Source organism: Pararge aegeria, chromosome 17 (genome assembly GCF_905163445.1).
Source record: "Pararge aegeria chromosome 17, ilParAegt1.1, whole genome shotgun sequence".
In the NCBI taxonomy this organism is placed as follows: domain Eukaryota; kingdom Metazoa; phylum Arthropoda; class Insecta; order Lepidoptera; family Nymphalidae; genus Pararge; species Pararge aegeria.
The window spans coordinates 9,862,138-9,934,226 of record NC_053196.1 but is presented as its reverse complement, the minus strand read 5'-3'; the positions used below and the strand labels follow the sequence as shown (position 1 = coordinate 9,934,226).

The 72,089-nt window shown below is 35.5% G+C and overlaps 4 protein-coding genes across 9 annotated transcripts in view; 1 reads left to right on the top strand and 3 right to left on the bottom strand.

Annotated features, from left to right (window-relative positions):
• The window catches only part of LOC120631076 (protein split ends), a 97,682-nt gene extending 72,440 nt beyond the window's left edge, over positions 1-25,242 (top strand). For 4 of the 6 annotated variants that reach the window (XM_039900499.1, XM_039900496.1, XM_039900494.1 and 1 more), the window contains 15 exons: positions 1,283-1,609; positions 2,312-2,602; positions 4,413-4,613; positions 4,913-5,031; positions 6,353-6,475; positions 7,900-8,038; positions 8,432-17,883; positions 18,025-18,149; positions 18,678-18,760; positions 19,213-19,319; positions 20,702-20,820; positions 21,419-21,564; positions 22,065-22,268; positions 23,113-23,274; positions 23,943-25,242. In XM_039900499.1, coding sequence (XP_039756433.1) covers positions 1,283-1,609; positions 2,312-2,602; positions 4,413-4,613; positions 4,913-5,031; positions 6,353-6,475; positions 7,900-8,038; positions 8,432-17,883; positions 18,025-18,149; positions 18,678-18,760; positions 19,213-19,319; positions 20,702-20,820; positions 21,419-21,564; positions 22,065-22,268; positions 23,113-23,274; positions 23,943-24,077 — 11,733 coding nt within the window. In that variant the 3' untranslated portion in view covers positions 24,078-25,242. The remainder of the gene's footprint in view (positions 1-1,282; positions 1,610-2,311; positions 2,603-4,412; positions 4,614-4,912; positions 5,032-6,352; positions 6,476-7,899; positions 8,039-8,431; positions 17,884-18,024; positions 18,150-18,677; positions 18,761-19,212; positions 19,320-20,701; positions 20,821-21,418; positions 21,565-22,064; positions 22,269-23,112; positions 23,275-23,942) is intronic. The other 2 variants (XM_039900497.1, XM_039900498.1) reach the window with 2 other exon arrangements.
• Positions 25,243-47,403: 22,161 nt separating this feature from the next.
• LOC120631024 lies at positions 47,404-51,938 on the bottom strand. Its single transcript, XM_039900415.1, has 7 exons — positions 51,560-51,938; positions 50,694-50,811; positions 49,830-50,509; positions 49,570-49,759; positions 49,405-49,497; positions 48,952-48,970; positions 47,404-48,872 (listed from the first exon to the last, which is right to left on the bottom strand). The coding sequence occupies exons 1-7, from the start codon at positions 51,630-51,632 to the stop codon at positions 47,583-47,585; spliced, it is 2,463 nt and encodes an 820-aa protein (XP_039756349.1). The 5' UTR covers positions 51,633-51,938; the 3' UTR covers positions 47,404-47,582.
• A 1,416-nt stretch (positions 51,939-53,354) lies between these two features.
• LOC120631105 lies at positions 53,355-58,706 on the bottom strand. The gene is made up of 5 exons (XM_039900547.1): positions 58,623-58,706; positions 57,717-58,062; positions 56,909-56,968; positions 54,884-55,045; positions 53,355-53,537 (listed from the first exon to the last, which is right to left on the bottom strand). Exons 1-5 carry the CDS (start codon positions 58,654-58,656, stop codon positions 53,498-53,500), a joined length of 642 nt encoding a protein of 213 aa, XP_039756481.1. The 5' UTR covers positions 58,657-58,706; the 3' UTR covers positions 53,355-53,497.
• A 1,895-nt stretch (positions 58,707-60,601) lies between these two features.
• Positions 60,602-63,959, bottom strand: LOC120631170. The gene is made up of 3 exons (XM_039900632.1): positions 63,881-63,959; positions 61,489-61,672; positions 60,602-61,029 (listed from the first exon to the last, which is right to left on the bottom strand). The coding sequence occupies exons 1-3, from the start codon at positions 63,957-63,959 to the stop codon at positions 60,747-60,749; spliced, it is 546 nt and encodes a 181-aa protein (XP_039756566.1). The 3' UTR covers positions 60,602-60,746.
• Positions 63,960-72,089: the final 8,130 nt, after the last annotated feature.

Below are 72,089 nucleotides of genomic sequence, written 5' to 3'. Positions count from 1 at the left end.
AACTTCAGCAATGCGTCCTTAGCAACATTCAAGTTTGCGTCCAAGTGGAAGTACTTGTTGTATCTCTTTCTTGGTTTGAACTTGAACGTCGCTAAGGATGCAGCTTGTTGGACGCGGCGATGTGGCCCTCGCTTGCGAGTCGTAGACGTTCTCTTTTGCACGATTGCCCGTTAGGTGAACTCATGTGCGCATTATCGCCGAGTTTGGTATACGCGGCAATATTACGCAAACATTTCAAGCATTGTCAAAAATTGTGTCGTTAGAAACAGCAAATCAAAAAAGGTAGTTTGATAACATCTAGAAAATGAGTAGCACCAATACTATCAAAAAAGGCGCCAAGAAACAATTTTCCGGAGACATGAATGTCTACCGTCCTGGCTAAATTTTATAAAGAAATTTAAAAACAAGACCTTAAATGAAAATTGGAATAACTATGGATTTAGCGAAAACCAAACAAACTTTACCTGCGTACGTTGTTGCGTGCAAAATTGCGGCGCACTTGCTACCAATAACAGTACTCTTGCTGAAACCGGAGCTTTAGAATGTTTTAAACCGGTTGTAACAATTGTCGTAAATTTCACACGTCGCGAAATTTACGAAAAAATCTACGACGCCTGGTAAATATGCAGGCTACCGCCAACGCGGGTTTAGACACCTTTGTTTGGCCTTCGATCTATCTTAACTAAAAGGAGTAAGTATTTAACGAACTCATCTTAACTTTGAAATAAAGGCAGTGCTGATCTGTGCTACGTATCTTAAACTGTAAAAGAAATGCGTTAAAAAAGATATGGACATGTGTAATCTATGTATACGTCGTAGGATAATAGAGGAAAATCTTTTTTTTCAAACCTAAGACGAATTCATACGAGTAGGAGTGGATAATTGGAAATTAAGATATTTTTGCAATAAGCTAGGTATAGTTAGTATAGTTTTCAAATAGCCACGCAATGTAACACAAATGCCTATGTCTTTTTTATTGGTACAAATTAACTTAAATTTCATATTTCGCCATACTAGATAACCAGTTTGATAGCAAGTTGGCGCTCGTAAACTATAAATAAAAGCTAACTACAACCAAAGATAATGTTCTAACTTATAGTCTACGTTTTTCGAAACGACTCAAATTATCCTGCGACATACTTATATACAAGATATTTTAATACATAGCAATTTTTTATTTATATTGAGTAGGATACCTAGGTTGTGCTGTCAATTTGCATAATCATTATGACTATATAAGTTGGTATCACAATTTAGTTAAAGGTAGAAATATCACTTACAGTGGCCGTCAACGGCGAATGGAAGACCCCTTGCGATCTGCGTACGAAACTTGCCGACTCGATCGACCGACAGTTCCCTCAAAGATGGTCTTTATCACGAATACAAGAAACACGGGAAGGTGGTGTGGGTCAAAGTGGTCGGGCAGAACGCCGATCGGTACGCGGTTGTCCGTTTTAAAAAGCCGTCCGACGTAGAGAAGGCACTCGAAGTGTCTCAAGATAAGCTTTTTTTTGGTTGCAAGATCTCAGTGGCACCTCACCAAAGTTGCGATGACGACGCAGAGTCGGCCAAACCTTATGAGACTGATATTGATGAATACCATCCAAAGGTACGTAAATACGGTTAGCATTTACCGCTACAGCCGATATATGCGACTCAAAAGGAGTTTATATCTCTGACTTATAACTGACTTGAATTGAAAATTTCATTTATAAAGATTTCAATATATAAAATATATCATATGCTTTTTATTTTTGATATGATAGCTACACTAAGTTTATTGCTAGCATCTTAAGGCTAGGCGTAGAATCTACATTCTTAAACCCACCGCAATAACAGACCCGATTTTCAAAAGAACCTGTAATGAAAGCTGGCCTATTTGAAATAATGAATATACTTTGTTTGCCCGTTGTGTAAGGCACTATAGTGGGCTAAAATTCCACTAAAAATGTCTAATTTTAAACTGTAAAGCTGGTTTAATTAGCCGCAAATAAGAGCCCACAATCAGAAAAGGATTTAAGGCTGACAATACTGGGGCCACATTTGATTGTGATACACATATTTCTCATTAAATATCTGGTTTCAATATTATTGACTAAATATTTCAACACAGTGCGATTCTGTTATACACAATTCACTTAACTCAAATAAATTGATAGGTCCAAAAGTTAAACTGACACGTCATAAAATATTGCATGTAAAATGTAAACATTGTGAAAAGGACAGCACCTTTTCTCTACGTACTTATGTATAGTTTTACTTCATCCTTTAACTGCGTTATTGTTTTTACATTTTCATTATTTTTTCACAGGCTACTCGAACGTTATTTATTGGAAACTTGGAGAAAGATGTTACGCAGCAGCAGCTGAGGGATAAGTTTAAGCACTTTGGTAGGATAATAGAGATCGATATAAAGAAAGGAAGCGGCGGCGGTGCGGGTTACGCTTTCTGCCAGTACGCGTCAATATCGAGCGTGGTGGAGGCCATCCGTGCGATGGACGGTGAGCACGTGGGCAGCTCGCGCGTCAAGCTGGGCTTCGGGAAGCCCGTCGCGACCACCTGCGTGTGGGTCGACGGGCTCACTGAACACACGGAAAAGCAGGTGGGCTCATGTTTTAAACGTCAGTTACACACACGGGTAATTAATTTGACTTTGACTTTTGACTTTTTGAATGCGAGGGGCTAGAAATTCTACACGTTATATTATTTTTATTTTACTTATATATTTACAAAACTTAAACTAATGCCTTTGCGGTCTTAACCTAATGCGATTAATAAGTACAACAATTAAATACCTAATTCTAAGGAAATTAAAATTTTATTAGCATAACTTAATAATTACGTAGTGGCCTTGTAATATTCTCGCCCACGAGTATTTGCATTATGATAAAAACTCGTATTCTTGTGATGCCCGAATGTTAGTGTGGTCGGTGTCTTACCACCGCGAGGAGAGTTAGAAGGACGTTAATATTTAAATAATAATTTGTTCACACTAGGCGATATACCATACCTACCACAAAACTACTATACTGCCAACACAAAAACTTTCATACTGCGACACTCTCATTAGACTACACTACTATATAACAGATACCTCATTACATAACTTAAGCATTTGACGTCAAAATATTTTTAACTGTATATGAACTAAATGACTAACTGCATCGTTGATAGCTAGATTTGGGTCGTTGGTTAGCATGTTTAACTACGGATCACGAGGACCTGGGTTCGAATCAGCCGGTCGGGCCAAAACTTGAGGGTTTTTTTTTAAAGAATTCTCAGTATTAGCTCGGGGTTAGGAAATTGGCGGTGTCAACCCTTCGAAGCAGATTAAGCCGTCGGTCCTATTCGGACCGGAACACAGAAATGTTGCTTGGCGGCAGAAATAAGAATGGCGTTAGTATTTCCCCGGACGACCTCTGTTACAAACAGCTCTGCTACTACTACGCCGTCTTACCAACGTATGACCTAGTAGTGACAGGCTTAAAGCAACACAGGCTGTAAGTAGGGTTGCAACCTTTTTTTTTTAAATTCAATGGTTCTTACAGGCAAAAAGAACATAATATAAAAATAAAGTACTTTGTGTAATTCTTCATTATTTAAAATTCATTATTCTTATTCCTGTTTGCAGTTCCTATGAAACTAGTATCTCTATTTAACAATTGCACAGCATCTTCACAGTCTATATTTAAATTTTAAAAAAATAAGTAATTTATTTTTTTTCCGAAGAAATCATTTCATGTGAATTAAAGAATTTTCGTTTACTTTATTGTTCTCATAAAGTATAGATTACAATAAGAAATCGGACTGTATTGTATTTAAATTTATAGAATGTTTGTACCATGAAACTTTTGTCTCAATTAATATTATTGTGAAATAAAATTATATTTAGAGTAATAACAGAAGTATCTGTATAATGCCGTTCTAACTACCACCACCGATGTGATTTTTGATCCATTTCCATTATTTAGAAGATTTTAAGAAGCCAATCTGTTCACTCGATCCCTTTATTTACACACAGATGACGTGACGCACTTCGATAAAACCGTTTACGCCATTGATTTAATATGTGTTGAAATTGAATTTATAATTTCTTCAATCCTTATACTCCACACCAAACACATCTTCGGCAATGTTTCGGAGTGAAACTTGCGTAGAGGGTCTACGCAAGTTTCGCTCCGAAACCGGATCATCCTCAAGAGATATTGGAGAGAAGCAGGCGTTACTTTGCGGAAATCCATAATATATTATGAAAATTATGCATAATATGTCATGGATTTTTATTATTAAAAATCCATGACATATTAGGCAGGCGTTATTTCCGCAAAGCGCCTGCTTCTATCCAATATAACGTACGATGTTTTATTATGAAGTACGGGCGACTGTATGATACGTTATTCGGTGTGTCACAGGTGTTGGGCGCGGTGTCCCGGTGCGGCGCGGCGACGTCTGTGTGCGTGGACCGCGCGGCGGGCGCGGCGCTCGTACACTTCGAGCAGGCGGCGGCGGCGGGCGGCGCGGTGCGCGAACTGCGTCGTGTGGCCGCGCAGCTGTCCGCCGCAGAGCCCGACCACCCGCGCCTCTGCGTCGACTACGCCTCGCGCGAGTGCCAGGTGAGATGCCAAAATCGAACAGCCGATAGAAGCAGACGTCATCACCACCACCACCACCACCACCACCATTCTCTGATTCATCTGATTTAGAGGAAGTTTGAGTTATAGTTATAGCTCAACGACGGAAAATTCAGTTTTTTTTTCAAATATTAGTAGGATACACCAACTAATTAAGTATTTCCGCCTTTTTTTGAAGTCTGTTAATAATAGGTAAAATTCTTCGAGAAAACTAATACCAAGTTCGCTATCAAACCGTATTTATGTACATACTTAAGCTATGTTTTCATTTTTGACTGTAGGAAGCGTTCTATGAACAATTGGAAAAGCATGGCGGGTCTGCAGCTCTAGCGGGCGCAGAGCGAGTGGTGGGCGACACCCCCAGCCGGTATATACCATCTGCAAGACACGAGACACTTAGGTAAGACCCTTATTTTGGTGATAATCTTATCCAATAAGCCATATCCTCCTTCTTAGACAATCGAGCATCATGTTTAAAAATATGATGGCTCATAAATCACACTATAGTTTTTTGAGTCAAAATCGTTAGATGAGATGACAGATAGAAAAATAGCAATAAGAAATTAAACAGGTCTTAAACATTGCAATTTAGTGCAGACTCATTTCTGTTCAAAAGTATTGACATCATATTTGGTCTGATCTTAAGACCAGAAGGATGGCTATGAGATAATTGGCCATATTCAAAATGCTGACACTAAGTAACTTATAAGGTGAAAGACTTAACTTTAGAGTATCGTACATATAAAATAATAGATTAACGTTTAAGTGGATGTAACGTTAGTTAAAATCAAAACTTACACTAAGGTTTCACTAAAGACTGACGCTACGCAAAAAATTATTAAAATATTTTTATAGATGAAGGTCAATTGATTCTTTCGATTTTATACTGTCAATAACGATTGCCTTATGACAAAAAATGTTCGTTATGGCTTAGAGATCCGGTCGGATCGGCTTATCGGGTTTTCAGTAACCAGTTATCCAACAACATCAACCAAACGCATAATTTGATAACGACGGTTGTCGGAACTGCATGTGCACAATTTGCGATAAGGATATGGATACGTATCGTAATTTTGGATGGACATGCAGTTCGCCATCGATTAGCAACTCAACTGCCAGTAAAGTTACTGAAAGGGCTAGGCTAAAGCAGCGTCATGGCTGGGCTTGGCTAGCCATAAGGCTGCATATTGCGTCGCCGCGTCGCAATATGCAAAGAAAAGATTAAATAAGGCACCAGCTGGGTACAGGCCTCTCCCACAGTAGTAAAGGACGTATAATGGACTCTACATCTTCAACTCTCCAAGCTGCAACTGGGGTTGTCATGCTAAAATCATTGGCAAATACTTAACTAAACGAAATCCAGCGATAAGCTAGTATATTATCCATTTTTACAGTACATGTAAAACACACGTATTATTGTAGCTGAACTTCTTTTTGCAAGACCAATGTGAAACGTGTACCATGCTGATGGGGTTTGACATTATAGTTAAAACTAAAACTTTCTTGGGAGAGAAAAAGTTCTAGAACAAAGGTATTTTTAGAGAAATAACTTTAAATTAAATACGCGGAGACAACCATAACATAAGCTGTTTATATATATTAATCGAACGGTTTCACGGATTATCCCAACAGAATAAACCCACCAGTAGTGTCCCCTTCCCAAATTTATATAGTATAGATATAAAAAGAATTAGCACCAATATGTTATTGTTATTTGTAAGGTATGACACGGGCGCGTCGCGGTCACGGGCGCCTAGCTTCGGTCGGAGCTCATCGCGAACACCACGGTATAATGCACATGACCATTACGATCCTGCCGATTATGCGGCTGATCGAAGATACAGGTTAGCCTTCGCACACTGAAATGCGTTGTAATGTAGCCCAGCCATTTTGATAGGGCCCTTTTTGACATTTTACACATTATGCACCGGAAGACTTGCTTTTCTACGTACTTTTTTTTCTCTTTTGTTGCACAAACTAAAAACGGTTTACAAAAGGCGGACTTAATGCTAAAGCATTTTCAACCAGTCAACCCTCGGACGTGCGATGAAAACGATAACTTAAAGAGATTCTGCTCGTATTGGCTACGTGGAATAATATACTAGTGACTAATCTGCACTCCTATATATGACAAATAGTCAAATTATTTGTCATACGACATGTAACAAAATTTAGAACAAAAGTTTATTATATGCATCCATTGGTCTTGGAATAAATTAATTCTGTTTGTCAACCGCTTCTTATCTTACCAAAATATTTTTCCAATTTTAATTTTAAGTGTTAGCCATAGGGATTAATTACATCGATTGCACGAGATATCCACGAGTTTATTGTATCTTATTAAAGCAATAGTTTTATTTTTAAAATGAATGACGGCACATATAATTATCACTTCTATTAGCTGTTCGAAAAATAAAGACATAAATACCGAATAGTATCGAATATACAGTAAAGCGGTAAGCCGCGGTATCTCGTGATGTATACGGGCGGTGAAAATATAATATAATAATACACTAAATGTTGATGGAACACTTTTTTACTCAAGTATTTTCCTAGACACTTGTTTTCGTTTTACAAATTTTTACAAATTGAACATGTCTGTCAAGTTTTAATTTTAACATCTTTATAAGTAACAGCTTTCAAAAATGGCTAACAATCATAAATTTTTAATCATAAATAGGTAAGTACGCAGCTAAACAAAGCCTAGAACTCACGATGCGGCTCAAAGTGATGAAACTGGAGTTTCTTTTGAGAATATGATAGATATGAAAAAAACTATTTCGCAACTAGCTTATGTCGCAAACGCATCACTGATTACTTGCATTGATACAGTTTTGCCATAATTATATAAAATCAGCTTCGTTACATTAAGTGTGTTTCTATGATATGAAAGAAAAACAAACCAGTTAAATTTTCCTTAAATGTAAGGTTGCCCCAGAACTAATACATGGTAATAATATCCTCGTCACTGCAACCTACTTCTTGCTTTTAAGTACTAGAATTATTCTGGGTTAGTTGCATCGGCAAACGATTTCGCAGTGTTATAAATTGGCTTTGTTTCACTGAAGTTGCACCGTTTTTTATGGCCCCTAAACTTACCTTTCATTATTTCAAATAAAGACAAAGTGAAATTATGTAATGAAATTTAAGGAAAATAAAAGAAAAATGCGTTTTATACCGTATGAATAATATCACGTAATACAAAAACAGTCGTCGCGTATGAAACCGCAGGGCACGCTAGTAATTATTGTGTTTGCTTAAATTTCAGGGTATACGATGAACTAGGATCCAGTCCACAGACAGATGAGGCAACATACGAAGATCGCCTCCAGTCGGTCGTCGTATCGCCACATCGTGGACATAAACACCGGAGAGACTCAAGCACAGAAGATAGAAAGCATTCAAAAGTAAGTTGAAGCAGTCAGTGAAGTTTATTACATTAAGTTACGAAATGCAAGTATCATATTGGCCGCAGTGGTGGCCATAGGTATAACTATCAAAGATAATACAAAAAAATGACGTAAAATCACATTTTTTTTTTTGATTTTTGCATTATCGCAAAATACTGCCTTATTACTTGTGTATTCATTCTAAAGATGACTAATTAAAATCAAAAAAGGAAATTTCATACCTACATATCCTTAAATCAGAACACATTAATTCTACATACTGGAGCACAATGTATAATAGCATTATATACATAAATTACTACTAAGAGAATATTCGTTACTTTATAAAAATAAAAATAAATCGTACTTAAAACATAAATAACTTATATGATATTTGATGTAATTGAATAGGAGCGGCATAGAAGCGCCGGTGGTGGATCAAGGCGGTCGCGGTCAGGCTCACGCGGTCATGTGTCGCGGCGGCGTCACCGGCGACGACGCGACGGCTCCGGCTCGCGGACGTCACGCGCCGGTACTCCACTCAGAGATGAGCCCGACGCGCCTCCCACAGAACCGCGTCGGCCTCCGCGCGAGCGTCCACCGCTTCCTATGAGCCTGCCGCTACCTAAGTTTGCAGTGCAGTTGTTGCGCGCAGCGCCCGCACAGCCGCGATCGTTACCACCTGCTCCCGCCTCGCCGCCGCGACCTCCCTCTGCCTCGTCTTCAAGCGGCGGTTCTGCACCCCATTCACCTTCGCTCGAGGAACGCATTCGCTCTCTTGATGAGAAGTACGAGCGCTGGAGCGGCTCGAGAGCCCACGCAGATGCCCCTGATCGCTCCCGTCTAAGGCATCGCCTCCTTGAACTCGACATTAACGAGGTGAAACCTTCCGAAGTGGTCCGCTCATTGCTGGCCAAACGGTCCGTTTTCGACGAGGACACTGAGCGTCTCGAAGGTGCTCGGGTCCCAAGCCCTGGAGGAAGCCCGCGCTCTTTAGCCGTTGCGGTACCGCGGGTTTTACGATACCCGTTTCCTGCCCATTCCGGTCCAATTACTGCATCGGCTACACCATCTACTTCAACCGCAACTCCCGGGACGCCCACTCGGCCGCCGGAACCAGATGATCAGGATCGCACACACCTGTCGCTCTTAGACAGAATACCTAAGCTTCCTCCTGTTGAAACTGTAAATGAAATCAGAATTAGAATGAGAACACCATCTGTAGATAAGCTAGTCGATATGCATGAGAAGAAACAATCTCCTTCCATTGATAAAGAACAGTTTGAACTAGACTGTAATAATATAACCAGACATGAAAGCAAGAGTAGAAGAAACTCTTTAGTGGTGCACCCAGATGAAAGAAAATCACCCTTGATTGCAGAAAATACAATATCTGCCCATAGATCATTTGAACACAATATTGATAACGAAAAGCACAATTTAAAAGATATTCGAGTGGCATTAGAAGATAAGCTATTAACGATCAAAAGAGAAAGTGGTCTCGATGAGCAACCTGTTTTAAAAACCAGTGACATAAATAAATTCGAAAGGAATTGCTTTCGAGATGAAGCAAAATATTGTAGTCAAGAAATCAAACAAGCGATAAAGCAAGAACTTCAGGTAGAACTTGAATTAAATCAGAATGAAATTTTTTTCTTTCCAAACGCATACGATACAAAATTGCAAACTATTATTCAAGAAGATATAAAACCAAAATTAAATCATGACAGTAAATTGCATGAATCAGGTTTCCGAGAAAAAAAAGAAATTGAAAAACTATTTCAAACTCATAAGAGTAAAGAAATTATAAGCTATAACGTACATTCTCTGAATCATTTGAATGCCATAAATTGTTCAGAAAGAAAGATTATGGATGTGTCTCCTGAAACAAAATTAAAAGAGAAAATAAGTAAGGAAAAATGTGAAATCAATGGTCCTATTACTTTACCAGATGATAAGTTTTGTAAGGAAAACATGAATTGCGAAAAGACTGCAGATAGTTTTAAGGTAAAAAGCAATTTCTTACTTTCTGTGGAAAAAACTGTCGATAATGCTAAAAATCAAGATGAGAGTAATAAAAGCGAGTGCGAAAGATCGAGGCACTGTAAAGATCGCATCGAGAAAGATCACGTAGACAAGGAAAAGGTACAAAATAAACACCACAAACAAGAAAGGAATGAAAAAGAGCGTAAAACAAAAGATGATAATCACTTTGTAAAATCGAGTGCAGAAAAAAATGAGAAGTCAAAATCTGAAAGGGTTGTAGAAAAGCATCCAGAAACTGAAAAAGTAGAAAGAGAACGTGAATCTGATAAGCCCAGGCATTCTGATGAAACAAAATCTTTACGTCTTGAAAACCATAAAAAAGATAAAGTTGAAAAAGATAAAAAAAGAGACCATAATGAAACAGAAAGTTCAGCCAAGGGATTAAGGAGAGAAGACAAACACAAGCACGATCGAACAAAAAAAGAAAGTGATATAAAACGCGAAACAAAAACTGATAATTCAAAAAGTAGAAAATCTTCCAGAGATGAATCTAGCCGTGACGTTTGTCGGAAAGATTCGACAGACTCTAGTGCATCAAGAACATCACATGATTCTACTAAATCCAGAGATTTTGAAAATACCGAAATAAAAGAGGAACCTAAAAGTAAACCGAGGAATACTGTAGAAATATTTCATAAAGTCGAAACTGAAAAAGACTCCGCAAAACTTAGTGATCATCCCAAATTAGACGGTAAAATTAAGATTAAGACCGAAATAAAGGAAGAAAAAGAATCAGCACATTTAAGAAACAAAACTGATAGTTACATAGACAATACATTAAAAACTAAATCCGATGGACTTGAAAAACAACGGCATTACTCATTAGATTCACCTAACCTGGATTCTAAACGTAAAGAGCGATTAAATTCATGTTCCAGCCTACCGTCAAACATCGGACATAAGCGAAGAAAGTCCTCACAAGACAGTTTGGACTGCCTTACTGAAGATACTAAAAAATGTAAAAGTGAACGACGTGATTCTAAAGATTCTAGAAACCATGAACGCCATAAAACTACAAAATTCAGTAAAGGTCATTTTGCTAAAATAATTGAAAGTAAAACTAAAGATGACAAGAAAAATCAAGTAAAACCACCCGATGATATGTTTTTAAACATAAAAGAAAATGAAACAAAGGAGCCAGCTGCACCTGAAAGAAATAAGACGAATAAAAAGAGCTCGTTGGACGAGATTGAAGAAAAGATTAAATCACCAGGCAGAGGACAACAATCAGGGAATTCAGAGTCTTCATCCGAATCACTACACAACAATATAGACTTCCTCGCTACTTTGGAGTTACGGTCGAGTGAAGAGGATGAAAGACAAAAGGTACTACGTAAAGAGATGAAAGAGAAAAAACGTATTCAGCAATTACAACAAATTCAAGAACTCCAAATGCAGCAAGATGCTCTTCAACAAGCTGAATTATGTAATAAAGTTAAGGATCAAGACAGAAAACTAAAGAACGAGGAAAAGAAAAAAGACACTTTGCGTGAAAAGAGAATGTCTACAGAAAGGAAAAGTAAGGATGATAGAAATGATATGAGTAAACGGCGTAATCGTAAACAAGTTCCAAGCACAGATAGTTCAGATTCTGACGAGCCTATGAAAAAGCATTCTATATTTGACATCGTAGACGATGAACCAACATATATATCAATGTATGATAAAGTTAAAGCCAGATCTTGCAAAAATATGCAAAAACAGGAAGAAGAAAAGCGACAGGAAAAAATAAAAGCAAAGTTCAGTCAGTTAAAGCAGAGTAGAGCAAAACGTGAAGAAAAGAAGAGATCTAGTTGGGATGAAGACAGTGATTCTGAAAATGAAAATCATAAATCTCACAAAGCTTCCATGGGCAGTTCATCTGATGACGGCGAAATGACAATCCATGGTAAAAAACGAGAAAAGTCTCATGGATCTAGCCTCGAATACGATCAAATGAGAACAAATGATTATTTTGATGCTATAAGTAATGAAGAGGATTCACGCAATAAATTGTCACGCAAAAATTCTAGGTCACGCATTATGTCTGATACGTCAGATGATGAAAACATCAATAGAAATATGAGGAAAAGTCCTAATTTTGTTGATAAAATCAAAAAAGAAATATTTTCCGACTCTGAATCTTCTCAAAAATGTAAAGATACCGATATAAATCTTAAAGAATTTAGTGATGATAAGGTAAAGAAAACATCTCTTTTGAATTTATTCGGGAAGAGTGATAGCGAAGACAATAGATTGAAGACACTTTTAGACGGTGAAAATGAGTACAGAATTTCGTATGGGAAAGGTTATACCAATGACATATCTTCCGGAAATGAATCCAATCCATCAAATCTACATTCATCTGAAATGCGTATAAAACATAAGAAGAAACAAAAGAAATACAAATTTACCTTTTCAGATGAAGATACTAAAACTGAAAGTGGGCATGAAGTTTCAGCGGATTTGGTAGTTAAACGTAAAAACTCTGACAAATTTCGTCGTCATAGTAATAAGAAAGAAAAAAGGAAAGATAAAATTCGCGAAAGTGTTGACACAGATGAACCAAGAGATGAAAAAATTAAATATAAAAAGGATAAGAGGTCACCAAGCCAGTCGTATGATTTAATAATGGACCCTGCGTCGAATAATTATAAGAAAGAGGGTAAGATGGAAGATATATTTGGACCACTTACAGATGAGTCTGACAGAGACTCTCACATAGCAGCGCACTCTATGGACTATCTTTATACAGCAGCTGAAAAATTAAATGGCGATGATATTAAAATTAAAGATGACATTAAGCGGAAAAAAGAGAAGAGGAGAAAAGATAAGCGACATTTTGTCAAAGATGATGATAACAGTTTAGATGTTGATGCGGTTAGTAAAGCAATAGAAGCTCGTTTGTTCGCTGACACCTCGAATATTGACGATAATCGGACGAAATTAGAAAATAACTCTGATTGTGTTTCTAAAAAATTCAACACTGACCATAAATACGGAGATATTAACATTAACATGAATAGTCCTTTTAATAAATACTGTGTTAAATATAAAAAGGATTCTCGAGAGAAAAAGAAGAAGAAGAAGAAAAATCGTGAAGATCGCCAAAGTCGCAAAGAACACCATCATGGACATCACCACGAAAAAATTCCAAAACATGAAGACTCTGACATTGAAAGTAATACTAAGCCACAAAAACTTGAAGACTCTTATATCGACAATAATGTTACGTCTCCCAAAACAATGTTGCTCGATATACCATTACCTAATGATACCCAAAATATAGAGGTTACAGATAAGTCGGATGATAATAAATCTCTCTCTGAGTCGCCTAGCCTACCGAGAATTACAGATAGTCCTCCGTTTGCAATAAAAACAGATGAAAACAGTGTTACCAAGAGGAATGATCAAAACTCTTCAAACTTGTTAGTAGTAGATGATGCAATCGAAATCGATTACGATTTGGTGGGAAACATTGAAGTTAACGATATTCCGATGCCACCTCCTATTGACAATATTGTGCAAGACATCAGTGAAGTACCATTACCTAAAGATCCCCCCCTTAATTCTGAAAAATGTAAACAGAGTGAGTCAACTAGTGTTAATGTTGATATTGAAGTTGATACTGACGTTAAAACAAGTGAAGATGCTGTTCGAAGCATACCTAACTTAGAAAAAGATACTGAAAAACAAACAGATAAAATAGTTAGCGAGTCTCATTCTTGTAAAACAGATAAAAAAGTGGAAGAAAAACCTCGTGCCATTATTTCACAAGAAGAAACAGAGGATGCTGTTGCTGCTTTATTGGGTGAAAGTTTTAGAGGAAAAATGAATACATTCGATAATTGTTATGAAGAAGTAGAAAACAATAGTACGCATCAGATAGAAATTGAAAATACTCCGATTGAAATCGAAATAATTCCTGAAGAAGATGCCGAAGAAATGCGACAGGCAGTTCAAAATTTAAACGCCAGTGAAATGGAAATGAAACCTGATACACCTGTGTCTGATAGTGATATTTTACTCATAGACACTGATACCGAAGAAGCTGAAGACACTAATCAAGACGCAATCGAAAAATTGCCAGTAAATATAATTGCAACAAATCAATCTCTTAACAATAACAATAAAGTAAGCTTAGCTCAGACTACAGAAATTTCAAATATAATTGTTACGAAACCAAAAACAACTATAGTTCGTCCTATTCAGAAAGAATTGCAAGAATTGAAGAAAATAAACGAAGTTGAAGTGAAACCTTCAGTAACAAAGCAAGAAACTATTCAAGAAATTACATCAACTGCGACACCGGTCATAACATCGCCGGTCCGGTCTTGGACTTTATCAAACAATAAATTAGTTGAACCTCAAATTCCTAATGTCCCCGTAAGTTCTTTGGCTAGTAAAGACCACAATGAAAGCAAGCCTACTCATATAACAGCAAATATAGTTCAGATTAAAGCTCCACATAATCAAGGTGTACAAATAGGTAGTACCGTGAGGCCTATTATAAATGCTAATAGAGTTAGTACACCTTACCAAGTAATAAACCAGATTATTAGGCCGCAAGTTTCTAGTATGCAACCACCTACAATAAAAATACCAGAACCTCATATTATATATCAAAAACCTCAAGGAATAGTAATTTCTCCAAGAGTCAGTAATGATCCAATATTATTAAGTCCAAAGACTACTCCACGAACTGAAGGTATGACATCGCCACGCTTAAACAACTTGGCTATTCTTGGAAGTTCACCGCAAAATATCAATTCAGTTGGAATAGCGACATCAAATACGATACAGCAAAGATCTCCAGGTCAAGTTACTGTAGTTCGGATGCAACAGCCACCACTAAGTCCTATTCAAACTATGCATATATCGCCAGGTGCCAGAGGTATGGTATCGCCTAACCGTCCAAATTCGGTCTTGGTTCAAACGCAAGGTTCCTCATTGCATTTTAATCGATTGCCTGTAACCCCTGTTCTGGCACCTATTTCTAAACAGTTGAATGTCAATAATATAATTCAGCAGACTAAGTCAAGTTTTAGTAATAATCATCCACAGTTGATTCACCAACCCAAGATAATATCGGATACCAGACAATCTGAAAATATAAATGAGAATACTAAAATAATTTTATCTCCGACTAGATTGCATCAAAGCACAAATTCTACTATAATGGCTCAAAATCGACTTATATCTATGCAGAACCCTATTCATGTTGGGAATATCAATTCTACTTTGCAGCTTTCCAATAAAGTTTTAATAAACAACAAGGCTCAACTTGGCGATAAGAGGGAAGCCTCTAATACCAAGCCTGAACAAAATCTGTTGACGCCCATAATACATGTAGCTACTCACGCACCATCATCTATTATTCAGGGCAGCGCTAAATCTGTCGTGTGTAGTCTTCATGAAGCAGCGACAGTTAATAGAGGTCATGGGTCGAACGTGATTCACAGTATTAATTCACAGAGGCTGCTTACAACGAATCCTATTACAAATGTTATACAACTGGATGCTAATAAAGGCCCGCCATCTGTTTTATCCATGGCAACGATAAGACCATCACAAGCTCCGTGCAAATCTGAATCATCCAATACTATTGTAGTTACGACAGCAAGTCTTGCAAATGTTGTTATGACTCCTTTGTTGCTCAAAACATCTACCACTCCAAAAGCGACCATAAGATTACATACGAGAAGTGAAAGTGAACATGTTGATAATCGTGCATCTCTACCTTTTATGAATCATTGCCAGCCCCAACATTGTGATAAAATTGTTGAAAATAAAGAATTAGATATTCAAAAAACTGCTTCAGTGCCTTCAGCAACAGAGCATATTACTGCTAAATGTGAAACCGACTTTGAAGAGTTATTAAAAGATAATACAAATGAAATCAAAGTGACTAATGATCCTGAAAAAAAATTAGAAATTAATGTTGGGAAAAGTTTAACGTTAATTACAGCGGCTTTTGATCGCAGGAAGAGTACTGATTGTAAGGCTGATGAAAAAGATAGCAATAAAGAATCTAGTACCAAGAAACAGTACAGTACAGTGGATGATACTATATTGACAATCAACGACACCGAAATTACAACATCGGAAATTGTTGAGATAAAATCTATAGATTTTGTAGAAAACATACCCAAAAAGAATAATTTAGAACATATTCAGCAAGACAAGTCCGAGATAAATACACACGACCTTAAAGACAAAACTGAGGACAAGAAAACTTGTGAAAACAATGAGATTCCCATAACATCAAAAGATGACGATAGTAACAATAAATTTTTTAGTCTGCTCTCAAGTCCAAATAAAGTAAACGAAATTAAAAATTTAGATGAAGGTGATTACTGGTCGGCTAAAGACGTTAACATTGAGTCAGTTATTAAGAAAGTTGAATCTTTATGCAATGATACTTTCGATGAAAAGAAAGATGACATTCATGAAGTCAATGGTTTGAATGACTCTCCAGGGAAAATTGCAATAGAGGCAAACATACACAATGAGATTTTGGGTGGGTGTAATGAAGCTAACAAACAAGATTCATGTGATACAGAGCTTTCAAAAGAACTGGAAACTAAAAGTGAAGCCTTTCAGGAGTGCAATGTAGTTGAAGAACCTATAATTGAAAAAACAACTGGTAAACGGGGTGGCCGCAGTGGACGTGGTAAGAGAATGGAGAAGAATCCAGATAGAGTTCAAACTCGCCAAATAGCTAAACCACCTAGGGGATCAAAGCGAGGAAGAGGCAGCAGGGCGAAGGTAGATAAAAAGATCAAAAATTTAGTTTCGAATAATATGAATAATATGCCTGGAGATGTTTACGACTTTCATGAAGATTCGGGAGATGAAACTGTTACATCACCAAACAAAACGGAAGTAAGGCCTCGTTTAATTCTGACTATCAAAAGTCCTCTTTCTGGTCACTCCAACGCCATAGCTACATCAACACTCAGTATAACACACAAAGACCAAGTCAAAATTATAGAAAAACCGAAGGAGGAAAAGATGGAAGTGTTCGTATCGCCCTCAGCAAATACACGAAAATCTAGACGCCTGCAAGAAAAAGACATCCAACGTAGTACCGTCGATGATGTTATCGACGAGGTTATAAAGGGTTCAGGAATACAATTTAAGAATAATAAAGACACGAACAAAAAGAGATCGGCAAGACAGGCTGGCTGCAAAACAAATATCGAGAAGAACTCTACCGGTGACACTCGCAAGTCTCCCCGGGGCGTTAAGAGAACAAGGGACAGAAGTCTGTCAGACGCGTCAATGGACAGCAACGACGACAACGTTAAGCGGGAGGATATTCTTAAAGAACCGTCACCAGCGCCACCGAAGCTTCCTAAGTTGGCAGAACCTCTTGAACCACCAAAAAGCGAACCTGAAACTATCATCAAACCAACTCCGGTCGCCCCGCCCGTTATCACCACTCCGCCGAGCAATCCAATTCCTATAATGAAACCGCCCAAAAAAATGATATCAGAGATTGTCAAACTCGCGGGCGTGTTCGAGGCGGCTGCGAATATAAACAACAGGGTGGGGTTGGTCTCTTCGCCGAGCGTACCCGATCGTCCTCTGCTTTCGGTCGAACGTCCTTGCGAAGCAGAGCGTCTTGCTCCTCCTGCGGTTGAGACTTCGCCAATAGCAGCGGGCGAGGCTGGAGACGCAGGCTTCGTTCGACGCATCGTGGACAACGTGCCGGTCAACATGATGCCAGTCGGTGCTACCGAGGCAACGGATGCACGTGTGCAGTCGCCTGCTCTTCCGCACCGCCCGCCCTCCGCTCTCCACCCAGTGGACCGGGCCACACCCGTTCTTGTCAGGTCAGTATACTACAAATGGTACTACTGAAGTTAAAATGCGTTTATCACTGTTTATCTGCTTCTGTTCATAAGAAAGCAGTTTAGTATCATTTTTTCACCTATACCCAATATTTAGTAATAAAATAATGTTATTGAATACAGGGGTGGCGATGGAGACGGTGAAGCGCGCTTCCACGGCGCGTACGCGGGGCCTGCCAGTCTACCGCGTGGCGCGCACCACCCACCGCTAGCCAAGCAGGCGGCCGTCGTAGTACCGCACCACCTAGGTGTGCATCAAACGTTAATAGAAACACTGAATGATATTCTTCTTTGCACAATCATTTACAATTGTATATTTTAAGTGAAATAATGATGGATATTAATTAATTGATTTTCTACCACTCGCAAGAAAATGTCTGGGGGCTTACTACCATGGATAAAGCAGTATTATTTTAATATTGGTGTTGTTTTGTTGTAGAATTATAATCCTTATTTTTAGAACGCCAAAATATGTAATATTAATTGCAATTTAAAATAATTTTACGATATGCTATAGTTATGCGATATAGTAGTAAACCTCCTGTTATCCAAAGGGCATATACGTCTTTTATAAGGCTAAGTGTGATTTTTGAAATGTAATTAAATAAAATTTTCTTTCGAATTATTTTTCTAACACAATAAGTAAATATACAATGGCGTAGAAATATGACGGCATAAGGAGCGTCATGCCATTTTCTATGACGGTTTGGGGGCGAATATACTGGCAAGATGTTTCGCAACCAAAAATATGTACTTATTCAGTAAATTCTCTCCAGGATCTCGAACTCCAGTTACCGACGAAGTTCGCTTTGGTCGCACCAGCGTACCAGCGGGCAGCCCTCAAGGACAAATTGCTTTGGTGAGTATGATACAAAATATATACTGCATGAATATGAGCAGTAATAAACAGAGGAGCGTTTCTTAATCTGGGTTCTGCATATGTGTCAACTTTAATATTTGTGGATTAGTAAGTACAGTTAAGCATAAAAACTTCATGCATATTAAACTTCAGTTGTACATATATAAAAATGATTCTACGAAACAAGACCCATCGGCGACGTTAATAGGTTAAGAAACGCTTCGACGAACAATATTTATTTTGTTGAATAGTAAATATTATATAAGAGTAATTCTGTTCATGCTATCCGGGATAGTCTGCAGATTTAGTTAGAAGTCCACCACCTGCACATCAGCAGACTTCTCCTATCGCGGTATATCCTAATGTAATATATATTTTATTCATAAATAATATTATTTTGATTAACCATACACTAAGCGAGTTAGTTATTGAAGTTAACATTTTATCCGCAGGGCGATGGATTGTATCCTCATTTTTCGCATCACCATTACCAAATGTATCAGCAACACTTTCGAGCAACACAGCACGAAAATATATCGACTCCTACATTTTTGCCAAGGTATGTAACTGGATTATTTATTAAACAAACTCTGTACACACATTCAATGTAACTGATAATAATCTGAATATTGTCAATCATATTTTTTAGAAATTTTTGAAAACAGGCAGTTTTTAAAAATTTCTAAAAAATATTGACAATAATTTGGACTGCTTGCGTCTGAGTCTAATAACGAAGGGTTTCCCATATGTTCAAATCTATATTTATATATTATATACTTGTAACTTTGTTCTTAACTGAAAAAATATTTGACACTTTTATATGTATCACGCGAATGTTTTCTCTGCCTTTGAGTTTACTAAAAATAATTTGGATGAGATTTATACGACATGCTGTCCAGTTATCGTTTATGGATTTGGATTGGCTTATCAAACCACTTATAACCGGTCTCATATGGCGTGTACATGGCTTTAAAGAAACTGATAAGAACAGGCGGTCGCGTTCGCTTGCCGGCGCACTGCAAATTGATATTTCGAACTTTTTACAGTCATCGCTTTCACACGTATATCGCTCATTAACCGGCTAATGGATTCTATTCTCTGTTAACGTGCTGAAATATTAACCGTTTAAAGCGAACTTATTTCTGAATTTAACATACTGAAAACCTGCAATGTTTGTGCAAGAGTCGATAAGAAAAAACATTTGGGTCTTATGCCAACTATAGCCCACTCTTTATAGAAACTATATTTTTATATGCTTGTGAAATATGGACATGTCGGTGTAATCCGTTCCAACCTCGTCCAATCCGTCCCTCCTTTTAGAGAAATAAATGCACCGTCTAGAGTTCTTTACATAAAGAAAAATAACCTCTATCAGCTAAAATATAATGATTTGTAATCAAATATCCGTTGCTTCAATGGTGTAGGACAACTATCATGACTTGCCTTTTTGTTTTTTTTTTTTGTCGTGGTGGAAAAGCTTTATGGCTACCTCTGTTCTTTTGGGCAGGACAGAGGTTATGTGGGACTCGTTTACCCGAACTAAAACTCACCACGGCATGTCCCTCTCGTTGGCTTTATTGGACGTCCGGGGAACCCGTTGTATACTTCCGAGATGACTTCTTGCCTGATAGTTTTCCGCAATGTTTTACGGGTGAAGTCTACCAAGCCGCTTTTATCCAGCGTGGAGAACTACGGCCTAAACTCTTTCAATTCTTAACGAGGACCGGCAGGGTGATTTCGTATCTCGCGACAGGCGTATATCTTGAAATCACTGCTGTCAGACGTCACTTTCCCAAACAATAAATAAACAAAAGTGACGTTTGACAGCAGTGGTTGCAAGATTTACGCCTGTCGCAAGCCTGTCGCGAGATACGTAATCACCCTGCCGTGCCCTGAAGTAAGCTAGCAATGGTTTGATAATGATGATTATGATGTTTGCAGAGGCGCGTTGGAAGCGGAGGCCTCGGAGGTGCCGACGCCGCCGTTGGAGCTTCGGCGCCCGCCCTCCGCTCGCGTTCCGCGTCCCGCGCACTCGCCCTCGCCGCTCGACCGACACATCAGTGAGTGCTAATAAATCTTATGACGTGTTGCAATTTGAGAAGTAGTAGAGCTTTTTGCGACAGTGCTCGTCCGGGGAAATCGCCCTGCTTATTTCTGCCGGCAAGCAGCATCACTGTGTTCCGGTTTTGTAGGGCGTGGTTGCCGGTGTAATTACAGGCATATGAGGTCCTGAGGTACATGAGGTCGTGAAGCTCATGAGGACCGAGGTATCATTAGGAACCTGAGATGTAGGTGTTACCTACCAGGTTGATGAACATGGGGCGACACTTCCTCGCATGCTCCGTTTTTAAGCGTTGGTTTTCCACCACAAAACCATCCTTGTTCCGTCAATTATTGCAATGTATATTTTTGTTCTAAAAATGTATCACAACAACAATAATGGTCAAATCATCATAGCCCTAATAATATTTGTAGTTTTACTAAAATAATAAAGTTTGTATCCTTATGCAAATTTTCATTTATTAAAAACCTTTATTATTGATTGATTTCGAATGTTGAAGTTTCAATCTAATAACTTATTAGGATTAGTAAGTAGCAACATTACTCAAGAGTGTCGAAGAGAGAGTGCATTTACAATGGGTTCGTTCTTTGATGCAGTGTACGCGGTGCGGTGCGGCCGCTCACCACCACCTGCGCACGGCACGTCGCGACCGCCATCTGCATTACCACCGCCTGGCCCACCGGGCCCACCGCACGCCTCGCAGGTACCGCGCGAGGCCGACTCGCTGCAGATGTTACTAAGGGTGAGCATTGATCTATTTCCCCCGATACCTCTGATACCTATAAACAAGTGTACCGTTACAGATTGTTCATAGCTAACGTCGAAGGTCCTTTTTCTATATTCAACTCATTGCTTATCGACGTTGTAATTGACAAAAATAACAGTTGTTTACAAATAATTACTTTGCTTGACGTCAGACAGTCTGACACTTTACCAGCGGTCGTAGCTATCGGTTTAACCAGCTGCATATGTTAACGTGGGTCAACGTTGATATGTCAAGTTTTCAGTTGGTCATCAGCATCATCATCACTTCAATCAAAATGCACGTTCTTGGGCCGCTTGTTTCCAGCGGCTCCTAGCGACTTGTTTAAGTCATCTTTCAAGATTTTTGTTAATGTCATCTTTCTACCTGGTTGGGGTTCGACAAACGCAGCTTTAATTGGTACAGTCGCCATTCCAGCACGTTTGGACCCCAAAGTCCATCGGTAGTACAGGAAAATAAACGATGTTGAATTATTCCAGCGGTATCCAGTGATGTGGCAAGGGTTGCTGGCGCTGAAAAACGACTCTGCGGCGGTGCAGATGCACTTTGTGGGCGGCAACCCCGGCGTGGCGGCCGACGCTTTGTCCCGACATTCAGACGGCGCGGCAGCCTCGCTGTTGCGCATCGCACAGCGCATGCGCCTCGAGCCTGCACAGCTCGACCAAGTGCACCGCAAGATGAAGGTACCTGTAGTTTATCTATGGTATAGCACGAGTCAAACTTTATGAACTCTCGAACTTCATGCGTTTCGATGCGCAGAATTCAATATTCGGTATCAGCCTATCAGCGGGACGGTACAGTTGACTAACTTCGTGAAAGTTCCGCGACCACATAATGCTTGTATCGTACTATACATAAGCGAACCGACTATTCCATAGACTTAAAACGTAAACTAGAATTTGGTAAAGCTATAAAAGAACTATAAAAAAAGCATAAATAATAAACATTAAAATAAAATTAATTTTCAAATAAAAGTTTTTAATATACCGCTCTGTCGGGACCGAAAACGGTTTTTAGCTATACAATCTCTTTTAAATTATTTCTCAGGTCAAGAACCCGGAATTTATTTATTTAAAGAAGGAACATAAACACTTTTGAAACGTAATATGTCGGTTTGTAGTGTTTACTACCAGTTCGCAAGGTAGATTCTACAGGGAAGAAGCTCACTCACCAGTTGCTCTTTTCCAACATCATTGTACATAAAATTCATTCTATCCATGATGACCTCCCTGGCGCAGAGGTGAGCGCTGCAGTTTTAAGCTCGAGGTCCTGGGTTCGGTTCCCGGCAGGAGCAATTTGAGAATTTATAATCTCAGAACTTTCTGTGGTCTCGTCTGGTGAAAGGCTTCGGCCGATGCTAAGTGATTAAGCGTTCCGGTACGATGTTGCGTTGAAACCGATTAGGGCTATTTGGGGTTAATATAATTGCTATAGTCTATCCTCCCTCAACAGGTTTCGCCGGCTGTAGTGAAACAAAAAAGTCTTGTGTCAGAATAAGTTAATAATAAATGTGTCATTATCATTCAGCTGGAAAACGAACACTGCATACTGCTGGGGCTCCCGTGTGGGCGTGACCACATGGATGTGCTGCAGCAGTCCACCAACCTCACTGCCGGCTTCATCACCTACCTGCAGCGCAAGCAGGCCGCCGGCATCGTCAACGTGGCGCCTTCGCCCGGCCATCACCAGGTTAGCTATTGACGAATCATCATCATCGTTTTCCGCGTATTCAACGCTCCACTGCTGGACACAGGTCCCCTCTTGAGGTCCCCCGAAAGGGGTTTTGAGCTTAAGACTCTCTAAACTGCTAAAATTGGCTTTAATGATTATTACCACGTACTATTAGTTAGTGGTAACCGGGATAGATGGATTATCGTGCTCTCTGGGATGCATTGAAAATTCCTTGACAGAAATATCTACCTCCTTATTTTATACTTATAATACAACAATATAAACTATAATTATGAATAATACGGTATAACTTAAGTACGGAAAAACCACAAAACTTTATATTGTGCTTATTATATTGTATTAGTTACTTGTAAACTTATAAACAGTGATGATCAGAGTATCAAATTCAAATATTATGTTGTAGAAATATATTTCAATTTTTGACATATAGTATAAAGAGTTGACGCTTTAGATGTATGTTAAGATGTAAATAGGAACCGTAAAAAGTAAAAATAAACCCTAAAAACTAACATGTTTCACTTACCGGCACATAAATTATCTATTTGTTTTCATCATCAGTACCTTGCTCACTTGCTGTGGACGGTGAAAGGAGAACCAATTAACGAATACAGTTCATAATATTAGTTATGAATATTTGTTACTCACACTTACTTTCTTTTCCACAGTCAATATACACGGTTCACATTTTCCCGTCCTGCGATTTTGCGAACGAAAACTTAAATCGCATCGCGCCTGATCTTATGCATCGCGTCGCCAACATTGCGCATCTGCTCATCGTCATCGCCACCGCCCTCGGTTGAGCTGCGAAGCATCGCAGGACCGGATCGACATCGCGGTTTACCGCCCCATCGGATAAACATCGCAGGAGATCGCCTGCTGACTCACGGAGCGGGCAAGATAGACCTGCCGAATTACTGCAACTGATCACTTTGTGTTGATCGCCCACTGGATTAAAGTTACAGGCAAACTAGCCGCATTCAACCATACCTGATAGATCAGCCATTGAACGAGTCGTACACAGAAAGGACTTTGGAAAAAACATCGCGTCTGGCTGATTCTTTGCGGCTGATACGGATTGCGCGCATCGGATTTGACTATTACTGTATTGGATAAACTCGAAACGTGATTAAAATTGATCGCACGACATTTGACCGTTAAAAAATATTTTAAATAAAAAAAATGTAAATATATCCAGGTTGTGAAAGTTAATTTTTACTATTATGTAGGCTACTCATCGACCTGGTGGAAGCCGCCTCGGAATGGTTCGCTAGTGAAGTGAGAGTGTATCGGGAATTGGTCGGACTACCTCGCGATAGTGGACGCTGTAGTGCAGTAACGTTAGTGTATTTATTGTTACGGCGGGCGCCGCCCTCACCTATTTAAGAGATTAGATTTAAGACGTAGCTTTGTAAAATACTTTTGTTACGGTCGACTGGGATCGGCCTCGTTCGGAGTTTAAATTTATAAAAGGCGAAATCAGACGAGAGAGTACGATTGATTTTGGGTTCTGATTAGATGTGTGGCGATCTATCGAGCATTTTTATTGTTAGTGTAAATTGTTATTTTGTTTTAAGCTTAGGATCTAAAGTAATTTAAATAATGTAAATACCGAATCTATCCGTACTAAAAATTCGATTTACTCGCTTAGATCATTACGGTAGGTAATGAGAAACTATAACTCGGTCGAATGGACAATGATAATGATGTAAAAGAACGATAAATCATAAAAAACGACCATATAAAACGATTCAATACACATGGAAAAAATAAACTGTGATTCTGTCTATAATGTAAGCTTATAGGTAGTCTTATAAAGCGTACTTGTACTTGAGCAACGGTGTGAGAAGTGCGGCGTCGCCTTTAAAGTAATACTAAACAGCGATGTGCATTACGATTTATTATAGTCCTATTTTATTCTTATCAGTCTTATAATGTAAAGTAAGTTTTAAAAATATGAATATAGAATAAAACATACCATATATACAAAATATCCATTTATTTTATTTTATTTATTTATTTCAAATGTGTTTTTGTTTTCCATTTTTAAAACGTACTTTACACGACAAAAATATTAATAATTTGGTTAAATTATAAGACATGATAGACAAAAGGGCGTAAGTAATATAATACGTAATGTAGCTTCCGGCAACTTTCCCGCATAATTAATATTAGGTCACGTTAGGATTACTGATAGGAGACTGGCATTGTCTAGTGACACTGCGTACGCGCTTACGCTACTATATCGGACTTAAGGATACGTTAAATAAGTTTGCGTAGACGTGGGCCCTTCAGAGTCGGTATCCCATACAAACACTCAATATTTATTTTGCGATTTAACCGGTTAAAGTACACTTATCATTTCATAATTAATAAATGGAAACAATGGCGTCATAAGTTTTCATCATTTGCGATCACAGATTCATACGATTTATTAAACAATAATTGAAAAGCAGACACACTTGTTTAACATGATGCTCCATCACCGAAGTTAAATATCTTAGTCCACTACGCATTGTAATGCAACATAGCTTCACAACTATGTGCTTCATTACGTGTGAGAGCACCATTACATTTGTGAAGCCACTATACTATGAGACTTTTTAAAAGTAATGCTGCAACAATAAAGCTCTTTATTTGAAGTGCAAAATATAGTAAAATAAAGTCAATTTCTCCTTACATGTAGTAAAATGTAAACAATCTTTTTCCAATACTTTTTAAGTCACAAGTATGTATTAAAAAAATAAAAATCATATCAATAAAATGTAAAGATATTTTATTGTATGCTTTATGTTATTGAAATATATATTCGACTGAAAAGATATGAGAAGATTGTTTTAATTTTATAACAGGCAAGAAACGCCACAATAGCATACTTGGGCCTATTGCGCAACATTGATTCGAGTGATGCACGCCGTTGCACACGTAATATTGTTTCGACACCTAATCTTCTCATTCCACGCGCCAACGCCTCATGCTGCTAACGTCTTCTTAGCATAACTAACGCTTTTATGACATCTCTTTGTGAATGCTACTGTTAAATTAATGTAACTCATAACATGCTTTCTACGTGACCTATTTCCTACGTCGTATCGTAGAGTGATCAAGTTCAGTAGTAGTAGTACGAATTGTTGGAAAGTGGCGCGACTACTTTGCGATTTTGAAGTCTTCCAAACTACCTATTCGTCGTCGGCTATTGTATGTGCTAATACCGTTAGCATATTGTTCCAGGTGTAAGCTAAAATTATTTTGGTACAACATTCATATTATTATCGTAGTCCATAGTATCGTATTGGAAATTTGGATATTTATATAAGCAAAATTGGGCTGCGTTATGTTATATCGAGTTGAGCGACGAAATTGAAAAAGAAGATATGAATGCGATTCTAGGCACGTTATAGGTATTTAGCCAAAATTGTTTTCAGAAATCACACTCAGGTAGTAAGAGTGATTTTCATGAACAATATTGGCTAAATAGTTAGTTAAACGTGCCAAGAATCGAACTGCATTCATTACTTATTGTTTTACAATTTCGAGACTTAATTGAATGTAACATGACGCACGCTTATTCATTCGTAATTATTTATTTCTACTATAATATTAAAATCGAACGTTTTCGCGCCTCTTTTCTTGTATCAAATTGCTCACATAGAATGACTTGTAACACGAACATCAAATATGTTTTCACGAACTAACAATATTGTACTTCTCATGAGTTTCCTTGTCTGCATCGAGTTCAACTAATGCTTCAGCGATTGTTATTTATTACCCGGCGATATATTCACACAACTACCCTTACTTCTCCTAAAAATCTTCTGTTCGTCGTCACTTCGCATTGTATGTTTAGATAATGGTGCGGCTGTTTCGTCGTACGAAAAACAAAGTACAAAATATTTTATGTATTGTAATTTTATATGTACGATATAGAAATAACAACACAGGTAACGTGTATATTCTTTTTAAGGATTAATATATGTATAGGTGTATAAATGTTATAATATGTTTGGTCATGTTTCCGTCGCAAACAATTCTCGATTTAGCGAGGAGGAACACTAACGAACTGTCACTTCGTCCATTAATTTTAAAACATAATTTTATTAGTGAATGGATGCCCGATATGTACACTTATTTGATTACCTTATAAAGGGAGTCGATGTAAATAAGTCTTCAGTAAAAATAGCGATACAGTATTTAGTCTTGAGATAAATTTATATAGGCAACGCATGAGAATTATAAAAGAAATATTTATTACGGTCAAATCGGTATTTACTCTTTTTTTATTGATGAGATTATTTTTTGGCAATAATATATAATATATCACTAAGTATATTGTAATAAAAATGTTTTGCCAATATGTAATTTCATCATTATTTCTAACTTCTACGTCAAGATGTCAATTAATATATATTCAATCAAAAACTTCCCAAGTTCGAGACAAGGATTTTAATTTTGAGTATGTCTTATAATTTGTATCGTATCCATACGTTAAAGCAGACTTAATAAGTTTCATCTTAAATGTGAGAAGTATAATATAGTTTTGTTTCGTTTTATGATTCGAAACGTACATTAGTATACGGGTTGTCAACGGGTTATGCGAAGTCTCACATCGCGGTGTCTTCGAGCTGACGTGTCGAGGACGCCCCGACGTCGGACGGGGTCAGCCGTACGCCGTAGTAGATTGATACGGTATAGTACTCGTTAAATAAGTAGTCCAATCTGAAGTTGCAACAAGGCGGTTAACGTCGGTGCGGACAACGCCCACGGCCCCGCTGAGATCCGCTTTTGTAAACTGCAGCAGCCATACGCCTCGTGTTCAGTTTGGACTACTTTTTTTACGAGCGAGTAGCTCGTGTGTCGGAAGCATGAAGTGGCGATGCTCTGGGCGGGGAGTAAGCGCTGCGGCGGCCGCTGTTGTCCGTGTGCGAGTTGATAGAGTTTAAATATATGTAAAATTAACATTTGATCTCAAGTGTGCAGCAAAAGTGAAAGTGATGACTAGACTGTTATATCGCAACAGCGGCGACCGGACACGCTGCCTCTGTTTGGGTTAATTATAGTAAAATATAAGGATATAAAAAATATTGTGATCATATTTCTACTATAAGTTTAAATTGCTAGGACTTAGAGATAATTGTATATTTTGTACATATTGAAAATAGTATTGTATCTTTACTTCCCTTTATCCAAAAACCCAGACTCCTGCGTGTTATGTACCTCCTACCTACCAATACTATTAAAAAAATAATACATAAACAGATGTGTTTTTATTTATCCCTATTATTCTTTGAACTTTAGATATGTATCATTCTTCCGATCCGGCGATTCCGGCGTATCAAAATCGCCTTATGAAGCTTCATACTTGATAAGGCGATTTGGTTTACGCTAATAATGCTGGCAACAACGGTGTTACTATAACGTAATTGATACATTATAGATACTTGATTTTTATCGATATCTGCTAGCCTAGATTGGAGAAAAACCGAACCGACATGGAACGGCTCAGTACACATATGCCCTCATGATATGGATATGGTGATCGGATCGATCGGACAAACACCAAATATATCTACCCAAATTAAAAAGAACGTTTCTGCATAAAATAGCATTGCTTTTGTATCGCATGCAGTGTATAACTGAAGAAGTCATTGTTCTCTCTTACTATTTAGCTAGGTAGGTACTTAATTAAAATTGTAACAGCACCTCCTCTGAAACCTATAAAAGAAGTTAGACGAGAATATTATAAGGTAGTAAATCAAATTAAAACCACAAAGGTAAGTAACAATAATTTTTATTATAACAATAAATAAATATTTTGAACAAATAGGTACTCAGAAATATTTATTCGGTTTCAAAATATGTATTATGTACCTACTACGTAACTGCGCACGTAAATATATACAAATAAAATTACTTAATAATAAATAAACATAATAAAAGGTAACTAGGATTAAATCGAGAACATTTGACAAAAGAAAACTTGTCTGCTGACGTTGTTTCTCATTTTATAGAGTTACCAATTTTTTTTAATAAATATAATTTATTCTTAATCATAATATAAATATTTATTTTATGAAAATATTGAATAAGGTGCTAGGATTCAATACAACATTTATTATTATTGTCGACTTTTAAAAGCAACCAAGGGTTTAGTTTCCTTAAAATGAAATTCAGCAGTAGTTTGCTGTTAAAGATAGGTAAAAGTAAAATTGTATAACAAAATTCCATAGGTAAATATATATCATGTCTATAGCATGCCTATACGAACCCACTTATAAAGAATAATCTACGATATGATTATCAACATTGAATCTATAATTCAATTAAAATTTTAAACTTCCTACTTTATTTAACTAGCATTATACGAGTGTAATACTACTAAGTAGTTATTATAAAAAGCCAATATTTAAACCAATAATAAGACTAGGTACTTTAAATTGCAAATTTTCTCAGTTATATTCGTCTATTCGTAATAATTGCCTTTCTAAACGAACTACACTAGTATGTAGACATGTTAGTTAATCAAATATTTTGAATTAAACTAATTAGGTAATTTTTTTACCTAATTAGGTAGATCTACTAAGACTAAAAATATTCTAATAATTTTGTTACGTTTTTAAATCGCATTTCAGCAGCCTTGCTTCATCATTAGGTCTGCGAGTTTAAAAACTCGCAGCCAGCTGCAGGGATCTATCTGTCGTTGCTCAGTAGAGGTCGTAGCAGTTGCCTCGGTGCTGGGTGGGCGTTCCACATTGACCTGTGATGGCGATTTGCTATTAGCCTTTTGCTTTGAGGGAGATTTGCTGATCGCGGGTGAAGTCATTCTGAAAAAAAAATCCAATTTAAGAAAATCGGACAGACGGCCGACGGGTATGTGCCGCAGCCGGAACCGATGTATTAAGTGCCCGAAAGTAACGATTTATAGTCTTTCGGTCAGTGCAAATACATGTTATTTGATATGTTTTTAAGATCTAAATAATAAGACAAATGAACGAATTTTTTTGGAGATATTTATTGTTTCGATACATTGATAGGTCGATATAAAATATCAGATAACTATCATTGCCTAGATTGTGCTGGCTTTGACAGTTGCTATAACAAGTGAATAATGCCATGAGCCTAATTCGGGACGGGTACCGAGAATTTCTTAACAGTAAACTCCATATAAACCCCATATATATATTAAATTTTTTAGCCCGACCCGGTAATCAAATCAAGGACCACGTGATCTGTAGTCGAACATGCTAACCACCAGTGCATATTCTAGTAGGCGGAGTACTACGCACCCACCCATGTTAAACTAGTTTCAGACAAAGAGGATATGAACACTATGGTTTCAGTACCTATCTTAATAAGCTCTTGTATGACATAGGTATGTAGGCCATTCCACTATAATGGTTTTAAATTACCGACATAATTTTCCTAGTGCAGTGCATGTGTGCATGGGAAATAAATGTAGAATTCTAAAGTTAGTAAGTATCGTGATTGTGTAATTAGGTACAAATTTAACCGAATGAAAAAAAATATTATCATAAGAATTTTATATAGGCAAACATTGCCCTTTAGAAGAGGTTATTTGGACATATGGATGGACTTACATTTTTATTGTTTATTTGAATTTGAGAGTAGGTATTATCGAAATCTTATAAGTATGAAAATTTCTTTACGATGTAATTCCTTCACCGTTAAAACTATTGATATTTAATTCCTTAAAATGCACAAAACTCCATAACTAGTCAGGGCATCAAACTCGGTGCCCCTGGAAGGTAGGCTGAAGCCTTACCCACTAGGCTATTACCAGTTCGATTATTTGTATAGGTACTTATCCATGCTAAATTACAGTTTTCAAGACGCGGACGGACGCGACGGATAGACGGACAATGCTAAAATGGCTTAGGTATACCTATACTTATATACTACCTATATATTAGATACGGTAAATTATCTTTGCTCCAAACCTTTATTATAGTTACGCTAGCTATTGTACCATACAGAGATAAGTTGTTATTCAATTTAGTATCTATGCGAACGTGAATATGGTTGGATCATAGCCAATAGCACTATCAATTGGTAACAAATTGTATGATACCTACTCGTCGACCGTGGCCTACATTGCACAATCATTTTGATAAATAAATATTGTGTTAACTGCAAACCCCGAAACATTGACAAAAACCATACGTTAGTGAAAGTTGTTTTCATGTTCTATGAGCAAAGTGAGTTATTATTCAAAAAAGTTTTTTGTAAAATACTTCTTAGAATAATAATTTACGTTGTTCAAAATACTTATTTGAATTATTTGACGTACTTGAACGCCTTGCAATTTTTGCATAAGATCACAATAGTGGTTTCAGTCTCTCGAGGCTTCGACATAAGAAGATATTGTCGCATGACGGTTGAAGGATAAAACGGAGAAGGCTTCCCGCACACACCTCAGTATTATTGAAAATATTTTGCATGTGTCGTGCCGTGTGGTGACGGCAGATCAGAATACAGTTGTCACCACACATCTTCTTCCAGCTGGTGTCGTACGAGGAGACTAAAGGAATATAATGGAAATCGGGCAGCAGCGCCCTCTGTGTTACTACTACCATCTTCTGCGATCACCAACCCGCCTGCCCAGCTTGGTAATTCTGGGAAAATCTGGGAGAGGCCTTTAGTCCAGCAGTGAACTGTAATCGGCTGCTTATTGTCAACAACTATTGCAACATATTGCACAGTTATTTGTAAGGTACTAAATCCTATGTCAATATAAGTTTGATCACTAGGTAGGTACGTGCAATTTAATTAATGTAGATTATGTGATTTTTGTCATGTAATTCGTAAGATATAGGTGTTTAAGAGCTAGTAAAAATCCTTCATTAAAAACATCAACGTAAAAAACTACTAAGTTCGGGCAATGAGCTGTAAGAGACGAGGCATTGTAAGAGCATATTGAAATGGGTACCAAGACCGCAAGAGTTTATTGCAAATAACTTCATCAGAAAAACTAGTAGTCTAAAACCGTTTATATTTTATTGAATCCGTAAACAACCGTAGATACCGCACAGGAGTGTTTGGAGGTTTCGAGGTTTAACGTATTGTGACAAAATAATATTACTTAAGTAGGTCGATGACCCAGCGCAGTGGGCGGGTGATCTTCTTTGACCTACTAACGCTTCGGTCGTTATGTATGTACCTATCCTTTACATCGCTGCTGACGTTTCGTAAAATATGCTTGCTTGCAGCTGTGTTAGAAAAAAATGTGCTCAATTTGAAGCAATAAATTAATTAAAAAATATATTTTTAAGGTACTTTATTCTTTATATTACCTACGCTATATGCGTAGGTAATATAAAGAATAACAATATCTTGGTATATTATTTCACTATAAGTATTAAGTAGTACTATTAGTAAATGTAATGCAATAATATTCATTAAAATGTACTTTTTATTTATTTATTAAAATGTACTTTTAATTAGAATTGATCAAAATATTGTACCATTTATATAGATTCACCATGGGTAGGCGAGTGGACATAACTAAGTAGGTACCTAGTAGAAAAGATATTTTAAGACCAGACTGTACTGGCATAAAACATGTCAAAACTTGTGTAGGTATTTAAAAAATAATTGATAGGTACCTACTTTTGAAGAGACTCACTATTGTTCGGTTTGGTGAAGTATTTTTTGTAGTAGCTAGGTATAGATATATTATTTTCTACTAAAATAAGTGCTTAAAATGTTAAGAAATATATCGATATGATGAATGAATTTAGTTGAATTTATGGGTAGAATTTTAATATATAATATCATAATAAAATTAACCACTTTAATGTAAGAAGAATTACGTATGTACTCACCTGATAAATTTCAGTGAAATAATACAAATTGTACGTTATGAATTCAAAAGTTTTTGCACCACTAAAGGTTTTCGCGTGTTGGTAGATATTTCAAGGTTCACGACTCTACATACGGGTAGCAATAACGTGCGCGCTTCTCTACGGTCAGCGTTAGATAGCTTTACGTAAGGACCCCACTTGTTCATGGCATTGAGACATACTGGTTTTTAACTGAGTGAGAAATACATTTGACCCAATGAGTGTTTGTGCCGTACTGATTTTAAATCCTTTACAAGGTGAGTGATGATGCTGTCTTAGATGGTAAAGTGCTTATATATTATTATAAATTGACTTGGGATATGCGTTTTATATACCTGCCGTACAGTTATATAAAACGCATTTCCCTAGTCAATTTCTACGCGGCATTGTAACGGAACGCAAAGTAACTTGGTGGCACGACTTTGTCGGTTGGGTGGTAAGTAGCCTCGACCGAAGTCTCCCACCAGACCAGACCAGAGAAAATTCAGAATTAAATCCCAAATCGTCTAGAAAATGTCACTTATTAACCTGCCTTATACTTGGTGGTTCCTATATAGGTACTTGTATTTTTGTGATCGTCTTCGCTATCAGAGTTTATCAGATTTTTAAAATATTTTAATATCCATATACGAAACTGAACAAAGTTGTTATAAATAATTACACAGTGACAACCGTAAAGATGTGTTTACATCAAAGGACAAATGGGATCACGCATTACTAACAGCAAAAAAGTTATGGTCGTAGATAATATTTAAAGCTGTGATTTAAACTATAATTCACACGCTCACAAATACACGGTAAATTCGGTTTGAAGTCATTAAATTAGTAAGGGTTGCATAGTTTTTTAGGTTACTTTTATAAGAAAACAATAAAATTAAATATATGTTCTTAAAAATGATATTCCTTTTTTTAAGGCTATATTCATTATCGTCGATATCGATATAAACCGTCGACTTAAAAGAAATGGTCATAAATTAGTGACATCTGCATATCGTCTACGAAAGGTACAGAGCTCATTTGTGGGATTGAGTATATGATTTTATTAATATGATTAAATATTAGTATTAATATGATTCCTAAGGTATTTTTGGACCTACCAATGCATAAGTTTAAAGAATATGTTAACAAACATTTATTACAGCGCGGTTACTTTACAATTAATGAATTTCCTAATGACAAGGTTGTTCCTAATTACTATATCTCTCACAAGATAGGAAAATGAATGTTAAAATGTAAAATGTAAATTGTAGATGTTGGAAAAGAGCAACTGCTGAGTTTCTTGCCGGCTTCTTCTCGGTAGAATCTGCCTTCCGTACCGGTGGTAGGTCACTACATACAGACATACTTGACGTTTCAAAAGTGCTTATATGAGGCCTACTTGATATAAATGAATTTTAAATTTTGTTTTTTTTTAAATTTCTATCATTCATTCACTATCACATTGATACGTCACTTCAACAATGACTGACTATAATTTTGATTTTTATTTCTTTCTCTTTTGACATAATTTACACATATATTTATATTTTGTGGTCCAAAATTAATTTAAGAAAATAAAACAAATGCAAAACATTGTTAATACTAATATTTTATCAAATAATAACAACTACTCAAGAGGTATTGACGAAGGTATTTTATAAATTGTGCGAATGGGTGTTCCTAAGTAATGATGGTAGTCTGCACCAAATCGGTTATTACCGGAAAACACGAATAAAATAACATTTTCTAAAAAAGAATCCTAGCTAGATCGATTTAATGTCCCCGAAACCCACTGTATACTAAATTTCATGAAAATCGTTGGAAGGTGAATCGGTGATTCTGAGATTCCAATTATATATATACAAGAATTGCTCGTTTAAAGATATAAGATGTATAAGATTTATGACCGCAAAATAGCTATTCCCACCGTAGATTTATCCTACTGTTATTGATAGCAATCGATTTCCTAGGCTCAGAGGCACAGCCCTTCACAACAAACTTAACTAGGCTCATGATAATTAAGTATGTTTACAAATAATTAACATAAATACTCTAAGATTCACCAGTTTAATTTGAACAACTTGGATTCATTCGTAGCATAGTATCTATATATTATGAAGTATATGAGGTCAACATTGCTGGCAATAAAAGCCTTTAGACCATAATCTTGTCCATAAGCCCACAGACAAAAAAAAGTTTTAATATGACACCTTTGATAAATTTCCCACGAAATTTCTAATTGTGAACAGGAACATAGTACACATATCTACTAAAATGTCACGTTATCCTATTTATAATCTAAACACGTACGGATTCGACCTAACAACCCAGGTCAGCGACCCCAATTCTTCACCAGTCTGCGAAACCTTTAAACGCAATGCGGCGAACCCTTCTTACGTAATACAAAACAATTAAAATTATAGAGACCTATTTATTTATACAAAATATTTTGGATGAATTAAAAAAGAGCGGATAGATTGGAAACTGGAGCGGACACACATTTTCATGGAACTAAATATATATATATATAATTAAATGTGTATTCATGTAGTTAACAGTATAAAGATGGCGTTTTATTATTACTTAATTCTATATCGTTCCTCTTTTAAAATTAATATTATACTGCTGTTCTTTTTCATCTATTTACTACCCTAGAATGAATAATAGAAGACTACATTTACTCTTTCCTTTTCACATAGATCACAATAATAGTAGGTCATTATAATATAATGGGTATCGAATTTTAACAAAATTTTTATAAAACCTATTCGAGGTCCTCTTTAACGAACAAATAATTACGCAATCGCGAATCTGCCATATTAAAAAAAAATAAGCATTGAAAGCAAAACCTCTTTCCAAGCCAATTAAAAAGTAAACATGTCGTGATTTCCGCATCAAGATAATAAATAGGTTAGTTCTACGGCAAACAAAGTCCATAATAATATTATAAGCTAGAGATACAGTTGACCTACTTTTTATCGCTAGGGAAATTAATTGAAGGAATAAGGTTATATTCATATGCAAGTATGTTTACCTTATGCTTTATATCACCTCCAGGTCCAATTTCACTATTGAAAGGTACTTTCTTATTTTTCGGCAAAACAAACAAAATTTTCGATCTGAATTACAGGAGACGAGCGTTCGGGGTGCTTATAGGGGTAACTCTGTCGCCCGCCAACACATAATGCTCTACTGCGCAATCCTCCTTTACTAACTGAGGTCACGGCTATCGTTATATTATAATGCTTTGTCATTTTACTTTATTTTTTACATAATTGGTAACGGTCCCTTGCTGTCTGTTACGTTTTTCGCATTTAATGTTTGGGTACATTCGTTGGGTTATAAATGTCCATTGTTATGACCGTATTATATACATACATTAGGTATGTCGTTATTTGTTTATATGTATTAGTATCTATGAAATGCATCAGTATTAAATAAGGTACCTGTTATATTTAATTGTCTTCAATAAAAATGTCATAGAGGTAGAACGCAGCGTGTGCCGTCACATGTTGACACTTCAATAATTGTACCTACTTTAAGAATGAGGTAAAGACAAAATTATAGCATATTGTGGCTCTCTATCTATTAAATACAAATACATGTTATATGTTCTCTATGAGGTAAATAGTATACCCTAAATAAAATATGATTTCATAATAAGTGATGTTACATGAATAATCTATTAGGCACTACGTAATTATCCTAGTGCCATCTTGTATAAAGAAGGTTTTGTTTTTCGTAACGCGTTCAACGCCATCTGTAATAGTTTTTCACTACTACTTGCTGGCTCCACACACGTCTCCTTTCCGAAGCTTTTTCTTTTTGCCTCTTGACGTCGTCTTTTGGCCATAATTTAATGTAGTTCACAGTATAAAGATGGCGTTTTTATATATGTTTTATATCCGTTTTCTTTTAAAATAATTAATGTTAATAGTTATTAATACAGCTATTCTTTTTCATCTATTTGCTACTTTAGGACTAATAATAGAAGAATACATTTACTCCTTCCTTTTTTATGATTAAATAATTCTAATTCTTTTGGACACTGTTTTGAAGTAAAACTTCTTTAGGCAGGTCTAGGGAGTAGTAGTAACTCAGATTTTTTTTCTAGCGGAAGTAACCCTTACTTCAGACGTCTGTGTAGTTTCCGCTATTTAAAATAATAATTTGAATTGGTCGTAAGTATATGTCATATACTCCACGCTTCTTGACTTATACGCCAGCTAGTGGCAAATATCATAATCAATTAGTATTATTTATTTCCAATATTTTCAAACGGATCAATTAAACTGTGAAATGCAAAATGATTAAAAATTCATTCCTTTTTTGTAATAAATATATTATTAATAAATTTTCTGACGATTGCGACATTCTATAATACTCAATGACTATGTTATATTTACATGTGCTAATCTAACTTTAAATTTTCTATTTAACAAATGAAAATATTTATAAAATCTGTATAAAAATTTTAAATAGAATATAAAATGAAATAGTGAAAATTAAATGGAAAAGTCCCAGGAACATTTTACTCTTTCATCAATAAATTATAATAATAGTTTTAATTCAATCGCGCGTTAAGGTTACACGTAAACACTTCTTTTTTTTTGTGTTATTCATAATTTTATGAAGTTAACTTTTTAAATTATTAATTTAATTGTAGGAGGCATGTTTGTGCAGGTAGTAGGTACAAATTAATATATAAATGTTTGAATAATACAATCGGAATATCTACTCGTAGGTATGTAGACAATAATCTCCATAGTATGACGATCGTTCTCGTAGGGACTATAATTTGAATTTTAAGAGGTTTGAGAACACGCTCACGAGAGCTTAGGACGACTTTGCGCCTGATTTATAGGAGCAGGTAAGGGTGGAAAAATTCAAATTTTGCGCTTTACTACTCAATCCGGGGCGAAACTTTTAAACATTTTGCACCAGGCCGCCATTACTGCCTCTATGCAAGATAACTGCGCTTCAAGCTATTATTTAAAATGATGGCTCTTGCCATCAGTGTTACCATACTGAAATAAGTTGGTCTAGTCTAGTCAAATTTACCATATAGGTACAAGGAAATATTGAAAGAACAGAATGCAGGTTTTTCTGTATTGGAAAACTTTTGTTCTATAACTTTTTTCTGATAATTTTAGTTAAATGACTGTGTATGACGAGGTTTTCTAAATAATTATGCAATGTGTGATTTCCCCGATTTAATTGAAGAAAACTATAAGCTAAGATTACATCAGAAATGGCAACAGCGTCCTCTGTGCTACTACTACCATCTCCTACGATCACCAAACCGTCTGCCCAGCGTGGTGATGGGCAAACCCTCCTTTTGTGCGAGGCCTTGCGTCCAGCAGTGGACTGTTATAGACTATTGATGATGGTGGTGATGTTCATATTTATTTATTGGGGCAGCATGAAAAGCAATAAAAAAAAACCAAAATACTCAATAATGTCTATCTACATATTATACATAAATTTTTATTTTATCCCTTATTTTTATAAAAAACTAAGTAAAATGTACTTTAAATTTTCTTTAAAGGTAACTTTGTTATTTTTTTTCCATTCAGAATTTTTTACTGAATCGTGATGATAACCATTTAGTCAGAAATACTAAATATGGTTAAAAATAGCGTTCGTTGTAAAAAGCTCATTTAGGAAGACACAACTTACATTTTTATTTTTAAAAGTTATATGCGTTACTTGAAATATAATCATTTGTTTAAATCCAGTATTATTGGTAATTTGAAAGGTAGAGACAGAACACAGAATTAAGAACATACAAAAACCGTGTACACGACTAACATAGAAGTATCAAAAACCACTACGCTTTAGAAAGGTTTCTCGAACAAACAGTTAGTCACTTTATACCATTTAGCAGTTGACAGTTATTACTTTATCTCTAATGTTCTAAACGTTCACCATAAAATGGAAAAGTGGGAAAAAGTTTGTGGGCAGCATTCAGCGGGTGTACGAGACGTGCGCGGGGCGTTTTCAGTGTTTTTGGACACAATACTCTGCATAAAACAATGGCTGCAGAAGGATTAATTCAATGGATAGAGAGTCCCCTTTTGAAGGTAGGTCTACTTGGTATAGATGAATTTTTGATTTTTCTTAGTTAGGGCAGTTTTTTTATGTTTCAGTTTTGCTGCTTTATGTAAACTCCAACAGTTAGCTTTCTAATAAAAACATCTAGGTTTGGGTTGTTTTCCCGATAATTTAAGGAATAACCAGAGCGATTTGAAATATATTTTTGTCGGTAAACGGCCTGACTGGTGTGGAATTTCATTACCTATTTTGTTTTGTGTACTTTATTGAATTGAAGGCGGGTGAATCAAGGCACAGTCTGTTATTGAATACAATATGACTGATAGAGTTATAGGCTGTCAAGGGATCGCAGACAGAAGCCTAATCAAGTTGTAGTTCAGACACCATGACTTTGAACCCTGAGAAAATGGTTCTAATGTACAATCAACGAACATATGTGTTAAACTGTAAAATAGTGCCTTCTCCGAAGTTTAAGATCGTATTACTGAAGTGTAGTAAACGAAAATTCTCATTAGCTAGTGAGTTTTCCGCCTACTCATACATGCGAGCTTTGTTTACCGTACTTACTTCTGCTCGCACTTAGTGACATTAAAGTAAACCCGCAAGAGACGTTCAGTGTATTGTCCAATTTTCTCTGAAAACGAAAGTTGCCTACGGAATACGAAACGACAAGATGAAACGTAGAATCGGAAAAACTGCTTATTTTATTACCGCGGAGAGACCGTGAAGCCACGGCGCGGGTGGAACGGCCTCGGGTGGAATTGCCGCAACCAAAATTAGAGGCGCAAAGAATACTTCCTTATATAGGTTGTATCACGTAAAAAGATATCTGATGATCGCTCTGTGCGATTATCTCTCTGTTCTCTTCTTAACTGTGCTGTAGACAGGTATAACAATTAGTGTCTTTATTGTATTGTTCCGGGAAACTAACAGCTTTTATCAGAATATAGTAATAGGTACAAGTATGCAATGCATAGCCAACAAATAGTAGTAAAATTTTATGAACAGAAATGTAGAATAAAATAGCGAAGATAATGTGTAGGTACTGACAGGTAATAAGAAGATTTCTGACAACCATACTTTCGAAGTCAAGGTGAACGAGTATTATTTTTAGATAATGAATGTTTTTTTACTTAATATCTTCGCACGCTCGGGTTGCCTTTAAAAAATCACTCAGTGATAAGGCCACCTTTGCACCACTAAGTACTATTACTGTTTTCTTTGTGTTTTTCCTTATGAGTTTTGTTGCAATAACGTTTTGTACTCTATTCTATTCTATTTTGCTAATGAATAAATTTGTCGTTTTCACTGTTGTTGCATGTGAAATCTACCTTTATTCGTCAGATGGATTATCTACCGACCGAATAATAAACCTTTAGTATAATGAAAATTAATTAAATGTATAACTTAAAAAACAATTGAAAGACACCATGGGGAGTGAAATTGTCAGAGCTCTTTTTAAGTGACGCGCTGTATTCACGTATGGGTTGCATTTGTAATATTTCAATAAAAATAAATACATTTTCTTTGCATAGGTATGTCCCTAATGACACATTAGTCTTTATTTTTATCTAGATCGTTGGTTCAGTAATGACCTCGATGATCGCGAGGTCCTGGCGATGCCCAGGTTGAGCTAAATACTTTAGTAGGAGAATGGCATTCAAAAGCTTCACCCACCACAATGCTCCATTGCGGTTTGAGAAACCCCAGACTTGCCTTTATAATAGTAGCTATACCTTAAGCTACCAAAGTAACATATTAAATCAATGCCTAAAGCATTAATCGTGGAAATAAATAAATAAATAAGAGTAAGAGTCCGATTTTAAACCAAGTAACTAATTAAGAATTAGAAACTTTTTTTCCCTCGGAAATTTTGGCAGCAGTGACTTCAATTTATCTCAGTAATTACTGAACATATGAAAGTTATATTACGTGGCATGATTCTTCATGTTATTGACTTTAATCTAGTTACTGCAATTTAAGATTGGTTAAATTTGTTAACAGAGAGAAAAATATTTAAGACACCTCGTTTAAAACGGAGATTTCAATTTTATAGGATAACGATACCCATTTAAGCATTCAAATTTTCTGTATAGATAAGTACAAACACACTTTAAGATGGAAGATAATTTTAGTCAGTTTTTCGTAGTAACCAATAAAAAGAGTGACGGCCGAGTGGCACAGTGGGCAGCGACCCTGCTTTCTAAGTCCAAGGTCGTGGGTTCGATTCCCACAACTGGAGAGTGTTTGTGTGATGAACATGAATGTTTTTCAGTGTCTGGGTGTTTATCTGACTATTATAAGTATTTATGTGTATTATATTCATAAAAAAATATTCATCAGCTATCTCAGTACCCATAACACAAGCTACGCTTACTTTGGGGCTAGATGGCAATGTGTGTATTGTATAAAAAAAAAAGAAAAGTTTATAAAGGTACCTAATTTGCTTTGCACCGTTTGCTCTGTAACTGGCTGGAACACTGTTATAGCGATCTACATCAAATCATCATACAAAAAAAGTGATTGAAAATTTTTGTTTTTTTTTTGTTTATTATACTTATTCCTATAGTATATCTAATAAATAAAATTGTTGCTTTAGCACATACATCTAGATTGTAAAATTTACAACAGAAACTTACCCATAGATTCCTACATGAGTAGGTGTAACTTGAATAGATCTATGGTTTGGTCGTGTCAATAGGAACAGAGTTTATTTTTCCGATATCGGGGCCGGGTTCGAATTTATTTCCAATTTTCATATTTCCCAGGATGAGGCGCTTCCTCTATAACTTCTTTACGTTCTTCTATACGTCCGTCGATATACATTTTCTGATATTATCTTTTCTCAGCATCATTATGATGGAAATCTGATTGATCGCCGATTGGCGCAGAGCGCACTGACCTTGCATTCTGATTCAAAGCTGTGGGTTCGATTCCCGTAATTGGAAAATATTTGTGCGATGAACATGATTGTTTATCAGTATCTGTATATTAGAAGCATTTATGTTTATTATTCATAAAATTAAAAATATTCATCAATCATCTTAGTACCCATAACACAAGCTACGCTTACTTTGGGCCTAGATGATGTGTGTAATGTCGTAGTATATTCCTTTATCATTTATTTATTTATGATCATAATTAATATTATTATCTATTAACTCTGTATTTGTACGCTCGTTAAATACAAGATATAAACCAGAAAACAGAAAAAGAACACAGAACAGATATAAAAACTGCGCCTTTTAGGGCGCGATCGTCACTCCAGTACTTCGGGACCTCAACATCCTTCGGTGTTACGTTCAGGTATTAGGGTAGCTTTGGTTCCTGTACGGATGCCCTCATTTCTGAATTAATCACGCAGAGGCACTCCGAGCAAAGCTCTATCCATCGCTCGGTGAGTGACTCTTCTAATGAGGCATTAAGTTAGTGACTACGTTTCGTAGTCATATGGCATCACTGGCATACTCTACTGTTTAGAGACAAATATTATAAACTAGGTGTTGCCCGCGGCGTCGTCCTCATTGTTTCGTTTTTTTTTAATTCCTGCGGGAATCGTTAGTTTTCCCGGGATAACGAGTATAATATCTCCGTCATTTACGATGCATGCTATCTTTATGCAAAATTTGGCAAGTATAGGATAAAGTATAGGCTAGCTGTAAAGTTGTGATTCGAAAACGAAACGTGAAATTTGAAGCTTCCTTTCAAAGATAATAATCATAAAAGCTATGTTTTTCTAGAGAGAAACTTACATGACCTAATTTGCAGCTCAATATCAGTGCTTCCAAACGGTCCACTAAAAAAAATCACTGCAATAATAGTTAGGAATAAGCCGCGAAACTTTCCTGGAGTAAAGTCCTTAAGCGCTGACACCAAGTCGAAACAATTTTCATAACAACGCTTGGAACTTTGACTTCTATGGGATATTACGGCCTGAGAGGAAAAATTAAAATTGTTCTGCTTCATGTGAGCATAACAATTTAAAGGTAGGTCAAGCTAGGTTCACTTTTGACAATAAAAATACCTAAAATTCCCGTAGACATGCTAAATAATAAAAATATTTTATTATATATGTGAAAGTTGCTGCGTGAAAGAAGGAAAACCCAACTAACACACATTTGCATTGTATAACTTTAACCCTTAATATGACAGTTACACGTAACATCAGTTTTTACAATCATACCGGAAAGCTTGATCCACCGGAGATCGAATTCGGGACCTCTCATTTTTAAGACAGCAGTTACCACAGTGCCAGAGAGGTTGTCAAAATAGTAGTGGAGATGTGTGCAACGTGTGTGTGAAGAGTGCACTTAAAAATGAAGGACTAAGTTGTTAGTAGAAACTCATTGAAATATTGGCTTACCGTATACTAGTAACCAAACTGCCATCATAGCCCGGCCATAGAGCTAGCAGGCGCGTCTAGAGAAAATTATGTCTACCAGTTTCTCGTCTTATTTCTATGGAGTGGGTAGACATAATTTTGTCGAAGTGTGCATGCAGGTTAAGCCTAACTTGATTGAACTGCGAGCTTCATTTACCTACAAATATTATCAAAATGCGCGCTTTCACAGAATAAAAGATTCTTTGTCTAATATGAATAGTTTAGTAACGTTTGCAATATTAAAACAGGTAAAATCTTTGTTCAAAACACATTAAGTTAATTAGCCATATAATTTTCAGGTCCGTGCGTGCGAAGTTTCGGGAGACTCGACCGCCGCTGATTTTAGCCCCCGGAGCTCGCTTCCAATAATGAATACGCTCCCGGATCAAATCCTCCAACAAATTAGGATTAGATGAGGGACCCACTGTGTTTTTAGGTCGAATAGTAAACGTTATTCCAATGAAATCTCTATTTCCATGTTGATTATAGGAATAACTGATTATCTGATAACTGATATTTTGATAGATCAGTAAAAATTCATCTGAAACTGTTTGTTGGCTTGGGTTAAAAATTATCTTACGTCCGTCTCGAGAATGCAAGACAGACATTAGAAAAAAAAAGATAAATTAAGCTATCGATACGATTCAACTAACTCTATTTTTAAATGCCTGAAGCTCAAAGTCTTCGAACAGTGCGTGTCGCCAGTTACGACTTCTTCTTATGACTTCGATCTGAAAACTGGTCGCTTACTATGCACCTCATAAGAAGGCTGAGAGTCTCTCAGCGGGCGACGAAGAGATATATTCTAGGAGGATCTCTACCCGGTCAAACAGAAATGACGAGATCCCTAAAAGAACTAGAGTTAACAAGCTCAGCAAGTCGCAATCATTATAAGAATTGGCAATGGGCGGGTTAAATAACTCAAAGAACCGATGGACGTTGGGGCCTTAAAGTGCTGGAATGGTGACCTGGCACCGGTAAATGCAGCGTAGGTTGGCCCCCAGCGATGTGGGTATAGGACATCAAGCGAGCAGTGGCGTGCACTGGATTTCTTACCAGGGTATGCATACGGCGGGAAAAGGGCATAAAAAGGCAAAAATCCTTCTCTTATACGAGTTATATATAAATTTTAGGGTAGGCAGTGCTTTTGTACATGCATGAAGTGCACGCCACTGCAAACGAGTCGCTGAGATCCGCTGGAAACAAGCGGCCCAGGATTGTAGACTACGGAACTCCCTACAAAAGAGCTACGTCCAGTGTTCGTCAATCGATTGAATTCAGGACGATGATATTAATTTTTAAATATTGCCGGCCAACATTGCTTTCAGTGACGTGTCAGTAACTAATATAATATAAAAGACCAAAAAGGTTAAAGAAATGTGGTGTTTTGGCAAGCATGTAACATTGTTACTTGTCGTGCATCACCGACTTTCGGTCCCCACGGGTAAACACAAGGAATAAACATCATAAAATGGTACAAGAAAACACGAAATAGTAAGTATTTCGTGTTTTCTTAACAATGTTATAAATTTGGATAGAATTTCTGTATGAGAATCAGTCAGGCTGTACTCATTTAAAACTATCTCAAAAATGTAACCAAATTTTTTTTGGCCTTATTTTCATTAGAAAGATATATCGGCGGATACTCGGCGGATCTTTTTTAATTACTACAGACCAACATTTATGTATGTATTTACGTTTATCAGACCAATAATTATAGTTAGCTCACGCAAATAAAACAGCTTGGTAGAGCTATTTTTCTAGCTTGCTTTACATTTTTATTTCTACATAAAAGAGCTTACTAATAGTGAAAGAGTTATTCAAATCTTTCATAAAGATTTCAATAACTCTTTCACTATTATAATATTAATCTAAATAATAATATTAATATTAATCTTTAAAATATTAATCAAACCGCCTGCTGAAAAAGTCACAGCAATATGCAGCTATCCGAAATCTAACACGATCGAAGATTTAAGGCGCTTTCTCGGAAAGGTTCATTTCTACAGAGAACACATTCCGATGGCCGCTGAATTGCAAGTCCCACTGCAGATGCAAAATTCGTAGCTAGACCGTCGATAGCGGGTTGCTAATGATTATAATGAAGGAAACAATCAATGACGGTAGGTGCAGAAAGTATCATCATGTAGCTAAGAGCATTGTTGCATTTCTGTGTTCCAGTGAAGGGTGTAGTTGCCAGTGTAATTACATACACATGAGGCAAAGCACCTAGATCACTTAGCATCTCAGGTTGATGGACACAGGGTGGCAAGCTTTAGGACGTATTCCATGAATGCTCTTCGAAAAACACTGTTTATAGGCGATGGTTTTCAATATCCGTATTCCTAATAAAATCAGTCAGATTTGATTACAATATTTCATATTTCATGTTTCAAATCTAAAATAAATTAAATATGAAACTGAAATTGAGTAAACACGGGTACACCAATTGAACATATTCCATTGGCACCCTACTCGAAACGAAAGGGTTGATGAAATACGATAATGTATTAAATTCGTATGATTTAAACCTCTGCAAATCAATTACGTATCGTAAAAATAACGCGGGAGATATAGTAGTAGATAGGACGGTCGGCGTCCCATCGCGGAAAATATGAAAATTGGAAACGCTGCGAGCCAAATAAATTCGGCCCCTATTTGCAAGCCCGTCTCGATATTACGAGATACGTACCCATCTTATACTTCGTATGTAGGTATCAGAGTGCTTCTTTTATAGCTAGTTTGATTGAACCAACTCGCTTGGAAATCACTGCTGTTTCCTGCGCAATATCGGTTTTTGGTTGCAACAATAATTTTAATTGTAGATCTCTGAATGACACAAGATGATTGAAGTTTTTCTCTCTCCGATAACAGATGTGTTCTGTTTGTCTATTTGTGGTCTTTTGTTAAAGAGTTCAAACATTAGGAAATTTGTTTTAGAAATGAGGTCCTTGCAGTTGTTTTATTTTTACTCGCACGTCACTCTTATTTAGTTTAGTCTTTAAAGTTTGATCCTAGCACAGATCGTTACAACTACACAATATCTTGGTCACTATTAAGATTTTGACCTACGTATCGTTACTTCATTACGGCTATTAATTTTGGTTTTTTTTTTATTCAGAAAAATAAGTAATGGGGTTTGTTACGAAATCATTTAGGACACAAACGTAGATTGTTCGTTTTGTCCTGAATTTCTTATTTATAATTCTAAATTTAATTTATAATTTAAAAGGATTCACAAGTAAAATTAAGAATCCCGATTTTTTTTGTACTTTGACCATAATAAATATAACGATTTCCGTTACATGAAAATCTTTATTTTAACAATGAAGCATAAACGGTAGCTACTAACATTTACTAAACGCGTCAATAAATTAAAAAAAGTGATTGGTTCAGATTGTATTTTGCCGCGCGCATACTGACTACCTTGGCAGCTTATTCTCAGTAAAATCAGCCTTTAGGTGTTAGTCCTAATTAACAAACGGAATAGATTTTTAATAAAGCATGCATTTAAGGTTCATGCTACTACATGTAGTAAATAATATTTGTATTTATATTTGCACCTCATCTTGGAATTTTATGTTGTTGTCCATCTTTCTTGCAATTCTCTCGCTGCAATGCTTAGATCTTAATGCAGTTTTCAGTAATAGAAAGAGGGATTCAATAGGAAAGATTATATGTAGTAAACATGCATATAGTACAGAAAAATAATGTAAAAAAATTTTGCAAAGCTGGCTTAACCTTATGCGATAGATTGAAATTTTATTTTTATTAACTTGAAATTGCCTCACAATCTACATTACACCCGTACGATGCCGGGGTGGGTTGCTAGTACTGAATAAAAGTATATTTTTTTATAATACATGGAAAAACGTTATTGGATTTATGTTATTAGAATTGTGTGCTAAATCTAAGTGTCAATAAATGAAAAGGGTCACTGAAAGAGATGTCTTGTTTTCTTGTCCTTTGCATCGAAAAAGTTCACAATTTTCTAGTTCTCAATTATTACTACACTAATAATTAAATTGATTCATTTCTTAAAAATAGGATGGTTGAATTGGTACAATTCTGACAACTGGTTCTAAACGTGGAAGTACTTCGTTATAATTGATGTTAGAATTGTAATTATCTGGAAAATATTTCCTATCACGCAAAAAATATGGATATTGTTGGTTTTGTAAAAATGGACTACTTCTTGCTGGAATCTGATGAATCGTGTTTGATTTTCCAAAATTATATGTAGTTGGGGTTATTTTTGAGTAACTTTTATTAATTGATGGTTTGGCTGTGGTTGGCATGCTATGAATTTGATTAGTTTGTTTTAAATTTCCATTATTCCAGGCTACAAACTTTTGAATACTTTCCAAGTGCACACCTGGAAAATTGCTATTCGGTTTAGTGCTCATATTATTATTAGTTTTGTAGTGGTTTTCAATATTTTCTTGCTTGACTTTATTTAAATATGATAATACCGAATCTTTATGATTCTGTGATTTCTGCGGCCACAAATCGATGTTAAGATTTTTATTAGAAGTTCTTGAATCTCCCTTTTTAGGTTTATTTGTACGTTGAATCTGTTTTTTGGCTGCTTCCATAATTTTAACAATATTTTCTATTTCTCGTAATGTTAAGGCTGACGCAGTAGAAGCTATAATTTCAACTTTATTTTCGATATCAAAAAGTAATTCGTTGCTTCCTTTTAAGTATTCATATTTTTTATTTTTGGTTTTAAAGTACGATAGTGGAGATCGCACAGAACGTTCCCAAAATGATGTCGGTGAATTGTTCAAATACGGATCATTTTTCACTACACCAGGCTTTTCGGCCAGTTCAACGTTCTTTGGGTGTGTATCTATGCCTCGTATCATGGTGGCTATTTGCCTGCCCAAATTAGCATAGTACGATTCATCTGGTTTGTGATACATAGGACGGTTACTCCTTCGGTTTTCGGGTGTATCGAAAGGTATGTTATAGTCAGAAACTTTGTTTCTATGTATTTTTGGCATTCGATTCAATTCCATGTTATCGAGAGGGTTATACTCAATAGGAGGTAAAACATTTGATTTATTATTCAGATCAACGCGATGGATAAGCTCGGTGATATACTTAAAGTCTACGTTATCTGGAAACATATCATCTTCCAAGGGATGTGGGTTTATTTCATTATTTAGGTATTCATCATTGACTATCCCATTATCTAAAAATGCAGTTTTAGTGTCTGCGTTTTGATTCGTTAATTTGTTGGCAAATAATTGCTTGTTCTTTTGCCAAGAAGGTATTATCAAATCGGCCGAAGGGTTATTCATTTTTTCTTTGAGACGTTGAAACTTTGTGAACAAAAAATAATTGTTATTGCTATATAGAATTAACCTGCATAAATATTGATGATTAAATAAACAAACTTACAATTTTTTGTCGACCGATCCTATAAGAAAAAAAACAGGATAATTAATTTGAAGTAAGAATAAATCAAAATCATTAGATATAAACTGTTAACTGACAGCTATATCCCGGTGTTTGTTGTGTACATCGATTGATAGAGAAGTAAAAATAATTCAATTGTTTTTCAAAAATTCAAATTAGACTGGACATATAGACCATACAAATAAACTCTCAGCTATATAATATTAAGTATAGATAAATTTAAACTATGATAATTGTCTGGTGATTCTAGTAATTGTTAGATTGCTGATCAGGGGATCTTGGGTTGTTTCCCGTTTGGGGAAAAAAATCTTTGTGTTGGGTTTTTGACCCTGTGTTTAGAAATTAGAGTTGATCACCCCCGTATCACGGAGTGGTCACCATGCGCGGTGGTGGACAATGATGAGTGATTATGGTAAACGTCATCTAAGTTATTACCCTTCTCCTGTGTCTCTTCCATCTCGCTCCATCATGTTTGATAATCTTGCTGCCTTTTTCTTCTTATTTTTATTTTTAAGACGCAGTGCTTTTCTGAAAATATTAATAACGTGTAAGTACCGATATCTTCAGGCAGGTACAAAAGAATTATTTAGTAAATCTTACGTATCTGCATTAGGTAACTCAGTAGTTTTATCATCGCCAGTTGTTAGTGCAATAGCTGAAGTTGTTTCAGGTAAGCTTGATTGTACGCTTGTAGAAACGATCGTAATTGTAGTATTAGTAGCACGAGCAGTAGTGGTTGAAGCAGAAGAGGTAGTTGCTGAGTGTTGTTTGTTGACATTTTCATCACACCCTATAAAAATTAAAAATTTATAAAAAAAATTAAATTAAAAATATCTTGAAAAGAATAATGTTTAACTAACCTGATATTGGACATAATGGTACAGGAGGAACTGGTACCATCGGATACATAGGCACAATCGGTGGTGGGTGCAAACCAATTGGGGGGTAAAATGGCGTATCTAGATTTGGCAGGAATATAAAGCTTGGTAATGGTTGCTTCGGCTTTTTATTTATCATGACAATTTTTTTGTGTCCATGTTCATCATCGTCATGTTTTCGATGGTTATCTTCATCTATTTCATACTCCATAGACGATAGATCAGAACTGGAACTAGAATCACTTGAATCCGAGCTAGATTTTGAAGATAGATCAAACAAACTGTCATTTTCTGTAATTCTAAGTAATTTTCTTCTCAACTGTTCCCTTTTCCCCTTTTGTTTGGATGATTTTCCACGTTTCCGCCATTTTTTACTACTTTTAGGTTTTTTGACAGGTTGCTGTGATCCACTCCGTCTGTTTAAAACATCTTTGTCATTTGTATTATTGATAACTTGGTTCTCTATTGTTTTAAAGAATTGATTATAAAGCCAATCTCCTAAATCATTCGCGTCTTTGGCTATTTCATCAACGTTTCCATCAATTTTGTCAGTACTGGTAGCAGTCTCAGGATTAAATAGTAAACTAGATGTCACATGATTGACTTGTGTTTGAGTCGGCTTTATCACAGAATGCCGTCTATGAAGTTCGATTAATTTTGAGCTGCAAAGAAAAATGATCGTGATAATTGATAAAATGATAAAACAGGAAGCATTTTTATTTTATCCGTATTATGTAGATTATTTTCTATAAATTTGACAAATAAAGGTATAAATAAAATAAAGAAAAGGTAAACAGATATAGATTATTGATTTTCATATTACTAATACTTTGATCTTATTAATACTTTAGTTCGCATATTTTCGTATCAGTGTCAAAATAGTATCCTGGGTGGCAGTGGCAACCGATTACACAACCCGGGATTTCATCTATACAATATTCAAATCTGCCGTGATCGCCACATTCTGAAAGAAATTATTATTATTTGAAATTGGACCTTTCATAAAAATTTAGACTTGATAGCCTATTATCTATACTTATTATAAAACTATAACTGGAAGATTTCTGTACATTTAATATATTTTGAAAATTTTGATCGGGGGATGCTACATAATCGATAAAACAGATTTTTATTTTATTTTTGTCTGTTTGTCTGTCCGGGCATCACGTGATAACTACCGAATGGATTTAAATAAAATTTGGTACAGTAGTAGCTGGTATTCCAGGCCAACATTTAGAATACTTTTTATCCCGATAAACAATAAGTTTCCTCCGGGAAACGGAAGAATGTGAAGAAACGGATAGCTCCGTTAAATTTGAACCGTTTTAATAACTCTTTTTATTTGAAAGTGTATACTATCAAGCATGTATTGTCTAATTTTAATGAAGATATAATAAATATCGTCGGAGATAAATAACTCTTCGCAGATACCAGCAAGTCGCAAAGCAAATGGTACAACGATCGAATGCATGCGTACCGTCTTACAAATATTATAAATGCGAAAGTTTTTGAGGATGGATGTATGGATGGATGGTTGTATGTATGGATGGATGGTTTTAGTGTATACTTTACTATTATTTTCTGAAAACTGGCTGCAGACGAAGTTGCGCGGGTCAGCTAGTGTGATAATATAGTGTACTGATTTTTAAACAGGGTATAAAAATGTTATATAACGATATAAAAGAAAAATAGAATGAGCATTAACTACTCACCATATGTGCCATCGCCTAGAACCCAAGATGGTTGTGTAAATTGAAGTAAAATAGGGACCAATGTTTTCCACATTTTGACTAGATTTAACTTTGTTATTCACATAACCACGTTGCAAATAATTGTACTTGAATGCAACGTCTGTGTAAAATCACGATCGTTAAAAGCATTAAAAACGTTTTAATATGTCTTCAAACGATTAATTTTGTTTGATGATCACACAAAATTTGCATAAATTTGCTAAACCAGACTCATAAATTTAAAGAAAATGATGATTTATGATGATGATGATGACGTCCTTCGACAACGTTTTTACAGCAATCGATTTATTTTTCTATACCCCGCACTAAAACTGCAGTCTTTGCTAAATTTAAAATTTTATCTTCGTAATGAAAAAGTACGACACAAAGGAAGCGTGAATTATAAGAATGAAACAAAAAAAGCCATGCAACACATTCCAGTGAACAATGGTTTTTTGTTTTAATCACTTTTTAGTGATTGTACAATGTGGTTTTGTATTCATGAATTGGTGAGGTTTGTTCCGTTTATAATTTCATCATAATCAATATTATCATCTGCCTTTTAATGTCCCAATACTGGACACAGGAATCCTTTCATATTGAAAAGAAAGGTTTAGAGAATACACTAACCAAGCTGGTCCAATGGGCTACATATGAAACAATAAGAGGTTCGGTCTCCCTTTCAGGGTAACTCACAGGATCCCCAGCACGCACGCACCTCTGCTTACGGTGTTCTGTACGGTTTTAATTCAAGAAATTTAAAATATTACTTCCTTTGACAATGAAGGAAAACATCGTGAGCAAACCTGCATGTCTTTATTTCAAGTAGGCCTAATAATAGTAGTTTGTAGTAAGAAGAAGAAGAAGCCGGCAAGAAACTAAGCATCATTTTTTTCTTTTTTTCATTTTTTTAGACATAAAAGAGGAGTTGGTTCCGAGCTCCGTGTCATCAAGAAGTGCATCAACTGTGTTCAGTAACTTCGCTGTAATAAATGTGTTTTAACATATTCTTTAAACTTATTCATTGGTAGGTCTTACCTTAGGAATCATATTATAAAAGCGTATACTTAATCTCACAAATGACTTCTGTACCTTTTGCAGACGATATGAAGATGCCACTAATTTATGGCCATTTCTTGTAAGTCGATAATTTATATCCACGTTTTGTTTATAATTATTAATATTTTGTCTTACGAATACTATATAACTATAAATATATTGTGAAGCTACATTAAGTAGGGATTCACGTGATTTAAGTAATATTTAAACGTACAGCTCTTTTCTGCAATATAAATATAGTTTCGATGATTTGAACAGCCGCTTTGTCCTATACTAAGTTCCCGTAGGTATACTATGAAAGTACAAAAAATAAACTAGCCTAGCTGTTTTAACGTCGGTAATCTGTCTAAATTTCCTGACTTCAAAGGCAGCTGAGCTTAGTGTCTACATGGGCACCCCACTGTAGCTTATTATCTAAGGTCATGCCCAGAAAAACTGTGGAGGTCTCGATTTTTAGTGATTATCCAAAGGTTTGTGAGTCGTAATCCGCAATTGGCCAGCGTGGTGGAAATTTTCAGGTTATCATAATAATGTTTTTAGGGATGAAAATTTCAAATCTTACGATGTAGTTAGTAACAAAAGGCAATTTATAAGGCTGTTGACTATTGTTAGAAAACTCTATTAAAAATTTTAATTCAAATAAAATTACTAAGCGGTTTTTAAAACTTTGATATTTTACATTCATAAAAAAAAACATAGCTTAAAATAATGTACAAAATGTTATTTCTAAACGAAATTGTATTACTTTATATCAAAGTAAATAGAGGGTTCAAATATCACGGGAATATGATCCTCTTTCTTCGCCGGAGGACCCTCAAGGTTGCATCTATTGTGTGTGTATCAATGACATTTGTTCGTTTTCTAAGAGTCTTCGCCGAGGTCGGGAATTCCTTTGAGGCCTCTGTAAAGAGAACACAAAACGCGTCGCATAAATATTATTATGAAAATATATCAATGAAACAGCTTATTGAGTCGTAAAAAGAATTTAAATACAATTGACCGTGTCCTTGTGAATAAATTAATTCAATATTTTTCCTTTTACTCTTTATAAATGTCAAAAAATGTTTTTACGTGCCTTCTATAAGGACGCATTGCGTAAAAATATATATGACCTTATCGCTACTAAGCGATAAGGCCGCCTTTTGTATTCTACTTATGTCTTTGAATTTCTATTGTTTTTTTTTCCTAACTTCATTGTGGTGTACAAATAAAGAGTTAAATAATAATAAATAATAATATATCTTGCTAGCAGACATTTGGGTAATTTTCCAAGCAGATTTCTGTAATTATCGGGCAGTAGGACAACACTACGTGCTAAATCCTCACAAGTTTTTACGTTATGAATGGCACTATGTTGCATCGAAATCGGTACAATATTTCCCAAACTAAAAATTATTTTCGAGTTCTCTTTAGAAAGATCTCTACTAATGGAAACTGTAAAAATCAGATCAGCTTTGAAGATTAAACGGAAGAGAGAGCATAATAAACTTGATTCTTATTTACTCGTTTTACATGCACTTATTTTATTTTTATTTATGAATTAAAATAAGGCGTCCATTCGGCTTAGCATTACTCAAAAATAGTGATCCTATTTTTGGCTATAATTCAACACAGGAATTTTCTCAGTTTACCGATTTTTTCATGAATTGTGCTGCATTTCTTTAGATAACTAAAATAAATAAATCAATACTTATAAAAAATTATTAATCTGCTGTCTCACACACTGAAAAACTTTCAAGTTCATCACACAAATATTGTTCAGTTGTGGGAATCGAAACCACGGCCTAGGACTCAGAAAGCAAGGTCGCTGCGCCTATTGGCCGTCCGTCGGAAGCTTGTTGCAATACTGTGTTACGGTCTGAAGGGTGGGTAGGAAGGGTATGTAGGCACCTAACTACACATGTTGCAGGATGCTCCTTTCATGCCTTCAAAGTGTTGCTGTTTATCATGAAGAGCCGATTACGTACCACTTCTGGAATAAAGGCCTCTCCCAACGAGAGGGTTTGACCATTATCAACACGATAGACAGACGGACGCTGCTGCCGGTTCTCTGTTATATTCTTTTAGTCGCCTCGTACGACACCCGCAGGAAGAGGAGTGTTGGTGACTACTGTTTTCAGAACTGCCACACGACGACACGGCTCTGTTTATGGTTATACACTTACCATCCGTTGGGCCATCGGTTTGGTCCGCTTATTATTATAAAAAAATATTTGCATATATATATATATAAATTATAAATATTACTTAGTGCAATCCTCGGGTAGGACACATTTGTGGGTGCGATCGTCCCGCACGTACGGCTGGATGCAGATGCACCCAGGCTCGCAGAAGGGGTAACAGGGTCGCAGTCGTTCCCGAGGGTTGTCGCATGTTACTGCAGCGCAACCAGCGAAGCATGGCTCGTATCTGTGGATCATAGTTTAGCAGTTGAAGTAGTAAAGCCAGTCATCTTAATTTGAGCTGTGTGTTTCTGCGATGTTACGCAATTACTCCGCTAATTACGAATTAATTTTGATCATACATTTTTGTTTGGTATTTTTGGAGTTAATTATATAATAGTTGGGCCAATCTTGAGAGATTTTTATTGTAATTGATTTAGCGATTTATTTTCGTGTTCGTCTTAGTAATTAATAATCAATTCAATAAATCAACAAAAATTATAAATAAGATGATGACGTGTTGGTTTTTGGTGTATTATTACTTGTACATAAAGATGAGTGGAGTTTTATGTATTTTTTTTCAATGCAATTATTTCTTACTTGTTTTACTATGTGAAAAATCATTACTTTTCAGTTGAAAACATGTTTAATTATTACAAAAAAAAAATTAAGAAAACGGTTGACCTAAAGTTGCAGGGATGGACCCCTGCAAGTTCCTACTAATTCCATACTTATTTTGTTCTTCGAGCTCAAAAGTCTCAGAAGTTTAATATATATTGCTTTAGAATATTGCTTTATGAAAATAAAGCAATATTTTTCAGAATTTTAAACTTAAATTTAGGAATCATTCGCATGTCACAAGAAACACGTTTTGCGTTTTTATTTTCAACACTGTTAATCAAACGAATCGATTATTTTTGACGGGTTTATTGGCGATCAATTTTATTTTGTAAGTTTATAAGCTTATAAGTTTTTCGAATTGATCAGTGTATTTCTTAGCTACCTGCAAAAAAATTATTAAAAAACAAAAAAGTTTCATAATTGGTTTAAATGGTATAGATATTCTAATTCTCATAAAGTTTTTTTGATTACTGTCTTTTCAATCTTTTCAGTCGTTCATAATTTATGAGAGGTTTATGTATACACATATTATGTTAAATACATTTAAAGATACAGATAGTATCATGGAAAAAGTCATGTTCATCGGAAATAATTATTTCATTTATTGAAGTAAAATAACTTTTATGTTTATTAAATTAAGGTTATTTAATTATTCGAAAGTCTGATATAAGTTTCATAAAACACTATTTTTTTACAACTCTAATATGCTATAACTTTTGAACGAATCATCCCATTTTCACATGGTTGGTGACATTCGACGCAGCGTATTGAGTGCTATGAATAATTCTAGATCAAAAATCATTGAGACGAAAATTTTCAAAATGATCCTAAAAAAACACTATCGGAATTTTTCGATTTCGATATCCCTCGAACGGATCAATCGCTTTTGACCGGACCGGCAGTGATGAACGGGGTTTATTAAGCTTAAAAGCTGATTAGTTTTTGGGATTGAACGGAAGAGCTGTTTAAAAGTTAGTCTATAAAACAGTTTTTCAAAATTTTTATTTTTGAGATTTCTCGGAATCTTTCATTCCGAATCGATCTCGAAATTGTAGATAATTTAAGTTTAGTGAAGCCCTTTCGAATGCCACCAATCGTGATCCTATCGATCAAGCCGTTCAAAAGTTATGAGAGGTTTATATACACACATACACGCACGCACACACACCCACACACACCCACACACACACATACATACTCACATGATGACAACATCGCGGGTATAGTCAGGAAAGCTTTCTAGGACCTCAAAACGTCGACATCTGATGAAAACTCGATTTTCGAAAAACGGGGTGAAACCAATAACTTCCCAGCTTTTGAAAAAATTTAATTTTCTTAGCGGGAAGTTAAAAAGATCGTAACATAAAAAAATTACAAAAATAAGATGGGAAGAATTCGATAAACGGTTTCCAACAACTAGAACCCGAGACAGCTTAGGATTTACGGGTTAGTAAAAATAAAATACTAGAAATACTACTTGAATTTTTACCTTTCATTTTGCCTTTCGCAGGTCATTGTAAATGGTGTTTTCTTTTCCGATTCTTTTCCTCTGTGAAATAATTAATACTTATTATTATTATCAAAATTATGTCAACTTATTGTGTTTCTCTCTATTCGTCCTTTATTTTCCTAACTGTGTAGTGGTGTACAAATAAAGAGTTTAAATAAAAACTTACTACCTTGTACACATTCTTCATGTCATGTACGCATCAAAAGTTCCATACATGACTTCGACTTTGTCATTGGGCAAACCTTGCCGTCGGGGAGATGCCTTTAGCCCAGCAATGGCCTGTTATGGGCTATTGATTGATATCAACTGCCCCGTTGGTTTAGTGGTTAGCAAGTTGAACTACGGATCACAAAAATTCCCTGACCCTGAAATCGAATCATCGTGGTCTGTAGTTCAGTATGCTGACTACAACTGTAGAAGTATTCATCATGAACGTCATATCAACCCATTACAGGCCCATTAAAGGAAAGGGCCTCCTCCCACAATGAGACGGGTGTAAGCCGTAGTCCACCACGCTGGCCCAGTGCGGACTGGTGGACTCTACACGCCATTGAGAAAATTACAGAGAATTCTTAGGCATGCAGGTTTTCACACGATGCTTTTTTCTTCACTGTTAAAGCAAGTGATATTTAAATGCTTAAAAAGAAAATAACTTAGAAAAGTTAGAAGTGCGTGCTGGGATTCGAACTCAGCAAGCCGAAATTAATACTGAATCTCTAACACCATTTTTTTAGAAGTTTAACTGTTGTTAAAATGAATTTGCATATTGAAACAGTAAGACACTTACGAAAATGACGGCGAGTGTCCGACCTCAGCGCTCCTCGCTTTATGAAGCATATTTATTTTATCATCGTTTTCATAGAGCCTCTGTCCTCTATACACACTCAATGAGGGATCTATCTCCCGTTGTCTGTCCAACCCTCCGAAATGTTTCGGCTCTGGATCGTCCAAATACCCCGGAATGTCGCGATCATATCGCCTGTCATCCCAGTCTTTGTGGTCTTCGTCGAACGATTTTAATAAAGCTTTCTTTCTCCGATTCCGCCTCTCGTCTACAAAGGAATGTCTTTTGATTCCATCGGGGTCATCGTAATCGTAGGGATTTGGTCTGGTCGCGTTTGTTACTATGTTATCTGAAAATGTAGTTTATAGAAAATTAATTAACTTCTATATAAGATTCACGTTCATATCAGGTGACGTAAGGAATGACAACTGGCGTTGCCTTTTTGGAATCTGAAGAGATTTTTATAAATTTTAACAATTAATCAATGTAATTTAGTGAAATATAGATCTCAATAATATCGTGGTTTTATCGCATTCGTTTGTCTGTTGAGTCTGTCGCGGTTTCTCTGTCGAGTGACTATAAATGTATTTTTATTTACTTGGCACATTTAAATAAATAACGTAAGTAGTAAGTACTTAAATGTACGGGATAAACTCCGCATTTCAAAACTTAAGCCGGTTCAATTAAATAACATTCCTATTTAGGCATCTCTCTATACAAATTTTAAGTTCTATGTACATTTTCATGTACGTATACAATTATATTAAATTTTTTTATGATATAATTGTAGATATGGTGTTTATTGTAAGTTTGAACTTGATCTGGGCAAAATTGAAAGTCAATCAATATCAAGGTATGTTTTAAACTACCCTGTAAAATATAAATAATAAAAATATAATATTTACTCACAGAGCAAAAGTGCCAATAGTAATAAATAACGCATTTTCTTGTTAGTCAGTCCATTTAGGTTTAGTAATTTTCCATTACGTTGAATTGGCCACTGCCACTGCTAATCAAGCAAATTACTTGATTGTTTGATAAAAGTACTAAACTACGGCGGATGTGTTTAACGATTGCAAAGAAAAAAAATGTTATCAACAAGTAGTATGTATAGGTTTACCGATTTGTTCAAAACGACAAAAATAATTAAATAACTCTTTATTTATAATATACCTATCATATTTATTATTGAGAGTGTGTTAAATATATTTTTTCTAAGTCATCTTCGTACCAAAGCAGTCAAGTCAGATAAACTATATACAATAACGTGGAGAAAGGATTAAGTTATCTCCCTGAAAGATCTCTACCATTTTGGTGATTTGTATTGTAGCCCTGCTGTTCTTGGATCTGAAAGATGGCTCTGAGATTTAATGCTTTTAAGCGCCATCTTTCATGACACTCACATAGGTACTGTTATCGACGCAAACAGCCCTCTTGTTAATTATTAATTAATATATTATATAATAACGTCGCTAACAGGTAACTTCGATTTTATTACTTTTGTTCGTATCGTATTCATCAATTATTACAAAAGTATTTTAATCATTTCGTAATTCTTAATTAATAGAAGACGATGAATAGATCTACAGTTTATATATTCGATCAAATGTGTATCTCTCTTTTTTTCCATTATAATATTCTAATGAAATTTCCTACTTAACGAAATATTATCTTTTTTTTTTTTGTAATTATACTAAGCGGCATTGTACAGGAGTGCTGTATTGGTTGGCGGCTAGTTTTTGTCAGTAGGGTGGTAACTAATCGCGTTCGAAGCTTCCCACTAGGTAAATACCAGTGAAAGTTCAGAAATTATATTTTTCCAAATTGCCTCTGCCGGGTAACGAACCCGCAACCTCCCAATAATAGAACCACCAGTCACCAGTCTTTTCTGCTGTACGCAGATTTCTTAGCAAAACTTAAGCTGTATATAAAAATAAATAAATAAATATACTACGACAATACACACATCGCCATCTAGCCCCAATTTAAGCGTAGCTTGTGTTATGGGTACTAAGATGACTGATGAATATTTTTTATTAATAATATACATAAATACTTATAATATACATATAAACTGGGTGTTTATATGTATATTATAAGTATTATAGACTGAAAAACATTCATGCTCATCACACAAACATTTTCCAGTTGTGGGAATCGAACCCACGGCCTTGGACTCAGAAAGCAGGGTCGCTGCAAACTGCGCCAATCGGCCGTCAAATATAAATACATATATATATTAAAACCTTGCATATGTATATTAAAACCTTGCAAGGTTTTAATTAAGTGTAGTATGATTTTATAGACTTGTGTCAATTTAGTTTGTCGCATGTGAAGCGTTGCTTTGTTTATAGGCGATGATTTTCCATTTACCATTAGGAACTATGAAATAAAAGGCTTTCTTTATGTTAGTGACGTAAGGGAGCAATTTGTATCAAAACATAGTATCGTCATAGGTACCACAAGTTATTACCACAATATAACTTAGTGAATAAAATATATCATGCAAAAATATCGAGCGTACTTAGCGCTCGCCTATTTATTATCACTTTAGGTATATTTCTGTAAACGATAAAGAAAAGACAACCCATGCTTTACATTAATACTGTTTTTCCATTTAAAAAGGCTTAAATTAATATTTCCACAGTAAAACTTATAACCTAATTATAATATAACCCAACTTAATTAATATACAAGCAGTGGCGTGCGTAGAGGGTATGAACCGGGTATGCAGATGTTATATAAATAAGAAAATCTCCAGTACGCGTTATAAATAAGAAGGGTAGGCTTGTTATAACTCTTACAATGCCTATCCTTAAGTTTTTTTAAACCCGTACTGGAGATATTATTCATTTTATATCATTGAGCAAAACCTCTATGCACGCCACTGTATACAAGTCATGCAAGTGTGGAATGGTGCCAAGAATATTGGCTGCATTTCCACGCTGGCCACAGCCCGGCTGATCCTTTGCGCAAAAAACAAGCCAGCCGTTACAAATACTGTTTTTTTGTATCAATATTTTGCATTGCATTTTAGTCGTTGCGTCGTTTCGTTGGATCGCTTTGTATAATTTTCCTCGGTTGAAGTGCCTTAATGGGTGGTGGGGCAATTACTATATTAAAATAATTCCCCATTCTGGAAACTTCAGCTGCTCGTTTGAAGTCATCTATGTGGTTCGGGAGACTCTCGACGTCACTTTGCACGATAATCTCCTCTTTCTTGGTGTTGTGCCCTCTTTGGACCCTTGCAGAAGGTATAGGAGGCGCTGGAGGTTTAGCTGATCTTCTGCTTGGCACTGGTATACCCATTTGCGTCCTAAAAGCAATTAACAAAACTTATCAATGTTTAATCCTTACTTATATTATAAATGGGAAATTGTGGTTGTTTCTTTGTCCAAGAGTACAAACGGTTCCCGCAGGATTTGTAAAAAAACTGTAAAAAAACACAGATGAAGAACGCGGGTAACATTCTAGTATCCTAACTAATATTGTAAATACGAAAGTGTGTATTTTTGTTTGTCCTTCTTTCACGCCTTAACTAAGCAACTAATCTACTTGGTTTTTGGCATAAAGTTAGTTGAAAAAACGTAGAGTGACATAGGCTAATTTTTATTCCAGGAAACAAATTATTCCTACAGGTTTTGTAAAAAACTGTAAGAAATGCGGACAAAGAACGCGGGCTGTTCAGCTCCTCGTAGTCTAAAATTACCATTAAAATCAGTAGGAGAATTACGAGCATGAGGAAACGTCTTAAATTAAGGCCAGAGTAACATACGGTGAGCAATCTTGAGGTAAGACGCATTGGTGTGTGCGGTCATCTCGGACATAAGGGTCCTCGCAAACACAGCCAGGCTCGCAGTAAGGGTAGCATGGCCGCAAATGGTTACGCGGGTTGTCGCAGGAGATCTCAGCGCAACCGCCGAAACAAGGCTCGTATACTTCATTTGGCCAATAGCAGGCTGGAAATTTAAATTAAATTTATTATGTTATTTATATGCGTATTATTCGGTGCGATGTCGCATAGAAACCGATTAGGGGTATGACTACCACATTTTCTAGCAGGTTAGCTAGCTACCATTTTGAACTGCATCGACACTTACTACCAGGTTAGATTGCAGTCAAGGGCTAACTTGTAGTTGAATAAAACAAAAAAAAAATCTTAAAATATTTTATTATAGAAATGTTGTTATAGTATGTTGTTATTGTTATTGTTATATTTTGAATATGTTTTTATAAATGTTTTTATAAATGTTTGAAGAAGCAACTTCACACAGCTAGCTCAGTAGAAATATATTTGTTTCTTATTAGAATTGGGTTCTAGTAACAAACAAATATATTACGAACCCCATGAACTAATATATTACGAACTCAAAATGCTATATTTATCTTGAATTCATTGAAATCGTTTATTTATTGAGTTAAGGAATCACAGGTATTTGCCACCCGACGCTTTCCTTTTCATCACATCAACCCATTAACGGCCCCGGGGGAGAAAAGGGGTTAAGGCCGTAGTCTACCATGCAGGCCCAGTGCGGATTGGTGGGACACACCTTTGAGAACATTATGCGGATCTCTCAGGCATGCAGGTTTTCTCACGATGTTTTCCTTCACCGTCTAAGCAAGTGATATTTTAATTAGTTAAACGCATAATAACTGAGTAAAATTCACAGTGGCTCCCCGAAAGCGAAGTCGAGCTCCTACCCAATGCGTTATCACCGTTGAAATTTAAAATCTCAAACATATTTGATTCAATCTAGTTGTTCGTCAATGTAATGCTTTATTGGCACCATTCCATCATATTCCATGGCGTGACTTGTACGGTATAGTTGTACCCATATAGCATTAAGTTGTGGTTATGTTTTAGTTATGTCATTTAACCTTTTTTAGTTAAATATTTACTATAAAATCCATAAATTAAAATCTAAATTGTATATTTTCATAAACAAAATCTAAGCATAAATATATAAGACTATACATTCGAAATACATTCGAAAGATTAAGGTTTTTCTAATCTTGGATATAAATCTAACGTTGGACACAAGATATCTAAAAGTTCTTTCTAGTCGTTTTCACAGATCCATTACGAGCCCCTTGGGGGCAACTGGTAGCCTAGACTTACCTCACCTAACTTTATTTATCTTACTTAAATAACTGAAACATACTTTATCCAAAGAAATCTTCTGCCGGTGGAACTCAGCCAAAGTTACAATTAAAACGAACACAGTTATTTTTAATTCCCACCAATAAATATATTAATATTAGAAGCAAAAATAAACTCGTTGTGCAGTTTACTAGGCTACACAAAATTGCAAATTCATTCAAGGGCAATTGTATATTATTTTATAACAAATTACCAAATGAAATCTTTGAGTTGTCTCTCAATAAGTTCAAAGTTTATATAAAACGTAAGCTTACAGAAAAATCCTATTATAACATAAAGGATTATTTAAACGATAAAAAAGCTTGCTCTAGCTTCATAGCTTTATTTAAATTTACTGGAAGATGGTGATAACAAAAAAATAAATTTACCCGGCTAAGTTTGTTGTGGGCTCTTCTTAGACCAGGGCGCGTTTGGAACCCTCGTAGCTTTAGATTTAAGTTGGCGAACGAAGTTATCACCATCCCGTTACAATTATGTAAACAATTATGTATGAACGCTTCATAAGTGCCTGTGATAGGCCTACATGAATAAAGAAATTTTGAATTTGAATTTGAATTTAAATAAGGCAAGATCTTGCAATACTTTCAATCTTTCTTAAATATATATATATATTTTACTAGTCTTTTTTTTCTTACTTGTCTCATAAAGTAAACAATATTTTTGCAACTTTTGTATTTTATTTGTAAAATTTATTTTTATATATTATGACAACATGAAAATAATTATATTTTTTATCGTTTTCTATTATTATAATTAAAACATAGTTTACACTAATAAGTAATAAAAAGATTGTCAGACAAGTTAGATAAAACTTAGTGTTATTGTCGTCGTCGGATCCTATGTCCATCTCCAGAAAGCTAGCTATCTCTATGTAAAATTTTATCATAATCGGTGAAGTGTTGAGTACAAACAAAACTTAGGTAACAGACAAACATTATCACGTCAGAATTGATAAATTATCAAATGCCTGGTGAACTCAAAACAAAAAAGCGAACAAAATACTAACCTTTAGAAATTTTCTCTTCGTCTCTACATTTCACAAACATAATCCAAAAGTTGACGACAATAAACGCGTACACTCTCATTATTACAGCCTATAAAACTGAGTCTAGGCTTTGGGTTCAGTTTTTAGTCTTTGAAGCAAACATACAAGTTGTGAATAAGGAATTTGTGTTTAATTTGCACTATATCAAGACCTATAATTACGTGAAAGGAGTGTAATTAAGACGTAGCCTGTATAAATTATGGTAGTGTGGAGCAACGTGAAAGTGGTATTTGTAAAACAGAAGCGGCCGGTTGTCGTTTACCGTTTACCGGTTCCCGGTTAAGCCAGGTTTGATTGAATTATTGCTTGTGTTGCTACCTGTTCCCGGGTGCCCGGGTCACGTTTTCTCCTTCATCCTTGATATTGTAAACATAATAAATTTGTTGCTCCGAAATTTATAACGTAGTACGTGACTTATGTACGTTGTGAACATTGTTTAGTGAGGAAACTTTTGGTGACACTATATCAAATTTTGCTTCACTATTGCTTCACATTGTTATTAGTTACCAACTTGTCAATTAACGACTTCATAAGAATGTCTTTACGAATGGTGCTCATAATAGAAGCTCTTTTGATCTCGCATTTTTGAATAGTAGATTATATAAGATTGTATTAAAGTGTTCTTATAAGTGAAGGTAACATTTTAATAATAAAATTAATTTAATTTATGATGACGCAGCAAAAAAAGATGATAAAGGAATATTATTATTGTTACTTTTATCTATTTTTTTGTACACCACATGATGTTAATTAATTATCCAAGAAAACAGAAACATAAAAATAGAAACCAAATACTAAAGTCGGCCTTATCGCTCAGAAGCGATCTCTGTCAAGCAACCTTAGAATTAGGAAAAAAAGAGGAGAACAAACAGGTGCAGGCGGAATAGAATATAAATTCATCATCATATCAACCCATTATGTCTCCTGTCTCCTCCCAAAATGAGAAGGGGTTAAAGCCGTAGTCCATCTCTCAAGCCCAGTACGGACTGGCGGACTTTACGAAAGTGAAGTCGAAGTCGAAGCTTCAATAAAATTCATACATACAAATAAATAAATACTAATGAATAAATTAATAACAAATACAAATACACAAATGCATCTTACAAATAATAAATATTTATAAAGTAAATAAATACTATTAGACATCGTCTTCAGTCGGACATATAATAACATTGAGCCACTTTTTTAAATATAGCCAGTGATTTTGACTGCCGTATGCTCATAGGAAGCGCATTCCACAATTCGATGGGTCGTAAATTTCAGTAATTGAATGTTGTATGACTTATGTTTATGTCGAGAATAAAATATTGTATACTTTTATGCACTTGTTCCACATTCTACCATTTTAACTCAGTGATTATAGCTTATGTCCATGGTCGGTATGCAGTGCATACGTACTTGCAATCACAAAAGGCTAAAGTGCAAAACTGTCATCGCCAATAAACGATTATATGATAAAAATAAAACAACCGTAATACGTAAAAAAGAAATTGCGCAGGTGTGTTTTAGTGGATACAAAGGTTATAGATTTCAATGTGGATGTACGAGTCGCCAGTACATGCGACACGGAAAACGAAAATAATTTAATGAACATAGCATTGCACCATATGTCGCAGACATCGACATTGTAATAAAATGTGAAACGCTTTATGGGCCAGTACCCGCATTATATTTTTATGTAACTTAATAAATAAAAATGTAAAGTAAAGCTGTTACATTTATTCCCTTATGTTTTTATTAAATATTAAAAATAATGTACTCATGAGTTTTTATTATTACTAGTTTAGCTGCCTACGAATTCAAATAGCTTTTTACAAATCTCCCGAGGACCGCTGCTTTCCCCGGAGGGAAAGTAGCCTATCTGCTATTCAAAGCAATAATCTATTCCTGAGTTAATTTTCATCCAGATCTTCAGCCGTTCTGGCGTGATTGAGTAACAAACATCCATCCAAACTTCCGATTTTATAATAGCAGCAGGATTATAAATGCAGCATGTATGTCCAAATAATAGACATATGCTATTATTTAATTAAAACAAATAGTAGATTCTTTATTGAGAGTTTTTTTGGGTCTTAAGTAGTAGTTAACTCTACAAGAGATTCAAAATTACGTGGACCTGTATATTAGGGTTGCATACCCTTAGTTTTTAAGGTGGTACTAATGGGAAAATATATTTAGTTACAAAAACTTTTAGATTACATTTATATAATATCATAAATATACATACATTATTTGACAAACACAATGAATGATTTAATTTTAAAAGAGACCCTTTTCCAATAATTGTGTATATGTGTTCGAAGCTTATAAGATAAAGGTAGGTGGCGCAAAATAAAAATATATTGCGTTCGGTTTATTGTTAACAGACTGATTCATGTCAAGAAAGCCAGAAGCGTTTGATTTCGCGGCAGGAACGGATGTCAAATAGCTCTCCGCCTATAAAATATTATTGAGATCTTTATTTTTATTACTTATTCGTGTTGAAAAACGATGAGGTTTGCGTAAGAAAGTTACGCTTGTTACCTATTAAATATATGCAAATAAGGTCTGAGATATACATCAATGGAGTATTTAATAAATTTATTTTATTGAAGCCAAAGCCTTAAAATTAGTATGTATTTAATCTTTGTAAAACATTACATTAATCTTTATAAAAAAAAAAGTGGATATAAACAATCGACTTACTAAAGACGAACATAAATTAGTGATATCAGCATATCGTCTTAGAAAAGTGCTGAAAACCTTGATGGGGCTGAGTATATGCTTTAATAACTATTACCGAAGGCGATATTTGATTTACCTCACATAATACATAAGTTAAAGAATACATTTAATACATCGAGGTTAGTATACTATTAATGCATTTTTTAATGACAAGATTGCTTGGAAGCAATCCGCTCCGCTTTTATCTCACACAAGATAAAAAATGATTGTTAAATTGTAAAATGGTGTTGGAAAAGAGCCACTGCTGAGTTTCTTGGCGTAATCTTCTTGTTAGAATCCGCCTTTCGAACCGGTGGTAGAGTCAAACAAACAGACATACTAGACGTTTCAAAAGTGCTTATATTAGGCCTACTTGACATAAATGAATTTTGAATTTAGTAGATTGCTACTTGAAGCCAAACTTATTATCTCTATAGATCTTCCGATTGTTTGGTTTGCCTAAGTTTTTTTTATAATTTATTTGAAATAAATATGTTCTATGAAATAAAAAATCACAATAATTTGTTGATTATATTCAGATATTAATTTATATGTTGATATAAAGATAAAATAAACCATCTAATTGGAGGGATCGAGGGCTTCACCATGACCCCTAAGACCTATACACTATTCATTTTTCATATGCTTCATGAGATTATAGAGTAATATTATTATTTATTTTTAGAACAGAATAGGAAGACTAAAACTTGGAAAGAGTAGGAAGAGTTCTATCTCTTTCTACTCTTTTCAAGTTTTTGAACTTCTACGAAGTACATGTTTATGTATCGTAGTTTATGTTTTATATATCGTAGAAAGAGCTTACTTATGATATAAAGCTTGCCATGTCTAAGCGTAACGCGGCGAAATCAAGGTATAAGATCCAACCCTCTGATGCCAACTTGCTTAAGTATAAGCGGCTGCGGAATCGGTGTAACAAGATGTGCAGAGACGCTCAGCGCAATTATATCCACTCTTCAGTTGATGGAAAGAGTACCCTTAAGGTGTGGAAATTTTTGGAAACTTTGGGCATTGGTCGCCGGCAAAAAAGTGTTCCTGATAGTGTGGATATAGATGCTTTGAATCGTCATTTCAGTAATGTGACAACTAGTATTAGTCGCAAAACTGAAACTCTGGCTTCGATAAGCTCGCGTTCAAAGCCTCATTTTCCATTGTTCCAATTTAGCGTGGTCAGTCCTGGCGAAATAATAAAGCACATAAATGCAGTTAAATCAGATGCTTTGGGAAATGACGGTATCAGCCGTAAGATGATATTGTTAAGTTTAGATTACATCTTACACGTTCTGTGCTACTTATTTAATCTATCTCTCTCATCTAGTTCCTTTCCTAGTGCCTGGCGTATAGCTGAGGTCATACCTATTCCTAAAAATTCTAACCCGTCTTTGTTTTCTCATTTCCGACCTATTTCTATTCTTCCGTTCTTATCTAAAGTCCTGGAACGTATTGTTAATTCTCAATTATCTTTATTTCTTTCTAAAAATAATATCCTTAGCACTTTTCAATCTGGCTTTCGTCGTGGGCACAGCACTGTCACGGCTTTAACCAATGTCTGTGACGATATTCGTTTAGGTATTGATAATAAGCAGGTGACCATTTTGGCTTTGCTTGATTTCTCCAATGCATTCAACACTGTGGATTTTGAGATTCTCTTGGCCATACTAGATTCCATTAATATTTCTTCACCTGTAGTTAGATGGTTCCATTCTTATTTACATGATCGTACGCAATGTATCAGAGTCAAAGATAAATTCTCTTCTTACTGCCGCCTCCTTGCTGGTGTTCCACAGGGTGGCGTACTATCTCCTCTTCTATTCTCCATTTTCATTAATACCATGACTGATCTCCTTTCTTTACCTTATCATCTTTATGCGGATGATTTTCAAATATATGTGTCTGCTCTGGTTTCTGATATTCCTGAGGCTGTAAATAGACTCAACGCTGACCTTAGTGCTATCTGTGACTGGAGCAGATCTCATGGGTTATTGGTTAATGCCAGCAAGTCTCAGTCAATTATTTTGGGTAATTCTAGGCAAATTGCGAAAGTGAATTTTTCTGGTATTCCGCAAGTCACTTTTGATGGGTCTCTGCTGCCTTATAGCAAAACTGTGAAAAACCTAGGCATTCTCATGGACAGCAGTTTATCTTGGAGGCCGCAAGTAGCCCATGTAAGCCAGAAAGTTTTTAGTGCCTTTGGGTCCTTAAAAAGATGGAAAAATCTCTTGCCTATCAAGACTAAGATTTTATTAGCCAATACCCTTCTTCTTCCTATTTTAGATTATGCCGATGCCTGTTATTTAGACTTGACTGAGGACCTTCTGGATAAGCTGGAGCGACTACAAAACTTATGCATAAGATTCATATTTGGTCTTAGGAAATATGATCACATCTCTGAGTATCGCAAAAAATTGAAGTGGCTTCCTATTAGGCATCGGCGTAATCTGCATGTCCTTTCAATCCTGTATTCTACTCTTTTTCATCCTTGGACACCACCCTACCTTAAACAACGCTTTCATTTCCTTTGCCCGTGTCCGTCTCAAGGATCTCAGCGTTCTGCTAGGGAGAATATTCTCCGAATGATGAAATGTAAGTCGCAAAGTTACTCGGAATCCTTCACAATAAAAGCTGCAACGCTGTGGAATGCACTCCCTGACGATATTCGTCGCTCTAAATCCCTAGCTATTTTCAAAAGCCGTGTTAGACATCACTATTTGTCATTATAATTTTGTTGTTCGTATATGTGTACTTATGTATCTATAGTAAATGTAAATATTTGTTAATATATATATATATATATATATATTTATTTATATCTTATTTTATTTATATCTTATTTTATTTATCTCTTTTAATTATTTATTATATTAGTTATTAGTAGTATGTACTTAAGTGTGTAAATTTATGTATTGTTTATTTTAATTGCGATTTCCCGTCTCTCATGTTTTGTTGTGTACTATCGGTAAGGTTACCTGGCAGAGATCACTTTTAGTGATAAGGTCGCCTTTTGCTTTTAATTTTTTGTTTAACTATATTTGTAATTTCTCCTTTATTACGCAATAAAGATGTTTAAATAAATAAAATAAATAAAAGAGCAGTTAAACTATTATTTCCTCCAGGCGTAGATCAGTCTTAGAGAAAATCGTTTCACCGAAAAACGGTAACAGTAATGAGATTTTTTTTTATTGCGAACGTGCGATGAAACCGTTTATAATTTTCTTTCTAAATCTGATGTTAGTAAGGCGATGAACATCGGATGTTTACTGTTTAGTATGTTCCGTTGTTTAGTAGAGTGTATTTTATGGATATTATTAAATATTATTTTTGGGGTTCGTATTAATTTCAAGTAATTTTGTATTGATTGCGATCAGGGCGTCGAAATTTTAAAATATAACTGGTTACTAAGTAATTCGAAGCAGTTTTAATTTTTTTTTTAAGATACGAAACTACGATTAGATAGTGATAATATCATTCCAAATTAGGAACCCAGACCTTTTATTTATAAAGCCATGAGCTATGATTGCTAGTAAAGTTGCTTTTTGATAAAAGAATATCAAATTGATGCAGTGAAGGAAATGAACGATCCGTCTGCCGGAGAAAACTACACCAATAAAATATGATTGTTAGTTATATTTTTATAACCCACCCAAGTTGAGGAAATAGCCGAGCTTCGCATGGACTTTGAAATATGCCACGCCAGTACCATATAGGTTGTAATTGTTAGGTTAGGAACATAAAATTATACTCTTTATATACGTATTTTTTTATAAGTACCTACTCGTAATAACTTTTGAAAACATAATACCAACTGAATAACTGTATGTTATAGTCTGTCCAAATAGTTCAAAATAATGAATAGTTAGATCGTAGCAGGAAGGCTTTAAGAATATGAAATGCTTACGAAGCATTTTTTAATTATGTACTATGCTCCAGTATTGTAGCGAAATGTTCATATAGACATAGCGCGTATTTTGGTAATCTTTGTTGTATGGCGTATAAAGAATATGATAATTATTTTTTACGCGTATGTCTAATTGTCAAGGATTACAGCAAATTAAACCTCAGCTTCTGCTGACCCAAGTATATGGGCACAATGTACGTGAAAATGTACATTGCGGAAGGATTAATGTCCATTTTATACCCTGGACTTTCGCAAAATAACGCTTGCTTCCTACTTATCTACTTCTCAATGGATATAAATTCGAGTATGTTGATGTAGACGCAAGATAAAAGTATATAGAGGTACGCCATTCCCTAACATTAAGCTCCGCTATTTATGTTAGCACGTTTGCAGTGTGGTGAACAGATCCCGAGATATCTGCGGGGATATCGCCTGTGTTCGAGTTGATTTGAAAGCTTTTTCTTTTTCGTCTCCCTTTATTCGACAGTGAAATTTCTACACATAATATATCTTAACATGAAGTGAAAACAGGAGAAATGAATCAGGAGAGCCATTATTTTGTGTAACATTCGTACCAAATCATTGTAATTTAATTGAAAATCCTACCACATATCGATTATAAAAAATCGATAACAACATTAAATCAATGCATAAAATAGTGCTGGAAATCACAGATTGATGATCATAACTGGAAATCTTGCCAAACCTCATATGAATTCAATGTTACAGCCATTTTTACGGGTTTTCGTCTGTGGTCCAGTGGCGTGCAACTCTGCACCAATGAGGTTATAATAACAGCGTGGTTAGATTGTATCTATTATTTATATCCTGTTTTTGGTAGACTGTAAAGAAATTAAAAATTTCATTCTCAATTTTCAAAGAAAAAATTTGATGGAAGAGAAAAATTTAAATTTTTAATGGAATGAGAAATTTCAAAAAAGCTTTTGATGTAGCTATGGAATGATTTATAATTATGTTGTGTATGAAACTGAACTAAAAATACTCCTGAACTACTATTAAAATAAAAATGTTTTTTTTCTATCTTATTCGTATTACAGTGAGCACTTTGTCATTATACATGCATATTGTAAGAAATTGTTGAATTTCAATCGTTATGTGTATTACTAGTGCCCCCTTAGGGTTATTGAAAATATCCTCAATGGGGCATTTCTGAGTCTTATATAATCTCAGTACGTGCCATAAAAAACTTAAGGATAGGCTTTGTAAGATTTATAAAAATCCCATCCTTAAGTTTTTATAACTCGCATGGATTAACATAACTCATTTTATATCATCCGCATAACCTGTGCATACCCTCGTTTGTGTTTATATGTAAATTCCAAGTATATATGTATATTATTCATAAAAATATTCATCAGTCATCTTAGTAGGTACCCATAACACAAGCTCCGCTTACTTAGGGGCTAGATGGCGATGTGTGTATTGTCGTAGTATATTATTTTTTATTTATTTATTACCCATTTCATATAATTGATTGTGCAGTGTGTTGACGGCACATCACAATACGTTGACATCTCACCCGCATCCCCTCGG

What these genes read in the sequence shown, in the direction of transcription:
- LOC120631105 (XM_039900547.1), bottom strand. Translation starts at nt 58,656, where the DNA reads ATGCGTTATTTATTACTATTGGCACTTTTGCTCT. An exon ending in ACTATTGGCACTTTTGCTCT is followed by an intron (nt 58,063 to 58,622) that starts GTGAGTAAATAT and finishes CTACATTTTCAG; the next exon opens with ATAACATAGTAACAAACGCG. An exon ending in GGACACTCGCCGTCATTTTC is followed by an intron (nt 56,969 to 57,716) that starts GTAAGTGTCTTA and finishes ATTATTTCACAG; the next exon opens with AGGAAAAGAATCGGAAAAGA.
- LOC120631024 (XM_039900415.1), bottom strand. Translation starts at nt 51,632, where the DNA reads ATGTGGAAAACATTGGTCCCTATTTTACTTCAATTTACACAACCATCT. An exon ending in TCTAGGCGATGGCACATATG is followed by an intron (nt 50,812 to 51,559) that starts GTGAGTAGTTAA and finishes AATTTCTTTCAG; the next exon opens with AATGTGGCGATCACGGCAGA. An exon ending in GAGTTACCTAATGCAGATAC is followed by an intron (nt 49,498 to 49,569) that starts GTAAGATTTACT and finishes TAATATTTTCAG; the next exon opens with AAAAGCACTGCGTCTTAAAA.
- LOC120631170 (XM_039900632.1), bottom strand. Translation starts at nt 63,959, where the DNA reads ATGAGAGTGTACGCGTTTATTGTCGTCAACTTTTGGATTATGTTTGTG. An exon ending in CGAAGAGAAAATTTCTAAAG is followed by an intron (nt 61,673 to 63,880) that starts GTTAGTATTTTG and finishes TTAAATTTCCAG; the next exon opens with CCTGCTATTGGCCAAATGAA. An exon ending in TTACCTCAAGATTGCTCACC is followed by an intron (nt 61,030 to 61,488) that starts GTATGTTACTCT and finishes AATTGCTTTTAG; the next exon opens with GACGCAAATGGGTATACCAG.